The following is a 72089-nucleotide window of genomic DNA, read 5'->3' on the forward strand; positions in this document are numbered from 1 at the left end:
GACTGTTTTCTTGAGCACCGGATGATACAACCAATGGATTACTATGATGGCTATCATGAATCAAATACAGGTTAGACAAATGGAGCTAAATTGGATATGAAAGGCAATTGATGGCTGCATTCATGCATTCACTTACAGCAGGGAAATATTTGAGTTCAAGCATAAGGCTGTGGCTAACAATGCAATTGGACTCAAGATGAAAATATATCAGACACATTAAATTAACCTACCCATAATCCATAATTCAATAAATCACACGACTTCTACAAAGTGGTGGTGTGGAAATGACACTGGATTCTTGAAGGCTATGCCAGTGGACTCTGGCAGAACAACCAAGTTGATATGGATTTGATTATGGACCCAGTGGCAGACAGCATGTTAATTTTCTGAGGACCAGATTAAGTATGGAGAGATTCATCGTCACAGGGTTGGTCTCCAGTAGATGAATTGGCCACAGCAACTATACAATATATATGATCTGCATCAGTGCATCTAATGAAATCATAGAATCACTGAGCTGTAAGGGCCGGATAGGTCATCAAGTCCAAGTCATTCTTACTGTCCTTCTCTGGGCCTATTTCAACTTGCCCATATCCTTCCTGAAATTAGGTGCCCAGAAATGAATGCAGTACTCCAGTTGAGGCCTGCCTAGTGTAGAATACAGTTGGATTATTACTTCTCTTGACTTGGAAACTGGGTCTATTAATGTAGGTTAAAATTGTTGTTGCTGTTGTTGTTGTTATATTCCCTACCCATTTGCAGTTTGGAATTCAAGTGAAGTACAATTCTGCAAGGTCCAGTCCCCTTGAGCATTTAATCTTCAAAGGCGTACTGAAATTTTGTAAAAGTCAATTTCTCCGGGAAGGGAGTTCCAGACCTGGAAATTCTACATTTATGTCATTCCTGGATTTCTCCATGAGCAACCATACATCTTTAAAACAAGGTTGAGTGGTAGATTTCAGGGAGGAAAATTCATCACGCTTAGCTCAATATTATCTAATCTCTGGGTTTTCAGGTAGGGATTTTTCCAGTACCTTCAGGACTAATTTTTTTCAAAAGCTAGGTATGTCAAAAACTGAATAAGGAACTTCTGCACATGAAGGATTACTCTGCTGCTGTGTTATTGGGCCTCCTAAACAGTCTTACACCTCATAAATTCCCCAAAGCTGAGAAAAACAGCCAAATTAAGTTTCCAGCCCACTAGTGATCGGCTGCCTAGTGACCACTGGCATCAGCAATCATGCCAAGCATATAATGCCCCAAGAATTACTATTGCTTATCAGTAATCTGTTTTACCCAGAAAAAAATAAATAATGATGATAGCATCTTTGCAAATGAGTCAGAATAGCAGAAACCAGCCTGCACTGGCAAATACAGAATATTAGCAGGAAAAGGGATTAACCAGCCTTTCCTTCCATTATCTAAATTTGAGCATACATGCATGCAAGCACCTACAGTCCTAACACCAATAAATCAAGCTGACAATAGCAGCCAATATTATGACACAAGTCTATACTAGCCGTTAACCAGGCTGTGCAAATGTCAGCTTTACAACAAAATTATTTTTGCACAATTAATACATCTGGTTCTAATTTGTTTGCTTCCTTGCTACAGGAGCAATCCACAAAAGACAGGTTCTGTTGAAATGATCATCCATTTTAAACAGACAAGATGACAGGAAGAGTCCATATTGATGTATTCAGTCTAGTTACCATACACAAACTAAACTGGGCAAAAGCAGAGAGCTCATACGGAAAATTCATTTTGTTGGCAGTGATAAAACATGGGAACCACCTGTGACTATAAGCATCTTTTGATTTAGGAATGTGAGCTCCAATTTTCTTATTGCATAAAAGCAGCACTTAGTACCAATATTCAAAGACAGCAGTAGCTGTTAAAGGGGTTCCTTTTGCCAAGCTTGCAAAAGGATATTAGATAAAAGGATTTTATCTAAGTATTTGGTGCATGGTTAACACAGGCAAGCCTTTTAGGAGAACACAGGAGGATCTCCATCATCCCATTGTGCATCATTCTACAGGAAGGCTGGGGAACCCATGGTCCTCCAAATTTTGTTGGACTCCAGTTCCTATCAATCCCAGATTATTTGGCTAACAGTGAGATGTGATGGGAATAATAATTCACTAGCTTTTGAAGGGTTGAAGTTTTATTGACCCTGTTCTAAGAGACCTACTGTCTACAAGTAACATTCCTTTTGTGTCTTCTCAGGCCTCATTCCCACTTAGAATAAAAGCAGTTTGTGATCCGAATCAATGGATCGATTTGACACTACATTTGCTTCGATCACATTTTTTCCCTGTAAAGTAACCCACTTGTGGTTCACATTCATGAATGAATTGGTTCAAAATGGACCCGCTCCAGCCAGCCGAAGAAGAACAAATTTAAATCGATTCCAATCCATATCTGGTTCACACTTGCACAGAATTGATTTATCCAAAAAGACACGGAAAACATCAGCGCCAAAAAGATGCCCCCCCCCCCCCCCGAATCATGTCAGCGAATCAATTCAAGTGGTAACCTGGGTCATTTGAATGGCTTCAAACTGATTTGTGATCCAGTTTAAAAAGTAATAGGAATCAGGCCTGAGTTTAAAACAAATTGGCAACTGCTCAAACTTTTGTAATAATAATTCCTGACACGGTTTTTAAAGTACTTCAATTATAATAACTTGTGATCCTCAGAAAACCACTACAAGTGAGGTCAGTCTTGTTATTCCTATATATTAGACAAGGACAGCTAAGGTTGGGAATGGTTCTGGTTCAGTCATTTAACCCATTCTTATCCAAGCTTGTCTCTTCCAAATGTTTTGTATTGCAACTCCCACAACCTGCACCCATGGCCAATCGTCAATAATTCTGTGAATTGTATTCCAAAACATCTGGAGGACACCAGGTTGGAAGAGGCTGCCCATAGACACATAAGCTTAAAGATAAGGATGCCAACACTCTGTCATGCAGACCAGGGATGGCCAATGGTATTCCTTCAAGTAGAGTGGGAGGTTTTTCAGTTTTCAACTCGCAAAAGAACTAGCTAGTATTAACCAATGGTAAGGAATGCTGGGAGTTGGAATCCAACTACAGCTGGAAGACCATAGTTGCTCAGTCCTGATACAGACAGAACATTCCAACATGCCTTGCTTATAAGGCTTCCTGAGGGACTTGACTGACCATCAAAGGATCCAAAATATTGGTTTGGAAGAGAGGGCTTGGAATTTGTGGCTCTCCAGATGTTGAACTCCAAATTCTTTCATGCCATGTCTTTGACTGTGCTGGCTGATAGAGTCCAATAACATCTGATGTGGCCTTTCTCTGAGGCTAAGACTGTGTGTCTTGCCCATGGTTATCCATTAGGTTTTCATGGCTGAGCAAGGATTCAAGCCCTGGTCACCCAGTATTCTTGTCCAACATTCAAACCACTACTCCACACTAGCTCCTTAACCTTTCTATACTCTACTGTGTTGTTGTTTTTTAAACAAATATCTGCAGATCTGGTTGCAGCAGTGTGCTCTGCCTTTGCTAACATTTGGATTCCAAGGCAACCTTATCCAGTTGGCATGAATTATGTTGCATCATGGGCCACTGAGTATGATCTCTGCAGTATACAAGTACATGGTGGCAGCATACTCCATCTCACTCTTTGGAGCCACTGTAGTAATAATTCCCTATAGTCACCTAGTGCTTTCCTTCCCTCTCATCCTATCTCCAGAAACTTTCAGCATTATAATCAGTGTAGTAGATCAGGCTTCCAATAAAGCCTAAAAGACCTCTGAATTATTCTTCCCTTCTCAGACCATTATTACTTTTGAGAAACATGAGGTGAAGGATGGCAAAATGTTAACCTACTGTATTCTTCCAATCCAATGCCGCAGCATTAATTGCAAACCTCTTGATCTTCTAGAGGTGTTGAATAGAATGCAGTTGAATGAAATGGTGATAATTGGCTGATGGCTTAAATTGCCCCATTCTGCTCTCTCCTGCCTTTTATCTTAATTGTCTGCTGGAGAGCTCTGACAAGCTTGTTTTCCCACCATTTAGCTTATGTTTCTTCAATTAGCTTCAGACACCAGCCTTCTCTTGTCAAGATCTTTGGCCTTCAAAAACTTCAGTAATTTAATGCATGACCTTTCTTTTGCTTGCATTTTAGTTCTTAGAACAGTGGAATGGAGGCAGGTGACTGTGTCTTCATCCCTACTGAGCTGGGCCAGAGACACGCATGTGGGCATAGAGGGGCACATGCTAGAACTTGGGAAAGTTACCTTTTTAGAATTTATCTGCCAGGATCTTTCCATGGACATGGCTGGACGATTGTAGAAACTGTAGTCTAAAGAAGTCGTTTTTACATCTCTAGTGCAGAGATGGAAGCCCAGATTCCCACTGATGTTGTTAACTGCCTTCGAGTTGACCTCGACTCACGGCAATCCTATGGATGAGACATCTCCAAGAACCTTGTCATCAACTTCTCTTTCTATCCACTTTCTTCACTGTCCAGTTCTTGTATCTATACATAGTGATTGGAAATATCTTGGCTTAGATAATCTCAATGTTGGTATTCAGTGTCATGCCACTGCACTTTAAGATCTTGTCTAGTTCTTTCATAGCTCCCCTTTCCATTCCCAGTATTCTGATTTCTTGACTGCAGGCTCGATTCTGATCAATCTGACCCATGACATGGCCAGATAAAACTATACAGCATGATGGCTTTGTTCTTTCTCGCGCAGTGAGTGACTTAAAAGCAGCAAACAGCACACAAAATAAGAAGAATGAAAAAACCCAGCTGCTTATTTCCACGCCAGGAATAATGTCACCAATGTGCTGTCTAGGCTGGCATTGTAGGAACAAGCAGAGAAGAAGAGGGGGAAAAGATAGCAATCATAAACTTCAACCTGGAAGGTGTAAAATGAACAGATAAAAGGCAGACTCCTTACACAGCCCTTTTCACCAGCATAAGTACATTTAAAGCACTAATATCACAGCAGGAGGTCTCTCGTGTTTCCCTGTGCCCCTTGCATACCCAGGAATGAAGCAGCAGCTTCTGACCTTATGCAAGATAGAGCAATGGCTATTTCTTCCCCATCCACACCTCCAAGGTCCAAGGACATCTAAGATGGCAGACAGACACTCTATGCCCATCACAGCAGCCATCCATTGACTAGGGATGGAGGTGCATCCAAGAGCCCCAGCTCTTGGGGCTCTTGGAAGGAAAAGGAACATTGGTTCTTACCTGTGATATGTTTTGATTGTGACAAAAAGATGTTGAAATCATTTATAGAACCAAGTTATTAGAAATGTTGGTTTTGTCATCAGTGACCTGGATTGGGTCAGTCCTTCTTCTTTCATGCTGGAGTTGGGCCTAGTTGCCTCACAGCACAGCAGCTTTTGAACTGTCTCTCCCTGCCTGGCTTTGTTTCAGCCGTTAGAAAGTCAAAGGGATAGAGCAGTGACGGTGAACCTTTTACAGACCAAGTGCCCAAACTGCCATCCAGACCCCACTTATTTATTGCAAAGTGCCACATCCATCATGCTTTCTATGAAGAAACTCTGGCAAACTCTGTGCTAGGGCGACAGCATGTGTGCCCGCAGAAAGGGCTCTGAGTGCCACCTCTGGCACGCGTGCCATAGATTCGCCATCACTGGGATAGAGCAAGACTAAAGGAAACATTGCTGTTTTTGCAGCTAGTTGCCAAGGCAGGAGAGAACAGATCATGAATATAAGAAGAACATTAGAAATATTAGAAGAAATATTAAAGTCTTTAAGACAAAGAAGGAGGAGAAAAGGAAAAACACAGCCTACTCGGAGCAAGGCAGGAAAAAGACTGAGGGATCATGGTGGGGTTGCTCTCTCTGGTGGCATCGACTCCTTCAAGTCTGTTTTTCTTGCCTATTTCGGAGCAAGAGATGGAATCAACCCACGTTATAGGATGTTTCCACCTCCACTGCTAGAAAAATAAGAAGCAACTGTACCCTGCTCCCAACTCCACTGTAGGCTGGTCTGCTGGTGGAGATGTGCCTTTTGCTGATGGTTCTATTGGACTGTACCAAGGCCACCTAGACTTGAGCAGAATGGATTTCAAGGAATGCAGTTAATTCTGCAAGAGAAAATAAGCCTGCGCCTGTGCAGTTGTCTTCCTTGTTGTTGTTGTGTGCCTCCCAATCATTTTTTACTTGTGGCAACCCTATCACACTGTTTTCTTGGCAAGTTTCTTCAGAGGAAGGTTGCCTTCTATTACAGAGTCTGATACTGTGGAAAAGGCTGGATTAAGAATATTAATTTTAAAAATAATAAAGAATTAAGACTAAAAGCATATTGAACAAATTAACAGGTTAAAACAGATTTTAAAAGTCTGAAAAGTTTAAAACCATGAACATGTACATTTTGGAATAAATCACTTAAGCCCCTTGAAGGCTTTAAGGAAAAGCCATGTTTTACTTTCCACCAGAACGAAGCCAGTATCAGAACCAACCGGACTTCTGAGGAAAGGGCATTCCATAACCAGACTGCCATTGCTGAAAATGCTGGCATTTTAAGAACAGTCTGCTCTCACATGAACATGTCTAGCCTTTAAGAACTTCTTCAGAGATCTTGTCCATAGTACCCCCACCTCCTGAAGTGACTTGAACAGCAAGAAAGGACAGGGCCTTTTTGGTTGTGGCACTTTGGGTATTGAAAGACCACTGCTGCCCCTTTGACTCTATCTCCTCTTTTAAAAATACTACTGTTCTCTTCCACTTTTAACATAAATCAGTATTTCTCTTGTTTCTTACCTGAGCTGTTGACTATGTGATCTATTCTTGTTTCAAAGTTTCTTTCGACATGCCTTCCTTAGCCAAATCATGGACGCCTACGCTTAAGATGCAAAGTGTAAATATTTTATTGCATTTAACCATTTTATTTCCAGAGGGGGGAAATGAAGGAAGGCATTCCTTATGCTGGTTCAGCATGGCTCCCTGCAATTTTAAACATGACTTCTTTTCCCTGCATACAAAAAAAAAAGGCATAAATGGTGGAAGAACAGCCATCAGCTTTTCAAAACACAATTACCTGCCTTCGTGATAAAATATCCCAAATGGTTCCTATGCTACTAAGACTGTCATCCACTTAAAGGGTTTTTTTTAAAGCTGATTAACTGTCTGGTTCTTAATTTAATTTAACTGATTACATTTGCATATTGCAAGGACTCGAGAAGTATATGCATTTTCTTTTAATTTAAGGCACTTAGGTATATGCCACCCTTCCTCCAAGAAGCCTGGCTGACACAGAGGTCTCTCATATTATCTTCACAACTCTATAAGGAAGCTTAGACTGAGACAGAAATTTGTCCACAGGGGTTAACTTTATGACTAAACAAGGATTTGAACCCAGGCCCTTCCACTTCATTGGACTACAGCAGTCTTAAACAGCCTTTCCCTCCCTGGTGTCCTCTAACAGAACCGTACCACAATTCCCATCATCCTCAGTTGGAAGGAAAATTGACCACAGTAGCTGGGAGCATTCCAAGTTTCAGTTTGCAACATCTGGAAAGCTCAAAGTAGGACGAAGCTGTCTTAGAGTATTTTTCTCAGTTCCTGGCTGAAACACATAGCTTTATTGGTAAAGTACGGAAAGGTGTAGATCAGATGGTTGGCAGGATCATGGAGACTCTCTGAAAGTTTAGGCTGGATATTAAAATTCATCTTTTTTTTCATATATATTTTTTTGCCCACACATCTTTTTTCTCCAGCAGAACTCTGCCAGAAGTTGACCATAAAGTTGGGCTGGAGAATCTAGATGTTCCTCGAGAAAATACTTCCCTAGGCATTTGTAGGTCCTCTGGGTATCTCTATGTCTTCCAGCAGAACTCTACCAGAAGTTGACCATAAAGTTGTGCTGGAGAACATAGATGTTCCTGAAGAAAACATTTCTCTAGGCATTTCTGGTCCTCTAGGTATCTCTAGGTCCTCCAGCACCACTCTGCCAGACGTTGATCATAAAGGTGTACTGGAGAACCTAGATGTTCCTAAGGAAAACACTTCTCTAGGCATTTGTAGATCCTCCACCATGATTCTATGATCAACTTCTGGCAGATATTAACCACAGAGTTGCACAGAAGGACTTGGGGATTCCTAGAGAAGTATTCTCTTAGGTAAAAAGAATAGTGGGTTTTTGTTTTTTATTTATGGTTTTTCCACATTTATGGGGATCCTACACCCCTAACCCCAGTAAATGTGCAGGGACCACTGTATTTTAAAGTATTTTAACTTTCTGCTTTTAACAGAAGTATTTCCCAATTTCTTATATACTTTTGTATAAGATTTTTACGAGTACTTGGTTTTAATTCGTTATAAGTCACAACAAGTCCCCTGTCCAGAAAAAGGTGAGATATAAATTAAATAGATATGTAAACGGATAAAAATAATAAAAATATTTTTTTAAAAGGGAACTGCATTTGTTCCTTCAACCCATTTCTCCTCTCACAACACTTCAGTGAATATGTTTATGATTAGGTATCATATATTTGATGAATTAGTATCTTCATATTTATGATGAAATACTATGAGATGTAGTAGGGGCTGACAAGGTTTCTGCCCAGTAGCTTCAATGAATTCCAGCTACTAAATTAAACATTTATGTGATCCCTGCAGAACCATCATTCAAAAATGCCAGGTTATGATCATACAGCAGAAGGAGTCCAGCAAAAAAGCAGAGGTAAAAAGCAAAATCTCTGTAATAATAATACCAAAAGAAAACTGCTTCTCTAAAGGACTTGCCGGCCAGAGTCATCCAGCAGAACAACAAAAATATATCTCAGAAAAGGGGGAACAAATCCTCTTTGTTGTCAACAATGCATGCTCCTCTGTGGCTAGCATCACTGTCTGTCTGTCTGTCTGTCTGTCTATCTATCTATCTATCTATCTATCTATCTAAACTGAAGTCTGCCCAGCATTGATGGATCCATGCCTAACAACCAAAAAGGGTACATGCAGACTCCACTTTTCCCACTCCCCTGCCCTTTTTTAACCTTGGCAATCTTTTTGGGAGCCCTTGAAAGAGTTTTCTCCCATTTCCCCACCATTTTTTACTCTCAGGATTCTTGGCAGCAATACTTTCACTGGCTGCATCTACACTGCAGAAATAATCCAGTTTGACACCACTTTAAATGCCATGACTCAGTGCTATAGAATCCTGGGAACTGTTATGGCACCAGAACTCTCTGACAGAGAAGCCTAAATGTCTCACAAAAGTACAAATTCTGGCATCCCATTGCATTGAGCCATGGCAGTTAAAGTGGTGCCACACTGGTTTATATGCATCCTTAGTCGTACCACTTTAGTCTTCTTCTGTTTTCCTGTCTGCGCGAAATCTTACCACAAGTACCTCAGAGATCTCTCAGTTACTTTCCAGCTCTTTTTTCTTTTATCTCAGGAAACTCAGCAGCAGTACTTTAGCCCTCTCTTGTTTTACCTCCTTTCCATCCTGGCTTAGGAATTTTGGGCCCGTTACAAACGGGCAAGAAGTACGTGCTCAGCACATACTAGGGTTAGAAAGGGGCATCCTTTCCAGATGCCCCTAACCCTAGTACACATTCGGCATGTACAAAATGGCAGCACCCGTTCTACACGGGCGCCACCATCTTGACGTCACAGACGCCTAGCGTCTGCACGTCGCATACCGGAAATGATGCCGCGAGTGCTCAATTGGCAACTTGCGGCGCCATTTCCGCGGCACAAAAAGAAGCCCCTTTTTGGGGCTTCTTTTTGAAGCGTGGAGGAGTTGTGTGGTTTGGCCGCTGAGGCTCCTCCACGCCGCAAATGAGGGCGCTTGCAGACCGCCCTTTTCGGGCGGTTTGTAAAGCACCCAAGCCTGAAAAACAGTCTCAGATGTTTTGTAGCACCTCTGAGACTAACTAAAAGAAAGAAGTTGGCAGCATGAGTTTTCGTAGACTAAAGTCTACTTCCTTACTTTTTACTGAAATCTGGTCTAAGATTTATATGTTAATCCAAAAAAATCTAAACCTAGGTTTTGTAATGTTACCAGAAATCGTTTTGTTGGGGATTATGAATAAGAGATGGATAGTAAATATGGATCATTTTTTCGACATATGACAACAGAAGTACGAATATGTTTTGCTCCAATTTGGAAATGGACTGAAGCACCGAGAGTGGAAGAAGGGATTGTTAAGGTCACTAAGGTAACCCAAATGGACAAATTAATGTGAGCACTAAAGAAAAACCAACTGAAGACTTTCTGAAAGTGTGGAAACCATTTATGGACTTTTTGAGCAATAAGAAATCTAACAATGTAATAAACTGTGACTGTGGCTATTAGCAATTTTAGTAGGATTCTTTAGTTGGTTCTGTAATGATAGAATAATACTTTTTTCTCTTTTTTATTTTTCTTTTCATTGCAATCAGGATTGGGGTGTCATGGCACTAGTGTCTATTAGTTGTATGTCTTTTTTATGTCTTTTTACCCTCCCTCTTTTTATTTTCTTCTTCTCCCCCCCCCCCAACTTCAGTTACAATGGAGATTATCACAGTGCCCTTTTCCATCCTTCCCTCTTGACCTAGGCATGGGCTGAAGCCTCTTAAGCATAGGTTTTATTACACACCTCTGTTGAACACATCCCATACCCAACCATGGCTTCCCGTACCTGATCTGGACTTCTCTAGCACTTTTTGAAACAATGGGACTTTCCCATTCTTTGCAAAATACGGAAGAAGTCCAGATCAGGTATGGGATGCCATGGTTCGGTATGGGATGCCTCCAACCTGGGAACAGAGGTATGTGATAAAACCCATGCTTAAGAGGTTCAAGCCCATGCCTAGATTGGGAGGGAAGGACAGAAAAGGACAGTGCAATAATCTCCCATATCTTTGATTGCATAATATTTTGATTGTAAATTAGCTTGTTTGTATTAAAAATAAATACAAATTAATCTTTAAAAAATGATTCCATCCTGTAAACCCAAGGAGGCATTGAAATTATTTAGTTATGAATATGATATGATCCAAGAGCCAGCATGGTAAAGTGGTGTGAGTGCTGGCCTCTGACTCTGGAGACCAGGGTTCAAGCCCCTGCTCAGCCACAGAAACCCACTGGGCAAGTCATCTCACTCAGCCCAGGGGAAGGTAAATCTTGCCAAGGCAGCCCCATGATATGTTTGGCTTAGGGTTGTCATGAATCAGAAATGACTTCAAGGCACACAATAACAACAAATAGTATGATTCTGTGACAATCATTGCTCTAAGTATATTCTAGCCTTAGAATTCTAATTTTCTTTCTTTTCTTTTTTTCTTTACAGACCCTGATCTCCTCTTTCTTCACAGCAAATATTGCAGAAGCTCATTATGGAAGGCCATCTGCCAAGGGCCCCATTCTACAAGAGGACTCATCACTGAGGGCCTCATAAGATACACTTCCTAATAGAAAAAAGGCCTCTCAGGGACTTAACATGACATAGAGAGAACCCAAAACATAGCAAAATTGCCCTGTGCCCTAAAAAGAGCATTTGGGACCAAATGAAATGAGGGTGATGGTGACAGTGTAGCCCTCCCAAGTCTCCTAGGAGGACAATGTGGCCCCTGCCCCATGTTCTTTTTCCCACCTGCACTTTGATGTTGCCATGTATTTGCTGACTACTTTTTGACCCACACAAGATGAACCAGAGAGTAGCACTGGCAATTAGGGTGACAAGTACCAGACATTCCTGTCTTGCAAAATCTCTGCCTAGTGAGAAAACAGGCTGGCCCAATCCATTTTGCTTCCTGGAATGAGAAACAACATGATGCTCCATCCCAAGTCATAAAAATGGACTGTAGAGAAAGCTCTATGATATTGGGGATGGGAAATTATCCTTTTTTTACTATAAAGAACAGCATGGACATTTCTAAGGGGGTGCAGGGCACACCAGGTGACACCTCAGAGGTAGGTGTCTCTTGGTGCACTGGTGTGAAGGGACTGCTTTTGGTGTATACTGCTGTGACTTTCCATGGGTAGACCAGGACTCCCAGAGACTGAAGGTCCTGGGGAATATCTTGGTCCATCTGCCTACAGGCAGCAAGAAAGACGTCTGGGATGCTGTTGGGACACTGTTGGCATGCCACAGCAAAAGCCTACAAGCTGCTCCCTTTCCCAAATACAATCAGCCTCCCCAATATCCAAACATTTCATATCCACGGATTCCATCATCCACAGCTTGGAAATATTCAAAAATAATATATACTCCAAAAAGCAAACCTTGACTTTGCAATTTTATATAAGGGACATCATTTTAGTATGCATGGAATTTAATGGGACTTGAGCATCAACAGGGGGTCTTGGAACCAAGCCCCAGCAGATACCAAGGGTCCATTGTAGTGCGTAGACCAGGGGTCGGCAACCTATGGCCCACGGGCCGGATCCAGCCCAGTGAGGCCTTGGGACCGGCCCCAGCCTGGTCCTGCCGCCGATTGCCGCCCCCACCGCAGCTTCCGCACCACTCTGGGAGCCATTTTGAGTTCGGCCCCCCAGTTGTCTGAGGGACAGCAACCCGGCCCCCGGCTCAAAAAGGCTGCCTACCCCTGGCCTAGACCCTTTCAGGAGTAATAAACAAAGTGGGTAGACCAGAATGGCTTGGGACACAGATGGTCCCTTTTGGTGCCACAGTCAGTGGCAAACGGACTGGAGCCTTTCTCATCAACACTGGCCCAAACTATTCTTGTGAGACCGTTGGCCTGGCTGGGAGGGTGCCAGGCAGCCTGGGGGTGACAGCATGGTTACTACACTGCAGTGACACTAACACTAGTAACACCACTGAATAGCAAAATATATGAAGGCACATAGAACAAGGCATATAACACCCCAGCTCTTCTCAAACACCTTGCTGCCACCTCCCAGCATCTCCCCAAGTCTTCCTAATGGCAGAGCCAGCCCCAGCCGATTGCAATACCAGTGAGGAGGATGGAAATGCCTTGCCCAACAGCCTCCTAGTATTTGCCTGTGTGTTTTTATTTTCCAGTTCTTCATATTGTGTGTATCTCCTCATTTCGTCCATGTTTACATAGGAGGTCTTGCTATATAAATCCCTTGGTTTTTTTCTGGCCATAGCAATCTGACCTCTCTCAACCAAGCTTTCCATTACAATCAGCTTCATCAGGCTCTCTCTCAGCCTCATGGTCTAATGAGGTTAGAAGGCTGCTGCAGAGCTTGTGGGTTTTTCTCTTGGGTCGGCCACTTTGCCTTAATGAAAGAAGGCAGGAGACAACAAAGTGAGAGACCTCTGGAACATGGCCATACCCATGGCAAGTGGCAGGTTTCCAAAAGGTGTAGGCCAGTCTAAGTGGCATGAAGAAGAATGAAATTATTTTCTTTTTTAAAAAAAGATCCCCCTTTATAGGCTGACATTTCACAGGGCAATGTACATAGAAGTGATAATTTCTCCACTACAGCTCAGCTACATATTTTCAAAAGGATCAGTGCATTGGCAGAGAGAGGAAGAAAGACGCAAGGAGGGAAGAAGAGAATGGGAAAAGAGAGAGAAAGACTAGGCATCTCTCATCTCTAACCATGTTCTGCCCCCAAGGGGCAGCTCTTATAAATACAGTGCTTTCATTAGCATTTGTTATCACTGTGTTTTTAACATATATAGCTTATTGCAATAAAGCATTTCTCTGTTTCAGGAATGAACACTGTTTAGCCCTCCAGCTGTTGTTGCAAGTATAAGCTATGCTGGTCAGGTTCTGCTGGGATTTCAAGTCCAGTTTCTACACCTGCTCCACTGAGATAAAACACATGCAAGATCACTGTGTGGGATTAAAAGTTAAGATTCATAGGAGGGAGCACCTGCCTCCCAGAGACAACACAAGAAGGAGAACCCTCTGTTGTGGGTTGTTATTGTTCCACATGGCTGTTTGTAGTTTGAGGCTCTAAGGCCTCCATTGATTTTCCTGCACAAATGAACAGTTGTGCCTTTCTAAGTTGTTGCTGTTATGTGCTTTTAAATCAGCTCCAGCTTCTAACAATGCTGTCATATGGTTTACTTGGCGAGATTATTCATAGAAAAATTTCCATTGCATTCCTCTGAGGCTGAGAGAGTGGTTAGAGTTTGTTGTGCGGTTTTTGGGGGGCGATGAGTCCATGTTCTAGAAGAGTTTCTTCCTGACGTTTCACCGGCAGCTGTGGCTGGCATCTTCAGAGAATGCTGGCGTGGAAAACAGTGTGGCATATATACTGTTGGTTGAGAGGAAGTTATAGGATAGGAGCAGGAGAGCACATCTACTCTGCTCACTAACCTTCCTGCTACGCTGCAGAGACACAGATTTCATACCATACTTTCTCATAGCAAAAGGGACCTTAAAATCCCACAGGCCAATTGCATCTACAACCGAACAGAACATGCATGGTTACGGGAAAGAATACATACCACCTGCAAAGAAGTGTCTAACACAGACAAGGAGCTGCTTTTACTCCACCTCAGCATCAGTGAAAAAACAAACGCTCAAGACTGGGACAAAATTGTCAGCCTCACCTACATTAAAATGGAAAAAAGATATGGCAGACCACACCGAAAGACAGAAACTTTGTTTATTGTAAGTGTTGGGCTGAAAGCTATGAAACTAAAGGATGAGATATAACTTTTTAAATTTAAAAATAAAACAGGTTCTGTGTCTAGACTTTCGTGTGACAGGAAAAGTTTTTAACAATGTCCAACAATGTCATGTACGGGATTTTGTTTTTGTTTTTTCAGACAAAAAATGGCTGGATAAACATTGTCCCAACAAATCTATCATTTTTTTACCATTTAGGTACATTTTTTTCCACTGGCTGATGTAATATATTGGGATTTTCTGCTTAGGACCCATGTCGTTTTTTCAGTGACCCATGACTGTGAGCAGCAGAAGAAGTATACTCTAATAGTCTGCAGGTTGGGATATTGGAATGCTCAATGGGTTCAAGACGCATGAAGTGTATTTTAAATCCTAGTGATAATCCTAAATCTAACCACAGTGTGAACCCAATTGTTAGCTATTAGTACACCAGAATTCCTAACAAGTAAGAAAAGAAAAAAACATTCACTTAAGTGCAAGCAATTCTCCCAGTTGGATGAGGAATAAGCATCATGTGCTTAATATGATCCCATCCCTGCATTTTGCTATTTATAAATTGGAGCAGGCTAATAGGGCACCACAATTCAAAAAGGACATTGAGAAACTGGAGCATGTCCAAAGGAAGGTGACTAAAATGGTGAAGGGTCTGGAAATCATGTCCTATGAAGAATGACTTAGGAAGCTGGGGATGTTTAGCCTGGAGAAGAGAAGGTTAAGAGGTGATATGATAGCCCTATTTAAATATTTGAAGGGATGTCACACTGAGGAAGGAGCAAGCTTGTTTTCTGCTGCTCCAGAGACTAGGACCTGGAACAATGGATGCAAGCTCCAGGAAAAGAGATTCCAGCTCAACATTAGGAGCAACTTCCTGACAGTAAGGCCTGTCTGACGGTGGAACAAACTCCCTCGGATTGTGGTAGAGTCTCCTTCCTTGGAGGTCTTTAAGCAGAGGCTGGATGGCCATCTGTCAGGGATGCTTTGATTTGGATTTCCTGCATGGCAGAATGGGGTTGGACTGGATGGCCCTTGTGGACTCTTCCAACTCTACGATTCTATGATTCTATGATTCTATAATAGTGGATATTGAACTAGTTCAATATCCACTATTAGCCTGCTCCAATTTATAAACAGCAAAAGATATTTTAATTAAGTCTCTTTTTCCTCTTCCTCTACTAAAGTTTGGTTCTGCAGATTTCCCATACCAAGACTTTATGCAATCAGCATGTTTCCTATTTGTCTTCATGAAATCCAGAGTTAACACAGCAAGAACATGAAATGAGTTAAACACAAGAGTAACTTTTATAGGCTTCCAGAGAGCGGATGTCGTGACATAACTCACTTCGTGTTTTGCGTCCAGGAAGAACGGGGTCAGGAAAAAATCAGGAACAAATCATATGGAAATGCACAGAGAGTTTTATGTGCTCATAAATCTTCAGGTGCAGCAAAGTTGAGAGTGGGTCAGAATTTGTAACCACTGTAATTTACTGCACGGACAGACTAATTTTAGGTACACCTTGTTTAGGGGAGAAAATGAGCAGACAAACACACAAACACAGAGAATTTATGTCAGTAATTCCCATCATCCCCAGTGAGCATGGCTGTTGGAGGTGATGGGAGTTTTGATCCAACTGGTGGGCACTGGATGTGGAAAGGTGCTTAAAGCAGTAATAAACCTGTTCACAGCAGTACTGTACTATTGTCACTCTATAATCACAGGTATAGCCACAGACTCAAAGCAGAAACAACTCACAACAACACCACAAACCATAATTGGTAATCCATACACCCACAATGCCAAAGCATTGGCTGTGAGATCAAGTTCTGACATTTTTCTTCCTGACGTTGACCCTTTTCTACCACTAACATTTCCAGTCATCTGGGTATTTTTTTTCTCCCTAAAGTAAATACCATTCCAAGGAAAATCAATTTACTAAGTTATAAAAGATAAAAGACCCATGAAGCACTTTCAAAAAGATGCCACTCAGTGTTTTCAAATCATTTGTTCAAATTAAATTATCAAATTCTGGGGCTTGTGTACAGCAGCGAAAAACACTGTGCTCTGCCTGAAGCTGATGCTGGCAGTCCTGATAATGTATGGCTACTTCCAAGGAAGTTCTATGCTTCTCTGCTCTTTGAATTTGTACCAAACTAAGTAAAGTCAGGCAAAAGCCCAGTGTTCCCCAGAAACTCTGACGTGACCTCAGGGGTTTTGGCATGCAAACAGCTGGATCAGATCTGATTCAACCCAATCCAGTTGTCCACATCCCAAGAGCCATGCCACGGTGCAGCAGAGGGAAAAGAGATGGCCTGTTGTGGGAGCTGCCACTACCACTGCCGCATCCCTTGGGCAGGAGCTCTGTGTAAAGCCTGCTCAGCACAAGGGCAACTGCTGCTTCTGCTGAGAACAGAAACAGCTATCTGGACTCCTTGTTGATCACATGTCTGGGTGGCCATTTCTGTCCTCAACAAAAGTGCCAACATGCCAGGCAGAAGTGGCAACATGCCACTTTACATGAAGCTCCTGCTTGCAAGGAAGTGGCAGAAGTGGCTCTGAAAACAAGATGGGCATTAGGGCTGATGCGGTGTCAGCCCAGCTGGCCTGTGTGCAGAACAATACAGTGCTGCACCAGATTCATCACAGTGTATGTGGTCTCCAATGTGGTCGGTCCAGAGCAGTCCAGGACATAATGCTCCAGAGTGATAGCCAGTGCAGATGCACCCTCTCATAAGTCATAGTCAGAATGTACTATTTAACTCTTCTCAGCCACAAAGCCACCAAGAAAATTTAAGTGATGAATTAGTAGATGTGCATCAGGAAAAAAATTAGGAGCTTTTTTCCCCTCTGCATCAGCTACAACTTGAACTGAACCCATTGAAGCCCAGTAAATTCTAGAGCAAAGGATGAGAAGAAAAAGATTGTTCCCTGCCTACATGCCACAAGAATGTGGAATGCTTCAGACTATATGGCAAGCATTTCCTGATAAAAGCATAGCTCCTGATTATAGCAGGCTGAGGCCTTCTTCGAAATACCCAGAAGACAAGACCGTTTCAAGCTACAAATGTTCCCATTACAGAAGTTTGGTGATAGACCAAAACCACCTTGATTATTTGCATTTCACACAGAGAGCTAGAAGGAGAAAGTGAGAAATGCCTTCCCCTACCACAAGGTCGTTCAATATCGAGGCCATTAAATTAAGATTTCCTCTAAAACGAGGCCTCATTATCAGGGCTAATTAAAGGATGACAAAAAAAAATCTCCACGGAAAGTCCCTTTTGCTTGCTAAGCCTTGTGCATGACTGGGGCATTCCTTGGGAAGGCATTTGATTAAAGTTATTAAAAGCTCTTTAAATTTCTGTATGAAGAGGTCTCTTACCTAGTCACATTTCAGCTGTAGAAAGCAAGCAGAGGTGGGTATGTTGGTATTTTTCCAAGCCCTTGTAATAACCACAGGCCTCCCAGGGACAAATGTGATGAAATGCCACCCAGAAAATTAGCATCCATGTGGCTTTATTTTTAATAACTTTATCATGTATTCCATATTACCCTGATAACCTCCCATGCCACCTGCCATTTACATTGAGAAAAAACCTCCCATTCATACCAACGGCAGGTATGCGGGTGAGGTGCAATCCCATTCAAGATTGCCACGGAGGAAAAAACATTAAGGTCTACCCCAACTCTTCCTCAGAGTCTCAAACTGAACATTATTATTATTATTATTATTATTATTATTATTATTAACCTTTATTTATGAAGCGCTGTAAATTTACACAGCACTGTACATACAATCTTTTTAATTAGACGGTTCCCTGCCCTCGGGCTTACAATCTAAAAAGACATGACACAGAAGGAGAAGGGAGTGCTGGAGGGAAAGGGTAAGAGGTCCAGCAGTTCCTCTCTACCTCTGAGGCCTGGAACAAGGCAGATGGACTGGAGGGAGGGCTTGGCTTCATAATGGATGGTTAATCTTCTTCCAGGGAAGAAGATTACTTATTTAAAGCCATTCATGCCATCGATGATGGAAAGCTAAAGCTCAAAAATGAGCTGAGACTGGTTAGGGAAGCGGGAAGCAACAAGAACGTTTTTTGTTTTTGTTTTTTTCAAATATGTCTGAAGCAAGAGCATGACCAAAGAAATAGTGAGACCGCTGCTCAACAAAGATGGTAAAATGCAAACTGATGACAAGAAAACATAAAAGTGTTCCATACCTATTTTGTTTCAGCCCCCCCCCCCCACTAAAAAAAATAGGACTGTGTGTGTCCATGCAACAACAGAGACCTTGGCAAGGAATCTGGATTGCAAACCAAGATTGATAAGCAGTCAGGAATCACCTAGTTAACATAAATGAGTTTAAATGTGCAAGGCCAGTTGAACTGCATCCCAGAATATTGAAGTGCTGATATACTCACAGAACACCTTGCCATCATTTTTGAGAAATCTTGAAGGATGAGTGAGGTGCCAGAGGACTGGAGACAAGCAAACATTGTCCCTCTCTTTAAAAAAAAAGGCAAAGAAGAAGATCTAGGAAACTACAAGCCAGTTAGCCTGACTCCGACGCCAGGAAAAATACACTGGACGCAGAAAAAAAAACATGGATATCAAAGTCTGTGGTTATTCAAGTCCCTTTATATACAATGGCATAGTAAAATTATGTCCCTTATATAAAATAGCAAAATTCAGGTTTGCTTTTGGAGATTATATATATATATATATATATATATATATATACACACACACACACACACACACATACATATATATATTTCAAGCCATGGATGGCTGAACCCCTCGATGCAGAATCTGTAGATACAGAGGGTCAACTGTATTAGAACAGATTATGCAGGAGTCTGTTCACAAATATTTTGATGACTCCACTGGTCATGTCTTAGCAAACATGCCAAAAAAGTTACATAAACAGACTCACCACTTGGATCTACATGCTAAACTCTGCTGTTCTTCCAGTGTGCCAAGACCTTGCAGCGGCTTTGCACTAAAGGAACAAAGCAAAGGACTCTCTCTGAAGTTCTCATTTTCACATGATACCATTACATTTTAAACTATAGCAATATAACCGTCCCACGGCAGTCCCTGCATTGCCTGCTGTTATCCCAAATGAGATGCTTGAGACAACGACTGACTTGCAATTCAAGGAGAAATGTACTGTTGCAAATACCCATCTCAGATTTTGTTTTACATATTTAGAACAGGGAGCATGCCAGAAGAAATTTATCCTGTTTGAGAAGATAGCATTGTCTGCGATCCTAGCAATGTCATCTTCTTCAGCTTCAAACTGCTCAAGATGGGCTTTTTATTATAACAGATTTGCAAGAGACAAGTTAAGATGCAGTGGGCCATTACTAAGGACAGAATTGAGGCCCTTAAACGCATGATCTTGTCATGAAAACACATTTCAGCTTCAAATTAATGGCTTTTAATATCTGCAACATTTGTGGATGCAACAATTGGAGGTCACTTGAAAAGCAACCTTAATGGCATGGTTGTTGTAAAGCTGAAATGGCCTTATTTTTCAACTAAATTCTCCTAGCTCAATGGTATTTGCAAAACTGATTGTATATTCTCCAACCCTGACAGTTTTCTAAACTATGAATGTTGCCAGAATATAAGGACTTTAGATAAGAACAACAACACCACGCTCTTTAAAAGTCCATTAATTCCAGCAAGAGGATTAAACAGGTGCTTAAATATCTCTGCTGGTGTAACAGCAATAGTTAAAGCTGAAGTCCTATGGCCCTATGGACAACCCCCTAGGAACCATAATATAGCCTGAGAATGTATCTACGCTGCACAGTTATAGCAATTTGATACCATTTTAGCTGTCATGGCTCTATCCTATAAATCGAGGGGGTTGTAGTTTGATGAAATACTTCTAACTCTTTTCTAGAGAGCTTTAAACTGTTCCCCTGAACTGCTCCATCACTAGAAAATTCCAAGTACCACACCAAACTCTACATCCCAGGATTCTGTAGGATGAATCCATTATAGTTAAAATGGTATTAAACTGCCATAATGGTGTTATAGTTTAACAACATAGTATTACACTACAACATAGTGGCATAGTGGTTTGAGCATTAGACTTGGGACTCTGAAGACTGGGTTCAAATCCCTGCTCGACCATGGAAGCCCACTGACTTTGAGAAGTTCACACTTTCTCAGCCTCAGAGGAAGGCAAAGGCAAACCCGCTCTGTTCAAATCTTTCCAAGAAAACCCCACGTTACGGTCACCATCAGCCTGAAATGACTTGAAAGTACATAACAACAATAAAGTGTAAATACACTCTTGCGCTGCATGAGGGCTGATGATGATTTAATCATTACTGCAAGCCATATGCAACAACGTCTTGAAGCAGTGTACAACAAAAAATAAACATGAAAAGCATGAAAAACACATTAAAATACACGCATTACGATACATACCATTAAATGCCCAATTAAAAACAATCACCAATTAAAGCATTTTTAAAAAAGAATCTCAATATTAATTTCTCAAACAAAGCAGCACAGCTAATTTAGAATGGCATGAATGAACAGCATAGGAGAACTGGAAAGTCACTGGTTTGGACTACGTTTTCCAAAATATCCCAGACAGCATGGTCACTGCTGAAGTTGGCTGAGAGAGTCTAAGGAGATTACCGCACTAGGGTAAAAGCATTCCCCAATGCGTTCTCATGGGCGCGAGCCTGGAGCGTGATGAGAACCAGAACGCTAGTTTACCGCACGGCGGAACGCTACCATCGCCGCCGGGCGTTCCAAATGTGTTCCCAATGTGTTCCAGGGAGGCCATTTCTGGGAACACATTGGGAACACATTTGGAACGCCCGGCGGCGACGGCGGCGTTCTGCCGTGCGGTAAACTAGCGTTCTGGTTCTCATCACGCTCCAGGCTCGCGCCCGTGAGAACGCATTGGGGAACGCTTTTACCCTAGTGCGGTAATCTCTTAAGAGTTGCAAACTCCCCCAAAATAATATAGTCCAGCTCTGGTGAAGAGACTGGTGTTTCAGTATAGCTCAACAGCTGCACTGTACAGTAAGCCAGACTGGCCATTTTTGGCCAAAACTCAGTCCAAAATAGAATAATGCCACTTCTGGCACACAAGTGAAGTTTAGGTCCACTCCACAAGGAGGATCGGGTCGGGTGCAAAAATTGGCCCATGCCTCCCATGCAGTTGCTTATCCCTCCTCTAAAGACTTTAAGGAAGAAACCCTTGGCCACTTTCTGTACAGTCTGTGGCAGGCTGACTTAACATATTTTGCTGCCTGATGCAATGGACAAAATGCCCCTCTTTCTGTGTATGGAAAGCAAGTGCAACAGCAGCCTTGGGTATGGGACTGCACCATGCACAACTGAGAACAGCAGGCCAGAAAAAGGAATTCAGGGCATGCCACCAGTTGTAGCAGATGCTAGTGTATCTGAATGTAAGTGAATGACCAGGAAGTTCAGGAAAACGGCCAAAGGGCCGCTGGTGCTCCAAGCATCTGACACTTTGAAGGAGGTGCCATCTTCTGCCGAATGACAGAGACAGATCTCAATGCAGCCGCAAAAGCCACACTCACTTTGCTCTAATTATTATTATTATTATTATTTGTATCCCACCTCTCCTTGTATTGGATTGAGGCGGGTAACAACAAACATAAGAACAATAAAACATAAAATGCAACAAACCACAAGTAAAACCATAGCAAAACATATGAAATCCAATTCCCTATCTCCCTCCCACCTTAAAATACCATTAAAAATGACAATTCCCAACTGGAGAGTGAACATTCTGAGGAGGTCAATTTGGGAATGCCTGCCAGAAGAGATCCATTTTTATTGCCTTCTTAAAGGCCTCCAAAGATGTTATAAGGCGGATCTCCTCCGGCAGGTCATTCCAGATTTTTCGAGCGGCAACAGAAAACGTCCTCTGGGAAGTTGTTACCAGTCTGGTTTTCTTAGACTGCAAGAGATTCTTCCCAGAGGACCTGAGAGTGCAGGAAGTATTGTATGGGAGGAGGCATTCCCTCAGGTAAGCTGGACCCAAGCCATGCAGGGCTTTATAGTAATGACCAACACCTTATACTGTGCCCGGAAGCTAATAGGCAGCCAGTGTAGGGATTTTAAGATAGGTGTAATAGGATCAAATTTCAAACTCCCTGTAACCAATCTGGCTGCCATATTTTGGACCAGTTGCAGCTTCCAAATGTGGCATGAGGGTTGCCCCATGTAAAGCGCATTACAGAAATCGAGACGAGGGGTTACCAGTGAATGTACAACCGTTTCTAGGTTTTCCCGTTCCAGGAAGGGTCGTAGCTGGCGTATCAGCCGAAGCTGATAACAGGCACTCATGGCTGTCACATCCACCTGAGATGACAGCTGAAGTGACGAGTCCAGGAGTACCCCCAAGCTAAAAACACAGTCCTTTAGGGGAAGTGTGACCCCGTCCAGAACTGGAGAGCTTATCACCATTCCCGGATTAGGATTGCCTATAGCGAGTACCTCTACTGCCCAGATGATCAGCCAACAGCAAGAACAGCATAGAAACATCAGGATCAGGGTTTGGAAACATTCCTTTTTTGGAATGCAGCTCCCAGCATCCTCCAATCACATGGGCACTGAAAGGGAACTTCTCCAAGTTTTTATCAGGTCTGACAAATCAGGGTTCTTCTTCTTTCTTTACAGTAACTGAATCCACTGCAACAAATCCACTGGTTGTCATGGATTGCAAGGGGGATCAGAGCCCTGCATTTGATAACAGCTTTGACTCATCAAACTGCAAATCTTTATTTCTCCAAAAATAAAATCTCAGCAGCATTTGCACTTAACTGGAAAGCATGCTTCATAACTAAGCAATCGGGGTGTATAAAGTAAACCTGTCATAGCTGTCAGAGATGCCTATAAGTACAGTTAGCAGCAAAACAAAATACAGCTCAGGATGAAAATACACAGCTTCTCACTCCAAATGTATCAAATCTGAAAAATTCTCCATAAATCTTTGCACAATAAGCAATGTTGTGTCACAGGAAACTTAATTTTTCATCCACCTTACAGGAAAAGCCATCCAACTAGCTGCATTTTTCCAGAGTATTTCTGAAACCTGATTTGTTTGCAGAAGATGAAATTAGAGTACAGTTTATAGAATATGAAGAACTGATAAAATATGAAATCCACAGATTTTGTTTAAGTCAGTGTGGTAAGACAGCAGGCTCCTACAGATCCAACAAAAGAATTTTCATATATACTAATTATTTGTAAATGATGTATAAGTGGCATCTCACCCCAATAAATTGACAAAAACATAGAAAAACACAAAGTACTAGAAATGTAAAAAAAATGGATTCCCTTTATCATCAATGGTGGGGGTGTAAAAAGGCCCCAAAAAGGACAAAATATAAGAAAACTGATAAATACAATTTTAGAGTCAGAAGTAGAAATTACGCCAGAACTGTTACTTTTAAATAGGGTGGGCTTTAGTAAGAAAGTAGAGAAAAAGCATACTATATTAATTTGCTATATGATTACAGCAGCAAGAATACTGTACGCTAAATATTGCAGACAGAAGGATATCCCAACTACCGAGGAGTGGATAGAAAAATTATGGGATCTGGCCACATCAGACAAGTCAACCAACCTATGAAAAGGACATTCAACACAAACATGTTTCCAAACATGGCAACCTTTTATAAATCATGTTTTAAAAAAAGAACTGGAGATAATGTGATTATAGTTTTTGATGATTAGCTAGAGACAAGGTGAAGATGCAATCCTAGAAGCATGATAATTTCTTTGGGTTCATCCTCAATCCTCTGTAATAGGCACAATGATGAGTCCTTGCCGAGTTGCAATCCACAAAAGTAATTTTTCCAAGCTTTAGGGCTTTCCTCTCCTTTCTGCCCAGAAAGGCCTTTCTTCCCCAGCAAAAAAGCAGAGCCAATTTGATGGTATTCAAACAGTCAGCCTCTCTGCCCTACCGTGCTCCTAATCTGAATACCCAGTGACCAGGAAAGACATTACACAGCATCCTAACTGTTTGTAAATCTCCAGGCAATCTCTTCTGAAGAAGACTCCACAGCACACCTGTCAAGCTGCTTGGCTTGACCGCCAATTCCTGCCTCCACCTGCCAAGCAGCCAGATCATCATTTCACCCTGCTTGAGCTCCATTGCTGCCCTTATCTATGACAGCTGAACCAAGCTCACCTTTCGTGCATCTATCTAGATCAGGTGCCAGAAACCCAGCAGGTGCTGCCAGCTTCTACACAAAATGGGTCATGGCTTTGCAGTGACAGCAAAAAGAGGTGATTTCCCCACACTGTCCTTCTTGAAGTACAAGCAATTAAAAAAAACTAGGGATTTGCAGATCAGTAAATATCCATTCTGTAACACTTTTTAATGCATTCAATCATGAATCTCTTCTGTACACCCTTTTTTCTCTCTGAATCTTGCTGGATTTTTAAATATGAACAAAAAATTGTTGATTTCCCTGTGCAACATTCCCCCAATAAATGCACTCTTTCCCTAATGCAAACATTTTTGTAAAGAGTATTCCCTAATATATGCTTTTTTGTATGCAGTTGTCCTTCTTTAAAATACAGATGAGGATGATGAAGATGATTGATATAGTGCAATTGAAATGCACAGAGTTCCCTAATGTAAGCATTTTGTACATCATTTTTAGTAGGGAATTGCATCAAACTCAGAGGAGCAAAGCTTGGGAAACGTACCTTTTTTAGGACTTGTTGTTGCTGTTGTGTGCCTTCAAGTCGTTTCTGACTTATGGCAACCCTAAGGTGAACCTATCATGGGGAATTTGGGGGCAAGTTTCTTCAGAGGGAGTTTGCCATTGCCATCCTCTGAAGCTGAGAGTGTGTAACTTGCCCAAGGTCACCCAGTGGGTTTCAGTGGAGTTTATCACATGGGAGGAATTTCTCTTAATTTCAAATGAAAAGAAAGTGGGGCCAGAACGCATTCATGGGAATTTGCTAGTTCAGCAAATTTACATGAATTGGAATTGCGTTCGAACTGACTTCCCATTGCCCGAAAATAGCTTGACATTGCTCTAATTTGCGTGTGGTAAGTTATCACACAATAACGTGAAACCCCATGATTGTGTTCAGACTGACTTCCCATTGCCTGAAAATAGCTTGCCATTGCCCGAAATTGCATGTGGTAGGTTATCACGCAATAAGGTTAAACCCCATGATTGCGTTCAGATTGCCATACTTCCAATTTCCCTTGTCTGATAAACTCCAGTGCCAGAATTGGGATTCAAACCCTGATCTCTAGAGACCTAATCCAACACTCAGACCACTACACCGTGCTGGATCTCTTTTTAGGACTACAGTTCCCAAAATCCTCCAGCCAGTGTGGCAAAAAAGTAGTTTTCCCAAACTCTGCAAAGGAGTAATCTGAAGAATAATGATTCCACTCTGCATATTAATTCAGGAAATGCAAATTCACTTCGTTTGCTTATGAATACAGACCAAATGAAATATTCCAGCATCCCTGTTTAAAAATCAGCATAAACATTAGTGAATTGCTGCACAAAAATACCGTGTACTGCCTTGCAAAAGAAAGACAGTCTGTTTTCATCTTTCCTTTCTACGGCTCTCTCCACCATATGTTTACCTTCTCCCTGACAGATGTTCTCATTGCTGTCACATTTCTACCATTGGCAAAATATGTGCTGCACATCTCGTCAAGGGAGACAAGTTCCTTATGAACAGAAGTCCCAAAATTGGGTTAACCATGATGACTTGAACAAGCAGGAAGTGCAGCAAAGTGTCAGAGGGTATCCTCATTCCAAAGAGGAGCGCTCCTGCTCACTGCTCTAGGCAGCCAAGACTCTTTCCAGAATATTATAAACTCTCAATTGATTGGGAGCTTCCAAGGATAGGGTTGCCATTTGTCCCGGATGGAAAATCCTAGACTGAAGGGACTAAAAAATGCCCTGGCCAGCTGGGCCAGATCCAGTAAATCCTGGATTTTCCCATCACAGCCGTATCATTGCCACCTTATTCTTCCATTCCCTCTCCACTTCCCCTGAAAGGCTGGATAGGCAGGAACGGAAAGGAGGCAAGCAGAGCTGGCAAGCAGTTATGTGTGGTGATTGTGTAAGCAGTTTGAGCCTAGGGCTAGACGGCATAGTATAACTTCACTTAAAAACAACCTCAAGAGAGTAAAGGAAAACTCCTTACTCTCTGGGGCTACTTGGAAGTATCCTTCCCTTCACACCACTTGGAGAAAAAAAAGGGGGGGAGCTCTTAGCTTGGTTTTGGTACTTAGGTTGAAACATACTGGTAGACAAAGTTCAATGATTAATGTGTTGAATTTGCATAATCAGAATGCAACTTAATAATATGCATAATTATATTACTTTGCATATTATGCATATTAGATGTCCAATATTAGGGACTGGAGTGTGGCAACCATATCTCTGGACCATATTTGACCTGAAGGCTGATAGATCCACCTACTCATGCATATACTTGGTGTCCTCTTCCTGTTCAGCATTTCAGCCACACCATTCTGTTACCTGGGTTGTTGTGCATTCCCCAGTCACACACATACATACACACAGACACACATATGTCAGACTCAGTGATCAGTGAGCACACTCAGTCCACATTGCACTATCTGTACCCTCCCACCTCCCCCCCCCCCACACACACACAAGGATTTTTAAAGGACTTATTTGCTTATCCTTCTGCAAACGTTCTGCTGATGCTTTCGTCTTGATTTAAGTGATAGCATTTGACGAGAGCTTGAAAAGTTACCTTTTAAAAGTTATCTGGTGCTTTTATTAAGTGTTGCGGGGAGGGGGGGTTGAAATAATTTGTCATCATTGCTCATCACAGTATTTTAAAAAGAAACCCTCTGAACTATTTGTTGTATAGTTGTTTGCTTTTTGGTTGCTTTCCTATACTTAATGCCTATACTATGCTTTCCTATACCAACCCTGGGATTGATATGAGAATGGAATAAAATTGAAAAAAATCACATCCAAATGTCTTACAATTTCTTTTTAATGTAACCGGCAAATGTTACTTGTAGCACCAGTAAAGTACCACTTCTTTCCACTTGCTGCTTTACTTTTGAAACATAACTTTATGATGTCACTGTTACTAGTCTGCAAGTAGTTCATTACTTGTTATTCATTACTTCCAAGCTGTGGCTTCTACTACAGAAAGCAATGGTGCTCACAGACAGAAATAGAAGGAATTATTCCTGAGCTAAATGCCTTTCTTTTACAGTGTCACCTTTTGCTATGTGAAGCTGTCAAGCGCTATTTTGTCAGCTTTTTCATCTTGCAAGAAATAAGATTATTCCAGCTCAGGTCCCCATCAGATTGACAACCTTTTAAAATTTCCATACACATTTATTTTTTCAAAATAAACATAGGTTTTGCTCATTTTCTAAGCATATGCATTTTCCCCTCAAGTTATTTTTTAATCTGTGCACTTAAAAAGAAATGCATGCATTATTTTTGTCTCATCAATTACATCGCAAATGTGGTGAATAAATATTAAATACAGCGTCCTCATCTTTATCCCACAAAGGCAGTTTGCTCATTTTCTTGGTTTTGTTTCTGAATATACATTTGCAGAAAGTGTATATTAGAAAAACAGGGGTGAGCAGGTTGTAGATCCAGGGGCTATTTTTCCAGACCCAGGATGATGATCCAAGAGCTCTTTCTCTACTGCCATATAAAAGAGGAAGGGTAAAAAAATCCTGCTGTTTTCAGGAACGCAGAGGGGAGGGAGATGCTTCATTAAAACAAGGCTAAAATAACTTTATAACAGCAATTCTCTAGGAGAAGGAATTCTCATTTTGGGGGAAATAGTGGAGCATAGACGGAGTGCAGGAAGAGTCTGGCATGCAAAAAGACCTTGTGGCCATGTATAGCCACAGGGCTACACAATTCTCACCTCACTTTAAAAGAAAGCTCCTGCTTTTGAGGCTGGTCCTTTGACCAACATTTGAACATCGCTCAGGAAGCTCAGGCTGAAAATTAGCTGCTCTGATCCCATTGCTCTTGGCCTTCTTATTTCTGCATGACCTACATATAAGCTTCTGCATCACCTGTTCTGCCATCTGGATACCTAAACAGTCCTCTTGGCAACAGCAAGTTATGTATGAAGAAAAAATGGCATGGCTGCCACCATTCCAAAGACAAAGCTCTTTTCTTCCCTTCATTCAGTTCATTCACAACCCTACTGTTTAACAGAGGAGAAGGGGAAAAACCCAAGACTACTGGTAGAGTTGCAACCTCCTATGAGACACCCTATGACTTTTAGCAGCTTTGCGATGAGCAAATGGAAAACAAGTGTAAGGTGTGATCTCTGAAGGCTATGAACTAGTTTGGGAGATGATGGAGATCGGTCAGAATATCTGGGTAATATTCTGTCACATTAAGTGGCCAAGCCAAGTCAGTGATGCCTTTGATAAAATAAAAACAGTCCAGGATGACCCAGAAAATATCTCTCAGTGCTCTTAATGGAAGCCAGTGGGTAGAAAATAGGCAAGTTAAGGGTAGGCAACTTCCATGGGAGGGGGCATATTCAGACCTCTGAATGCACCGGAGGCATGCACTAGATCACCACTGTCATGACTCTGCTTGTACCCACAAGCCCTCCATATCCACAGATCTTTTAGTCCTGCACTCAAATTGGCTCTCCCTTTCCTCTATAGGATGCAGCTATGTCTGTTCTTTTTGGTTATTCCAAATTATGCATGGGGGACTTTATCTGGAATTGGACCTAGGTTTGGGGTGAGAGTTAACTCTTTGTAGTCAACCCACTCTGGGCTCAATCTGAATGGGGTAGTAAACTTGCTATTTGCAGAGAAAAAGCTCCCCTTTAACCAAGTAGAGGTATGTATGTTTTCCCCTAATTTCAAGGACCAAATACTGTTAAAAACATGGAGCATACATATAATGGTGAGCCAGCATAGCATAGTGGTTTGAGCATTGGCCTACAATCCAGGAGACCAGGGTTCAAATCCCCACTTGATCATAGAAACCCACTTGGTGACCTTCAGTAAGTCACACTCTCTTAGACTCAAGGGAAGACAAAGGGAACCTCCTCTGAACAAATCTTGCCAAGAAAACCCATGACAGGGACACCTTAGGGTTGCCATAACTCAGAACCTGAGAGCACACAACAACAATGCATATAATTGGTTAATACTTGGTTTCTGTCTCAGCTTTCCTGCCATTAAGTCAAGGCAGTGCCAGGTAAAAGTTAATGCTCATTTCTGTAGCTTAACCAGTTGATATCTGGTTCTAGAACATGGCCTCATAGCCCAAAAAACCCACAAAAAACAATGGATGCCGGCCATGAAAGCCTTCGGCTTCACATTGCTATCTGGTGCTTTGTCACTTTCTTTTCCAGTCCTCTTATTTTCATCTTGGTGTGGGATATGGCAAAAAGAACTGTATTGCTCAGTATACATGTTCTCAACTAAAGGCTGTCAGACAGTTCCATAAATTGTTGATGAGGTTAAAAAGAAATGTAAGAAGAGGGCGGGGGATGTAAAAAATATTGTCAAGAACCTTCCTTTGGTGAAGGAGAGAGAAATCTGTTTTGTTATTTGCAATATCCTCCAAAGCCATTTGTCTTCAAGTACATGTATATGAGAAATATTATATTATCCTTTAATAAAAAAGAGAGACATCAAGCCACACTTGCTTTTGTCTGTAATTACAAAGAATGTATCTCTTCTAATTTGGGGTGGTGGAACAAACACCATTTATTTCTATTTGCCTGCAGCAGTTCAACAGCCCACAAACCAATCCCTGGAAGGAGGCCTTCTTGAAACTGTTTCAATGAATTCTGTTCTAAATGTCTTCCAAGGTTGTTGGGTTTTTAAAAAAATGTTCCTGGAGAACATGAATCCAGTGTCCTTGCTGTCTTCCGTGAAGCGATACTCTCATTAGAATATCTATTTTTGCAACCTGACAGGGACCAGCAGCGTAATGTATATTTCACTGTGCATTCTGCTCCAGACAACTCACTGTTAACAAGGCTGAGTTCATGATCAATATTTTAGGGAAAGTTTTAAATATGCCACAAGTGTGCTTTATTACTTTTCAGGATCATGCCAAGGTTTTTGTAGGCTGGATAAGAAGGGAGGGCTGGAGAGAGGGAATGCTGTGATGCTCTGTTTGTAGCAGACTCTCCCTTGTTCTAACTCCAGTTTGAGTTGCTTGCCTGGTTTGGACTGCAATATCTATCAAGTCCTGGGATGAAGAACCTGCAGCATCCAGCCAAATTTCATGAAACTGACATAAATGACATGAGCCCAGAGAACAGGAGAAGCATCAAGGGCCAGTAAGGCTAGTCACTTGCTAGTCAGAAGCCAACAGGAGCCCTGCTAGCAAAAGACCGCTTGACCGCTTCCTCTCCTTCAGTTGTTCATTGCCCCACTTTCCTTGTTCATCCCTGTCTCACTCTGACCAAGGCTGCATCTGCACTGCAAAAATAATCTAGTTTGATGCCACTAGATGGAATTCTGAGAATGGTCTTTTGTTGTGGCACCAGAGCTCTGCCACAGACCAGAAGGGTGCACTCATGCCCTGCTTGTGGTCTTCCCAAATGCATCTATGGTTGGCCACTATGGGATCAGAAGGTTGGACTAGATTGACCTTTGGGCCATTCTTCAGCCCATTCTTTGGAGAGGCTGAACCATGCCACCCATTTTAATTTCCACATGAGGTATATGTTCCATTTATCAGAAGCTTGAGGAATGCTAACTTAAGAAACTTAGAAAGCTCTCACTTTTCTTGGCAACATGCAAATGGAAGCTAGTCTACCCTTCATTGAATATACAGTTGGCCCTCCATATCCATAGATTCTTCATCCACAGATTCAACCAACTATGGTTCAAAGATATTCTCTCTCTCTCTCTCTCTCTCTCACACACACACACACACACACACACACACACATATATAAAACCATTCCAAAAAGCAGACCTTGATTTTGCCACTTTATATAAGGGACACCATTTTACTACTCCATTGCACATTATGGGACTTCAGCATCCATGAATGTTGGTACCCACAGGGTCCTGGAACCAAATCCTAGCAAATGCCAAGGGCCCACTGTATAACCTGCACAATATGGTTGACAGGCAAAAAAGGTTTGAGGCAAAACTGAATTCTCTTTCCTTCAGCAGAAGAACAAACCTGCAAGATAGTTCATATGAATGAAACTGTTATAATAATTAAACAAAATGAATGGGTTGAAAGCCCTTTGTCTCGTTAATATTTATAAGACTGGCATTTCAGAATCTCATTAGAACATGTCATCTCTCTTTGAAAGGGTGTAGATTTAATTCCTATATATCCACACAGAGAGATACACATACCTCTCACATTCTTGCCAATGCTTTTGACAAATGTCAGCTCCCTCTTAAACAAATAAGGCCCTTTGTCCATTACCCTCCACTATGAGCTCACAAAAAGCTGATGTTCAGCTTTAGAAAACTATTGTTGTTCAATCTATTAGTCTCTGACTTAAGCTTATTCTAAGGAGGAAAATAAATCTGACTAATTTCTTGATTATCTTCTAAGCTTATCTATAAAGAGATATTAATGGGTATTAACCATTTGTGTCTGGAACCATTGTAATTACCTCAGTTTCTAATTGTTTTATTTTGGGATTCTTTTCCTTCATCTTCTCTCTTTTTCTCACTCATTTATGCCTCATCTTTCCTCCAAGAAACTCAAGTTGGTATACCAGGTTTCTTTCCTCCCATTTATCCTTGCAACAACTCTGTAAGGTAAATTAAACTGAGAAATACTCAATGCAATTCCATGGCTGAGTGAGGATTTGCACAAAACAAAAATCTAGAAAGCACATAGTCACCGTGGAGGAATGAAAGGAGACAAAATCTTCCTTCTAAAACCCAAACCTTTGCTTCTACAGAAAGTGCAAAGTACAACTGCAAAAATGTCTGAGAACTGAATAGCACCTGCAAGCCTCGGATTCGCTTGTGTGAGATTCGGGGTGAGTATGAACTTCACGTGCAAGAATCGCTTTGAAACCCGGGTTTTTTCGTAGTCTGAATGGCCCCTCACTCAGGGGCCTGGCCTCCTTGATTGAGTCTATCCGTCTGAAATATGTTCTTCTTATTTTTACTACTGCCTTCTTCTTTATCAAGCATTATCATCTTTTCTAGTGAGTCGCATCTTGTCATGACATGGCCAAAGTATGAAAGCCTCAGTTTAGTAAATGTGGATTCTATGGAGACTTCAGGCTTGATTTGCAGTCCATGTAGTGCTTCACTTGAATATTTCTATCCATAGAACTCTTTTCCAGCACCACGTTTCAAATGAGTTGATTGTCTTACTGTCCACTTTCTTCACTGTCTATCTTTCACAAGCTTATAAAGAAATGGGAAACATGAAAGCTTGAACAATCCTTATTTTACCATTCAATTATATCTCTTTACATGTCACACACATGCACACACATGAATCAGAAGAAGCCAGTAACTGCACAAAAAAGCAAAGCCAGTTGACTAAGCAATAAAATCCCGCCAGTTTCTCCAGGCCAAAGTTGGAGTAACTTGTTCCCCACCTTCCTTGCAGGCTTGCTAGCTGTGGTCCTGAACTCAAGTGAAGATTCTGGTCACTATCTGAACCTCTTCAGTTTCGGATCTATACAGCAGGGCTTGTGCTCTGTTGCCAGAGCAGTTTCATTACCAGAATTAACAGGATACTACAAAAGCTACTGAAGTATGACCCCTCCCTGCAAGTCTAACTCCAAAATTTGAAAATCTTTCACTGCTTTGGATCATAAACCTTCCTCTGAGCTTTTCATTTTTGTTGTTATTTGCCATCAATTTAACTGCAACTTATAGTGTCTCTATGACTGACATACCTCCCTGCTTAAATCTTGCAAACTCAACCCCATGGCTTCCTTGATTGATTGATTCATTGATTCATTGAATCAATCTACCTATAATGCAGTCTCCCTCTTTTCCTACACCCTTCCACTATACCAAGTTTTATCATATTTCCCAGGGAGTCACGTCATCTATTGATATATCCAAAGTACTACAGCTTTAAATTAATCATCGGTCCTCTATATGTTCAAATAATGTGCAGGTGGTAGGGCTAGATATGTGGACCCTGCTTTCATTTTCCTGTCTCCTCTGCTCCCATACATGGCTTGTTGAAGATAAAGATGTGAATAGAGTTTATTTGTGTGTTCATCTGAACATGCTGGGAACTCCCCATGCAATCCCAAACATGCATTACATCTTTAGTCTCAACATGCAAATGTCAAAGTGAAGCCAAGTGGAAGCAGAACATTGGGGTGACATCGGGGGGCAGTAGGTCTAGGGTTTGATTTTTAACTTCATTGTAATTGATGTATTTTATTGTTGTAACCCACCCAGATTCTTTGTGATTGGGCAGCCTATAAATAAATCTTTATTATTATATTATATTATTATCTTGTGCAGCTCTGCTTCATGTTTATCTAAAGAAGACTATGCCCAGTGCATGCCCAACTGTACCCACAGCTGTGGTTTCTAGACTCAGCAACTCCTGCCATCTGCATAACCCCTTTGGCATTACTAAAGCCTAAAATGAAATATTCAACAGGTAATGATATCAGAACTTCACAATCTCAATTTCCTTGTGTTTCTCTAAATCCCAAATATATATTTCTCCCCATCCCTATTTTCTATCGTGTTGCAAGACTTTGGGCAGTTTTTTTCTTCTCAGCTGGAAATGTGTGACTGTTTCAATACACCCCTTTTCTTAATGTACATACTTTCTTACATGTTCCCCAGAGACTGAAGAACATTTGCATGCATTTTATCAAAGATACACATTTTGAGCTGTACGCAACTCTCTGCATTCTGTATAGTCTGAAAAGGGGGGAAAAGCACATCTGCCACTCACAGTTTCTTCCAAGTGATAGGAAACTGAAATATATATTCTTACTGTAATTAGTAATCTTCCCAAGAATTGGATAAATTTATCCAGGCTCTCTGAAGGATCAATTCTTCCCATATGAACCTACCCAAAGGCGAAAATCTTCAGGGGAAGAGTTGCCTCGTTCTGGCTGAAGCCTTTGGTTATGCAGCACCACTTGGTTTTGGAGAAAATTCACAAGCAGGACTCAGCCAGGTGGGTGTCAGTAGCCCCAAGAAAAGGGAGCATTTTTCCTTTCTCCTTCTCCTTAGGGCCGCCACCATCACTTCCCTGGTTGAGCCCCTCTCATGGAGCTGTTCCAAAGTCGTAGCTCAACATGGCCAAAGGCTTCAGCCAAAATGAAGCACACAATCATGAAATCAATGGCGAGATGGTAGCCAGATCTGCCCTTTTGGCTTGCTTGGATGTGGGTAGATAGGGTTCTCCTGAGCCAGAAGAGACAGATTGGTGTAGACTGGGCCTGCCTGTTTATGGTTCTGCATGAAAGCATGACAAGGATTTTACTTTTTAGCATCAGAGCCACCTAAGACACTTGAGGGCTGGAGGTTTGGAAAAGAAGATAGAATGTATCACAAACTTACAATTTGGAAGTGGATTTTCTTTTCCACAAAGGGTGACACCATGAGTTACTCCACTGGGTGACACCAACCCTTGTGACACCAATGAGTATAGTGTTTCCTGGTGTAGACATTTTAAAGTGCACATTGTTCAGCGTAATAGCCAGTCCCTAGAAAGGAGCGAGTGCAAGTTGCTCCAAGTAGAAATATATCAAAGGGTTCCAGAAAGAGAGCTTTGCTTCCATTCTATGCACAGCGGAGCAATCTATTCCCTTCTGTGCAAGCTGCCCTGAACCTGAGCCATAACACGGATGTTCCCAGTGGCATCTCTGCTCCTCTCTGCCCTTTTCAAGTTGCTCTCAGGCAATGATTAATGTTGCTGATACTAATCCACCCTTCTTCTCTTAACAAGTCAGGTTCCAATACAAGTCACTAACATGACTGTATCAGGCAAAAGAAATCAGAACATGGCAGACCCAAGGTCAGCTGTGTTTGGAGATCACAAGGCACAGCAGTATTTTCAGCAGCAGGAAGTTATTTCTCCAATGAGCAAGTAACTCCCTTGCTTAGGCCTCGCACCTCCACAGGTATGGTGGGCATGTGTGGAATCAGAATTGGCCATGTTCTTTCCATTCTGTAACAGTTTCTTGCAGGCCTCACTTGGAACTGAATGTTTATCTGATTGATTTTTTTTCCCCTCAATTCATGCTTAGGCTATCAACATATGCAATAATTAGGTTGGAAAATGTTTTCTTGCATAACCATAAGTCAGAACTGACCCTGTCATTTGCACTTAGAATGAAACCTCTTACTTGCAAAAACATACAGAGGAAGGTCAGTCTCTTCTTGTTACTCCACACAAGTTACTGTAGCACAGCAGCTAAGAAACTAAGCAATTAATTACGCACTCTGATTTAGATTTTCCCTTTCCCAAAAACTAAATAGTGGCCTTTGAGTAAGCCACTCAGATTCACTTTCCATCTAGGGATACTAAGGATTGAGAAATGTATGGCCTTCCAGATATTATGGGACTATAGCTCCCATCATCCATTGGCTATGCTGTCTAAGGCTGATAAGAGTAATAGTCCAGCATTATTATTATTATTATTATTATTATTATTATTATAGTTTATTTCTATAGCACCATCTGGAGCACACCAAGCTGTTCATCCCCACACTCCTGCTCTAACTATTGGTGAAAGTGAGACTCTCACACCTATCATCTGGACACAGATTGACACAAGAAAACAACACTCCTGGCAGACTCAACCCAGGGTCTGTCCATACCCCACACACACCCCGCGTCACCTGCTATGAGAGCCTTTAAACAGGAGATGCCAGACACTGAACCTGAGGACTTATACATGCATGCTTACTCCTGAGCTATGGTCCTTCTACTGGCTTCACATTTATACATCTTATTTTGGCCCTGACAATCATGTAGAGTGATGATATTGCTGAATTACTAAGGGTTTGGCAACATCACTGACCTTATTCCCACTTGGTGTGTATGTATGTATGTGTGTGTTAGCATCAAGTGACAAGAAGCCAGAGTGAGTGAATGCACGCTGTAGACCTTGGCCTGGCAGTTTGCTGCACCTTCCATAATTTATCAATAACCAGGACAGCAGTTTCCATTTAGCAAACAGAATCTGTCACTTGGGCATAGAATGTTCATCCGCATAATTGTGCCCAGCCAGAGTTTAAAAGCAAGTAATTGCTCTTTGAAAGGGAACAATTAGTTTCAGGGAGCAAAGACTGGCGAGGGAAAGAGGGAAAGGTTACGACTTCTGGAAATGTTCTCTCTCAAGCCAGAAAATATACTTTCGTTTTATGATGGCCAAAGACATAGCACTAGGCACTTGCACAAAATAACATGAGCCACTATGTCACAGTGGCTGCAATGACATGTTTGGAAATAATGGCCTAAAGAGAGATGAGTATTTGAATAGCAGACTGAAATGTTTCTCTGCTTGTGTATTCAAACAGGGATAGACACTTTGCTATAAAAAAAATTTAAACCTTCTTCTCAGTGTGTAACATAGCCAGGTATTTGAGTGTTCAGACAGTAGCTTTCAAGATTCAAGGCCAGCACTACTACTAGGTAGAGGAGGTGCAGGCAAAGTGTAGGCTGCATATAGCTCCCTCAATTCTTTTGTTGCAATCTACTAGGGACACCCCAATTCCTCCCAATTTTTTAAAAAAAATTGCATGGAAAATTCCTATAAAAAGCACCCAAACCATTACAGAACCACACTAAAATCTGGCGCTTTCTGCCTCCCCCCCTCCTCAAATCCCCCTCCCCAAAATAAAACCAGGAAAGGTGGCTGAAAATCACAGCATAGAGGTTTGGATACATGCAGCCTTCTGAGGTTTCACTGGACTGGAAAATGCCTTCTCTTCCAGCACAGCTGCCCAGCAATGAGGTAGAGTAAGGCAGTAACATCTGGCAACTGATTTTATGTCTTGAACCATCAGGAGATGGTCATATGTATGTTTCATTATTACGGAGGCAGAGGTTACCAGCAGGGTTTGGGAATGTGTGGTTGATTGCTATTCTTTTTCATGTGCCAAAATAACTTGGCCAACGTCGGGTACTATGCACCTCAGCTTGGATAGACTGGAGTGTTATGGCTTGTTTTCACTGGCCAGAATACTCTAGGCTGCCACTGGAGTATTCTAGATCCAAAATGCCCATATTACTTGTGCTCTCTTTATAGCGACACAGGATGGCTGCCCTCCCATGTAATCGCCGTTCATCACCTGGCACCACCACCGAGGTCACAATGAGGTGCCCAGCCATGTTATTGACACTGGACACCTTGTTGTGACCTCAGAGTGACACACTCACAATGGCAGTGCCAGGCAGTTCACACAGACTTATGTTACTTGGGTCCTTGGCTTGTGCAATGGGGTGACCACGTGTCCCAATTTACAGAAGACAATTCGACAACATCTTCTGTTAGAACAGCTTTTTTGTCCAACTTGGGTCTAATATAAAGAACCCTAAGAAACTAGAGCTGGAACCTGAGAGCTTCCCATCAACAGTTCACATGTGGCCAACAAAATCTTCAGGCACACGGATTATTTAATACCAGTTGCCTTGACTATGTTCAGATCCATTGTAGTTCTATTAAAATGAAACAAATCTGTCTCTGTTCTTTTTTTAAGCAGTGATACATCTCCTCTTTTTAGGCAATGCATCTGTGGCTGCATTGCTGGTACAGAAAAATACCACATCCTCATCTTTTCCCCCAGCCCTCGGCTGTGAATAAAAAGACCTGTGTGAAGCTGGAGTAACAGCCTCCCTGTGAAGTCTCTTGTGATTGAGCAAGCACTCATCCCATATGTCTTGAGCCATCTGATCCCATCTGTCACCAAAGACAGCACCTGAATGGCAAAGAAAGGAAGGACACCAAGTTCAATTCACTTCAGGCTGCCAGAGAGAGACAGGCTGTATTTCAGTGAATGCTTGGAAAACAGAAAACATATGTAATGAAGAGAGGATTGCTGGCAAGCTCTCCGTGATTGTCAGTCACAGGTTCTGCTTTTTATAGCTTCCAGTATGTGAGATCGGGGTTAGTTGTCCTATAAACAGATTGAGAACAATCCAGAGACATATTCACAGCTGAATGTTCAGCAGCTACATTCCCCAGAACCCTATGAACATCCATGGGCTTGCTCCACTATGAATGGATATTTGCCACCCACATCAGGTCCTCCAGAAACCCCATTGGCCTATGCTACAGCTTCCACTTGGTACAAAGCACCAGAAATCAATTATAGCCCCAAAGGATTCTCAGTGTGCATGTTCCACCACCTCTTTCCAGTTTAAGAGGACTTCAAAGTATTGTACTCAGAGTTTGGCAGTTCCTAGCTATGGTGGTCACATGAGAGCATGTGGCTTGCCCAAGTGCACCCAGGCAATCGAACCCTGGTCTCCAGGGTCATCGTTCTACACTCAAACCACAATATCACAACTATAGCAACAGTAAGTGAGAAATGGGTGACATCTTCAAGCAGGTTTTTAAAATTTCCTACAGAATATCCAATCTTTGATAACCATAACAACATCAGTTAAACTGCAATTTTATACATATTTACCTGGAAGGAATCAGAACTTGGAAACAGGGGACAGGAGAACAACAACTCCCAGAATCTCCCAAACAGCATGGCCATGTATTGCATCATAAACCATCTTCAAAATTTAAACTGAATTAGGCAAATCTTAGGCCTGAAGTTGCATCTTGATCCATTTGGACTTAATTTCACAAGCTCTTTACAACTTTTGATAACAACTGTTGTACTGTTTTACTGTACTAGTTTTTTTTCCCTATTTGATGTCTGTCCCTTTTTATTTTATGCTTGAGTTTTCTAAAATTTAATTTTACAAGCTCTCTCTTCAGATTCCAGCCATTACATGGGAAGGAAGGCAAAGGAGATGGCAGAAAAGAGAGAAGGAGAATGGGTAAGTTTAACTACACTTGTCTCTGGAGGATACATCCCTCCACCAAATTATGGTGAAGGAATGAGACCCTTGACAATCTGCCCTGACTTCAGCCTTCTATAATATGCATCTGTACAAAGAATAAAAGACTCATTCTTTGTCTAATACAACCCAGATTAAGCATCCTTGTGGGTTGTTGGGTTTTCTCCCCCTTCAAATTAAGATGTCCACAAATCAGCACTTGTCATCTCAACATTTGATTGTGAGTCACAATACATCTGTTTTACACCCACAGTCACAGCTCAAGCTATTTGATCTAAGAATATGGTATGTGAGGTCTTGCCTTTTGTTTGAGCTGCTTCTGAAACTGTGTGCAAAGAGGACCAGCAATCGACAAGAAAATCTGTAGACAGTGGCTGCACCCACACTGCAGAAATAATTGGTTTGACACCAGTTTAACTGCTGTGGCTCAATGCTATGGAGTTCTGGAAATGGTAATTTGTTGTGGCACCGGAGCTCCGCAATGCTATGGAGCGGAGCTCTGGTACCACAACAAACTACCATTCCCAGAACTCCATAGCATTGAGTGACTACAGTTAAAGTGGTGTCAAACTGGATTATTTCCACAGTGTGGATGCAGCCAGTATCTGAGTAACTCTCAGGAGGGATGGCTGGCAACTACTTGGTCACTCTATGAAACAGCTGTTGGGTAGCTTTGGCCTGAACAACTTCCCTCATGAATCAAAGAACTTGACAAGTCTAAAGCCTAGTTAGCAGCTGGTTGGAATGTTATGTTGCCGTTGTCTGCTTTCAAGTCATTTCCAACTTATGGTAACCCTAAAGTGACGCTATCATGGCGTTATCTTGGCAAGAGGAGATTTGCCATTGCCTTTCCCAGAGGCTGAGAGAGTGTGACTTGCCCAAGGTCACCCAGTGGGTTTTATGACCAAGCCAAGAATTGAACCATGGTCTCCAAAGTCCAACACTCCAGAGTCCAACACCACTCCATACTGGCTGTCAGAGGGCTGAGGTATATCCCACTCTATTTGGGCATTATCCCCAACAACTTAAAACAATATTCAAAGTAGGTGAACTTAAACACTGTTAGAACAGGTTTCCTGAAACTAAAGCAGTCATATATTACTGAAATGTTAGTAGCAGCCAGGAATGTTCATGTAAAAATGGAATATGCACATGCTTTGTCCTTTTCCAAACTTGAATAATCCTCAAGTTGTGAAGATGGGAAGAATACATTCCACAGGGGCAGCCAGGTAGGTGTCTCTCTGCTTTCGGAATGCAACCTGCATTTACTAGCAGACAGCCAATGTTCATTAGAAAACAGATACCTTTCAGAGAAGGAAAAGAGTAGAATGAGGAGTGAAGTTTAACAGGTTTTTTCCAATGGTAGCTTCTAGAGATCTTCTGGCAGGATTGAAGCTCCACAGAGGAATAATTGATTGCAAAAATAACCCAAAGCCTGGGAGGATTGCAAAATGGGGAGCAGCAGAGGGGGTCTGCTGTTTTCTTGCAGGGAAATGCTCCTGTCAAGTCTGTTGATTCCATCTTTGGGAAACACATTTGTTCCTATTGCAGGGAGATGCAAGAATCTAGAAGCAAGTTTAATGTACACTGCAGAGCAGTCAGTGGAAAACTCTGCTAGTTAAACAGTGACATCTACAGCCATGTTTCAGGGAATGGATTTCTCTGCAGTGCGGACACCAGCAGTGGGCCCTCCCTGCGAATGAATGAAGGGCATTTCTGCATCCAGAATGAAACAGCCCTGCTTCCTAGTCACGTCCAGGCAGTATCCAAGTTAACATAAGCCTTGGGATGTGTGAGTGTGAACTGTCAAGCTCAGTAAGTCAGAGCTAGGGAACATTCAGTATTAACTGATGCTCTTTAAGAACAAACTAGTCACGTCTCAAAATAAGAAGCAAACACATTATCTGCAAAAGGAAGACTGCCCACCTGCAAAAAAAATGCATGAAAAGTTAGATATAACTAGAACTATAATAAACTCTGTTATCACCCCTATAGAGAATATTGTATTCACTGACACAGGTGTGTCTGCTTCTAAGCCTCTTATCCAAATTCTAACTATTGATGGACAACATTGAGGCTTCTCCTCTCTCTTCTTACAACTCTTTATCCTTAAGCACAACATCATCTAGTAGTCAACACAACCTTTCAGATGAAGACCATCCTCTGTAATGTACCATAGATGACAACCCAGTTTAAGAACATAATGTATCAGTTATTTATTTGAATAAATTATTTTCACCTGTCCATCTGCCAAGACCTTTGAAGCAATGTACAACACCACTTCTGTGTGCATACTATCTTGTACTTGGCATTTGCTTCCATAGATAGCAAATACAGGCATCATGAAAGAATAAAACAGTAGCAGCAAACTATGGAGCATGCACTACTTCTGTGGAAGGCAGAGGACAACTCCAATTATCCTAATCAGAATGCCTTCTCTACCAGAGCTTGGAGATTTTACTATAACTTCTAGCAACCTCAAGCAGCACGGACATTGATTCTGGGAGTTGTGGAGCAAAAAAGTAACCTTTCCAAGCTCTGCTCTCTACAGCCATCAGCCATCATGGCTGATGATTAATTGTTAATATTCAGCAGGCAATGAATAAATCTCGCCTCCATCCACTGAAAAACATTGTCCTTGAGAAGATTTGAGGCACTGAAGTTCCAGGTGTGATACAAAGTTGACTTGTTCCAGTTATGGCTATTTGCACATCTAGCCAGGTTGCTGGAGAATGAGAGGTGGGAAAGCACTTGTCTTAAAGATCTAGGAGCTGGCTTTTCATATATGCCTGGAGGTCATGGACTCTAAGCCAATACTTCTCAACCTCTCTGGGCCCAAACAGACAGGCCAAAATAAAGCTGCTTCAGGTCACTTTGGAGGTATGCTGTTTCAATGACACACACATCTTAAGAGGCCAGAAGCTGCGCCAAAGCAACCCTCCAGTTCTTAGAACTGGAGCATGGCTTTGGTACGGCTTCCAGCCTCTTATGACACATGTATCATTTAAACAACTTACCTCCAAAGTGACCTGAAACAGCTTTATTTTGGCCTGTGTTCAGGCCCTAAGATATGGGGGATTGGCAACTCTTTCCCCCCCGGTGTGCCAGCGTTAGCCATATTTGTGGTCATTAGAGTACAGTTGTGGGTCTTTTTCCTGGAAACTCACCAGGGACCAGCAGCCAATGGCTTGGAGTCTGGCACCAGTTCAGGGACCATTGTGAGAAGCGCTACCCTGTGTTGAAGTTCTCCACTGTGGGAACAGAATGCTGGACCAGACAGGCCTTTGGTTTTACACTCTGCTTATGCTTTAATGGCAGAGAATATTTCTTTCTTTCCAAACCATCAGGCTTCTCTCAGGTTTTGACTGACTACCACCCCAGCTTTCTAATTGGCAGCCAATTCAATTTTCCAATTGACTGGAAATCTTTTATAAATATCTTGGGCCTGCTATAGTCCTGAGCGTTCATTCCACTCTTGATATTTTTCAAGTATGTCGAGATTTCCTTGCTGTGCTCCATCCTCAAGAGCATGGAGAACTTACTTCTGGGGGCTTCAGCTCCCAACATCTCCCAGGATTCTGGGAGTTGCGGCCCCAGAAAGTAGCTTCTCAAAGCTCTACCATTGATGCTTATCCTTCCAATAGTCTTTGAAGATGCACTTTGATCACCATACCAGCTTCCATTGTATAGCTCTTTCCTCTTCTTATATTCCTTTTTAAAGAAAAGGAACAGATGACAGAAATTCCTGCTAATTATACCGCTTCCAGCAGACGGCAGAACTTTTCGTCATACTGTTAATTAGATCACTAATTGCATTTAGGGAGGAAAAAGTTTAATTCAATAACTCACAAGGTAAGGAAGCACATTAAATGACAGCTACAATTGCATCGCTCAGTGGGAAAGCTTCTGCTTTGTATGCTAAAAGTCCCAAATCCAGAAGAGCAGCTTTTACCAGACCTGGGGCTCTTTAGATGTGTTGAAATGTGTTGAAATTCTCCAGCCATCATGGCCAATGTATTCTCCCATTGGATTTGGGGATGTATCAGCTTGTGCATACATCAAACCAATTTTCCCATTTCAAACCATCCATAATCTCTAGAAGTTCCACCATGACTCTAGAACACATACAGAACCTTCCATGAGAGGAGAGAAGAGGTGTCAAGGGCTCCCCTAACATTAGAGGGGGCTTCTAAACAGGAGCTGGCAGAACTCTAGCCAACATTCAGATGCAAGGTATGAGAGACTTCCATCAAATGTCCTTCTCATAAGAAGAACCCTATGAATGCGGAGTCCTTAATTTATAAGAAGCCCTCTGCTGCAGCTAGTACTTCTCTTAACCAAGTAAGACCTGGCCTGCCTTACTGACACTTTTGGAGGCATGGGTTAGTCCGGCTTCTGAATCTCATGCAGAACCCCTTTGTTCTGGAGGATCAAACCCTCAGCCATTTCTCCTAAGGGTCCAAGATCTTCTCAAATCATAAGGTCAGGCAGTTCTGGAGTAGGATCACTGATTTTTAAAGGTTCTGTGTCTATTTCTGAAGAGGACACTTTCAATAGAGAGTATGGCAATTCTATTTCCCTTCATGAAACGTTGCCCAGTATATGCTCCTCTATTCTTCTTTTCTTTTCTTCTATCCTTTAGTCTCCTTTTGTTTTCTAGTCACAAAACAAAGTGTTAGCAAAAGAGCCAGAGCCAGAGCCCTCACAAGTAGTTTAGCTCTGTAAATAGAACACTTTACTGCTGGGATGAAAACATACATAGACATATATATTCTGAAAAACAAGAAAGGTAATGCTTATTACAGGAAATACAGTGGTGTCAGGAAAAGTATACTTGAAACCAAATAAGGTTAAGATACAGGGAGCCATGCTGGCTCCCAGTCTTCCAGAAATGAAGGCAAGAGGTCTTATTTCCAAAGAAAGAGATCAGAGTATGAGAGGAGGAAGAGACATCCATGAATCTCAGATAGCAGTAAAGAGTCGAAAGAAAGTCAGCATAGGTCAAAGCAGACAAAAGACAGTCTAGGAAACCAGAGGAAGTCCATCTACCTACTTCCCATCAATCCTACCCATATAAATGCATGAATCTTCAGTACACAAAGTTGCATACAGTATTAGAATCATAGAATCATAGAATAATAGAGTTGGAAGAGACCACAAGGGCCATCCAGTCCAACCCCATTCTGCTATGCAGGAAATCCAAATCAAAGCATCCCCAACAGATGGCCATCCAGCTTCTGTTTAAAGACCTCCAAGGAGGGAGACTCCACTACACTCCGAGGAAGGAGTGCATTCCACTGTCGAACAGCCCTTACTGTCAGGAGGTTCCTCCTAATGTTGAGGTGGGATCTCTTTTCCTGTCGCTTGCATCCATTGCTCCGGGTCCTGTTCTCTGGAGCAGCAGAAAACAAGCTTGCTCCCTCCTCAATATGACATCCCTTCAAATATTTAAACAGGGCTATCATATCACCTCTTAAACTTCTCTTCTCCAGGCTAAACATCCGCAGCTCCCTAAGTTGTTCCTCGTAGGGCATGACTTCCAGACCCTTCACCATTTTAGTCACCCTCCTTTGGACATGCTCCAGTTTCTCCACATCCTTTTTAAATTGTGGTGCCCAGAACTGGACACAATATTCCACGTGGGGCCTGACCAGAGCAGAATAGAGTGGCACTATTACTTCCCTTGATCTAGAGACTATACTTTTATTGATGCAGCCTAAAATTGCATTGGCCTTTTTAGCTGCTGCATCGCACTGTTGACTCATGTTCAACTTGTGGTCTACTTGGACTCCTAGATCCCTTTCACATGTAGTTTCATTCAGCCACGTGTGAACCATCCTATATCTGTGCATCTCATTTTTCCACCCTAAGTGCAGTACCTTACATTTCTCCATGTTGAATTTTATTTTGTTAGCTTTGGCCCAGTTTTCTAGTCTATTCAGGTCATCTTGAATTTTGATCCTGTCCTCTGGGGTATTAGCTACTCCTCCTAATTTGGTGTCATCTGCAAATTTGATGAGTATGCCCCCAATTCTGTCCTCCAAGTCATTGATAAAGACGTTGAATAGCACTTGGCCCAGGACAGACCCCTGTGGGACCCCACTGGTCACTTCTCTCCAGGATGAAAAGGAGCCATTGTTGAGCACCCTTTGGTGCTTTGGGTTCGGCCAGTCAACCAATTACAAATCCTTGTAACAGTTGCCTTGCCTTGCCCACATTTTACAAGCTTGTTTGCAAGAATGTCATGGGGAACCTTGTCAAAGGCCTTACTGAAATCAAGATATACTATATCCACAGCATTCCCTTCATCTACCAAGCTAGTAATTTTATCAAAGAAAGAGATCAGATTTGTCTGGCATGACTTCTTTCTCTGAAACCCATGTTGACCTTTTATGATTATAGCATTGCTTTCTAGATGTTCACAGACATTCTGTTTAATGATCTGCTCTAGAATCTTTCCTGGTATTGATGTCAGACTAACTGGACGCTAATTGTTGGGATCCTCTTTTTTCCCCTTTTTGAAGATGGGGACAACGTTTGCCCTCCTCCATTCTGCTGGGACTTCTCTTGTTCTCCAGCAGTTTTTAAAGATTATTGCCAATGGCTCCGATATTACATTTGCCAGTTCTTTTAATACCCTTGGATGGAGTTCATCTGGTCCTGAAGACTTAAATTCATTTAGATTAATAAGGTGTTCCTCTACTATCACTTTACTTATTCTGTGCTGAAATTCCCCTATTCTGTCCTCTGCTCCATTATCCTCAGGTTGAGCACCCTTTGCCTTTTCTGAGAAGACTGAGGCAAAGAAGGTGTTGAGTAATTCTGCCTTTTCTCTATCTCCTGTTAGCATTTTGCCATCTCCTCCACACAGTGACCCTACCGTTTCCTTCTTCTTCCTTTTGCTGCGGACATATCCAAAAAAACCCTTTTTATTGTTCTTAACCTCTCTAGCAAGCCTGAGTTTATTTTCCGCTTTAGCTTTTCTGAAGGGAGCAAAAGCTGGAGTCTTATTGGCCATAGACTGATTGAAACAATTCTTTGCATTTATGTCAACACTTGAAACCCATTTATTTAACAGGTAAATTGCATTTATTTAACAGATCAACTCTAGTTGGGACTATTCAGGACAAAGTCCTGTATGAACCCAAAGCCTGCTATACAGAAAAGTGTGCCCATAGGTTCTCTGCATAATGTATCATTCTGCCCTTGACTCTTTGTAAACTATGGTAAATGCATGCTATTACATTTGCCAGTTCTTTTAATACCCTTGGATGTAGTTCATCTGGTCCTGAAGACTTAAATTCATTTAGATTAATAAGGTGTTCCTCTACTATCACTTTACTTATTCTGTGCTGAAATTCCCCTGTTCTGTCCTCTGCTCCATTATCCTCAGGTTGAGCACTCTTTTCCTTTTCTGAGAAGACTGAGGCAAAGAAGGTGTTGAGTAATTCTGCCTTTTCTCTGTCCCCTGTTAGCATTTTGCCATCTTCTCCATGCAGTGGCCTTACCATTTCCTTCTTCTTACTTTTGCTGCGGACATATCCAAAAAAGCCTTTTTTATTGTTCTTAACCTCTCTAGCAAGCCTGAGTTCATTCTGCGCTTTAGTTTTTCTGACTTTACCCCTACATGTGCTTGCTATTTGTTTGAATTCCTCTTTGGTGATTTCCTCATTTTTCCATTTCTGATGCATGTTCTGTTTAAAGCTTAGCTCAGTTGAAAGTTCCTTAGTAATCCATCCTGGTTTCTTGAGACACCTCCCATTTTTCTTCCTCATTGGAGCTGTTTCAAATTGTGCCTTCAGTATCTCCCTTTTAAGAAAGTCCCATCCGTCTTGAACTCCCTTATCTTTTAGTATTTCTGACCATGGAATCCCCCTCAATACTTCTCTAAGTTTACTGAAATCCGCTCTCCTAAAGTCTAGGATGCGTGTCTGACTCTGCCTGGCTTCTCCTTTCCACTGTATAACAAACTCCAGGAGAACATGGTCACTTCCACCTAAGGTTCCCACCCCTTGTACTCCGTTAACTAGGTCATCCCTGTTGGTTAGGATCAGATCCAAAATAGCTGACCCCCTTGTTGCCTCTTCCACCTTTTGGACAATGAAACTGTCTCCAAGGCAAGTGAGGAATTTGCTAGACCTTGCGGATTTGGCTGAGTTTGACTTCCAGCAAATATCAGGATAGCTGAAGTCACCCATTACTACTACATCTCTCCTTTCTGAGTGTGTGGTCATCTGTTCTAGAAAGGCATCATCCAATTCCTCCATCTGACTCGGGGGTCATCCTTGTTGTTTCCCTCCCCTTTAATTTTTATCCAGATGCTTTCCACCTGGCTTCCAGGATCGATGTCCTGGATCTCTTCACTGGTGTAAATGTCCCTGACATATAAGGCTATTCCTCCTCCTTTCCTGTTGGCCTATTTCTCTTGAAAAGGTTATACCCCTCTATTCCTACATTCCAATTATGAGACTCATCCCACCAGGTTTCAGTGATGCCTATTATATCATATTTGCTTTGTTGTATTAGGAGTTCAAGTTCAGCTTGCTTATTTCCCATACTCTGTGCATTAGTGTAGATACATTTAAGACCATGTGTTCTCTTTACTTGCTGCCTGTGCTAACATTTTTTTCTCCCACTGTTGGGTCTTTTCACTGTTTGTCTTGTGTCCTCTATGACAGTTTGGCTATTTTCTCTATCCCTTTTGTCTCCCTCCCCCACATAACTCAGTTTAAAGCCCTCCTGATCAAATTCTTGAGGCTATTGGCAAAAACGTTTCTGCCAATTGGCGTGAGATGCAACCCATCCCTTTCCAGAAGTCCTTCCTCATGGAACGTCAGTCCATAATCCAAGAATCCAAACCGTTCTTGGCGGCATGATCTACGGAGCCAGTTATTCACCTTTGCTATTTTCTTCTCCCTTCCTGGACCATGCTCTTCAACTGGGAGAAAAGATGAGATGACAACCTGTGCATCCACCTCTTTCAACTTCCTACGCAAAGCCTCATAATCCCTTATGATATTCTGAAGACTGTGCCTTGCAGTATCATTGGATCCCAAATGAACCAAAAGAAAGTCTTGTCAGCCTCTCTGTCACATTATGGATCTTTGCCCCAGGGAACAACACACTTCCTGGGACATATGGTCAGGCCTGCCAACCACTGGTTCAGTGCCTCTCAGCAAGGAGTCCCCTACGACCACCACACGCCTCCTCCGAGGCTTAGCAGCGACTGTTCCCTTTGGTGGTACTCCCAGGACCCCCTGCTCTGTTCCTGAAGTCTGTCCATGCTGCTCTTCCTCATCATCTCTGATAACAGACAGAAATTCAAATTGATTCTGTAGCTGCAAACTCCCAGAACGTTCCCTGGCTTTCCTAGTTGTGTGTGTGACTTTCCTCCAACCATCTACTTCTGTAGTATGTGAAGTGACCTCCTCCTCCCCAGCAACTTCCTCTGTGTGTTTCCCATTCAGGACCATCTGGTCCATTCTGGTCAGGAAAACCTCTTGCTCCCTATGATGCTGAAGTGTAGCTACCTGGGCCTCCAGCTGCTGTACTTTCACTTCTGAGAGGGCCACCAACTTGCACTTAGTGCAGGTGAAGTTCCCCACATCTCTAGGCAAGAATACAAACATCCCACAAGTCTTGCAGGTGACTGCAGCAGGGCCTTCAGTGTCCATACTGAAAAGTCTTAAGGAGCACTGAACAAGACTGTGGGCTTCCCCTGCTAAACACCAGTGTAAAGAACCCCTGCGGGCCTCTGTTAAAGAGCTCAGTCAACTGGGACTCTAGTTATGTACTGTGCTCCTGGCTACTAGTTAGTTCAGAGGCAAGTCTCTGTTGCACGTTCTCTGAGCAAAGTTCCCACAAGCCCTTTAAGGAAAAAAGGGAAAGGAAAATGTGGAAAATTAAAGGAGAACCCCTCCAACAATGTTCTCAGGTCAGCTTTTCCTCTGTTCTCCAAAACCTCCTTGACTATACAAGAAAAATTTAAAATCTGTGCGCCATTAGGTGCACACCTCTCCCAGCCTTCTGTAGAATTAGGCTTCTAGCTCCTCCCACAGCAGCAGCCCAAGTTTAAAAGTTTAGATCTCACCAAGCACAAGGACAAAGAAGACCAGCCTTTCCTCCTTGGAGAAATGAACTAGAATCCTCTTTGCCTGAAATAGAATCATTCACAATAATGATATCACTAGAGGGCCATGCGTTAGGCACCGCAAGCAGCCATATCAGATGGCAAAAGGAAGGTAAGGAACAATGGAAAGGAGCTGGAGGATCTTGCTTTGGGTTCCTCCCTAATTTACTGCTATTACGGGCAGTAGAGCTGCTATCCTGCCATTTGAAAAGTGGTGTTGGAAAAGAATGCTGAGGATACCATGGACAGCCAAAAAGACAAACAAATGGGTCCTTGAGAAGATGGATCCTGAAATCCCTCTGGCAGCCAAGATGACCAAACTAAGGCTGTAGTACTTTGGCCACATTGTGAGAACACATGGATTATTAGAAAAGATCATAATGCTAGGAAAGACAGAGGGTAGTAGAAAGAAGACCACACACTAGATCAGTGGTCCCCAAGCTGTGCTCTTTAAGGGATTTTGGACTTCAGCTTCCAGAATCCCAGACTATTGGCCAACATGGCTGAGGCTTCTGGGAGCTAAAGTCCAAAATCTCTTAAAGGGCACATTTGGGGACCATTGCGCTAGATGGGTTGAGTCAATCAAGGAAGTCATGGGCCTGAAAATACAGGACTTAAGCAGAGCAGTGGAAGGCAGGGGTCTTGGAGATGTCTCATCCACAGGTGCTGGGGCCGCCTTAGGGGCAGTTAACTATATATATATATATATATATATATATACACAGTGCTACCTCGGGTTACGAAATTAATTCGTTCCGCGGCGCCGTTCGTAACCCGATACATTTCGCAACCCGAAAAGGCTTTCCGTTAGCGCTGGAAAGCCGCTAGCCGCTAGCCGCGCTTTGAATTTCGCGCCGAAATGAATTTCGTAACCCGAAAAATCTTTCGTTACCCGGAACAGTTTTTTCCAATCTAACTTTTTCGTACCCCGGAAATTTCGTAAAGCGATCAATTCGTATCCCGGGGTACCACTGTATATATATATATATCCTAGCCATCTGGACCTCCAGACATTTGACCCTACAATCTCATCAACCCCACCCAGCATGACCAACAGGAGCCCAGGTGGCGCAGTGGTTAAATGCCTGTACTGCAACCACTCACTCAAAACCACATGGTTGCGAGTTCAAGACCAGCAAAAGGGCTCAAGCTTGACTCAGGCTTGCATCCTTCCAAGGTCGCTAAAATGAGTACCCAGATTGTTGGGGGCAAATTAGCTTACAGTTATAAACCACTTAGGCGGTATAAAGCAGTATATAAATGAAGCTTGTTTATTTGTTTGTTTGTTTGAGGGAATTTGGTAGTTCTCTGGAAAGCCAAAACATGTAGCGGGGCTAAGGTTCACCCTCTCATGTTATCTCTGTATACACAGGCAATATATCTCTGAAGACCTGTTGCTTAGACATTCTGGTTTATGGCTGTAAGTGCCCAACAGGGCTAAGGAGTACACCAAACACATAGTTCCATGCAGGTGTCAAGAGAGGGATTCAGAAACAATCTGGAGTCCATAGAGGTGTGCAGAAGTTCAAAGGAGGAGACAAAAGATAGTGTAACATAACTAATGTGGACAGCAGAACAAAGCCCATTTATTTATTTGTTTGTTTGTTTGTTTGTTTGTTTATTATCCCACTTCCCCCCCCCCTTTATGGAATCAAAAGCAGCTCACACCATACATTAAAACAATACTGCTAAAACGGCCTGAAAAACAAAGATTTTTTAAAAATCATTAAACATAATCCCCTTAAAAGCATTAAATCAAAACGGATGAAAGCACATTACCCATCAGAACAAGGAACACCCAGAAGAGAAGCCAGAGGAATATGCCATGGTCAAGCTGCCAGGATAAAGCAGGAATCAAAGAAATGCTAAGAGCAGGGAACAAGAAGGCAAAAATGACATGTTGTTCTCAACACCAAATGTTGAAGCAGAGTGTGTTTATATGAAGTGGTAATCAGGCATGGCCAGCAGCTCCAGCAGCACCTACTTATTGTTGTTATATGCCTTCAGATGGAGTCCAATTTATGGCAACCCTACAATACGGTTTCCTTGGCAAGATTTATTCATAGGGGGCTTACTATTGCCTTCCTCTACAGTTGAGATTGTGTAACTTGCCCAAGGTCACATAATAGGCTTCCATGGCTGAGCAGAGATTCAAACTCCAGTTACCCAGAATCCCAGTCAACACTCAAACCACTGTACCATGCTGGCTCTCCTATTGCCTAGTCCCAAAATTGATTCAGCACCTCAACAGCTTCTGTAGGAGGGTTCTCCAGTCAGAACATAACATCTGCCTTTGTTTTCTTCCCACAAGGTAATACTTATCTCTGCTGCTAATATCAGGAATCAATGAAGATTATCACACTAGGGCTTACCGTCTGTCAATTACCGCTGAAACGTTGGGGAAGCACGCGTCTATGAACGCCTGGCACACTTCCTCAACATCATGGAATCGTCGGCTCTCTCTAGCATTACTGAATCGTTCAGGGAGAGTGAATTAATTGAAACTTTGTGTTAAGAGGAAATTCACTCTCCCTGAACAATTCCATGACGCTAGAGGGAGCTGACGATTCCATAATGCTAAGGAAACGCACCAGGCTTTCATACATGCACGCTTCCCCAACGATCCAGGGATGACTGAGAGATGGTAAGTCCTAGTGTAATAATCTTCATAGAGACAATAGAAGTGGGTCAGGATGGCATCCCAGCAATTTGTGAATTTTTGGATTGCCAAATTCCTGGTGAACTTTTCCAGAGAAAACCCAAACTGCTCTTTGTTGACTATTTTGTCCTGTATGCACTTCAGATATGACAACATTCCATTCATTCAGTCTTGGCAATCTAAGATCCAGGAGCCAAATGAAACTCACAGAAGACTACAAGCTGCCTTCTTGTGAGGATAGATCTGGAGGCAGCACCTAAGTCCACTTTTTACCATGTCGCCATCATAAGTCTTGAATTCGGTACACATGAGCTCAGCAAGCAGATGCTGCATTGTGCCAGTAAACATCAAATAATCCTAAGAAGTTCTGTATATGGCCAGCCTGGGATTGCTTTTCTGCTACACAAAGGCCTCTCCTTTTTTTGTTTTTTCACCACCTCAAGGCTATTAAGCACCCATCCCTCTTGCCCTGTCTCTATCGGTAGTAGTTCAAATGTACTTTTGATATAATAGGAGAGTGTGTGGGACTTGGTTCCTTTCATGAGTTATTTTTAAAAACCTGAGTTCTCTTAGCAGTAACAGCGACAGTCATAACAGAAGCAAACACGTAAAACTGCTCTTCCAACTTGCCAGTGGAGAGATAATACATTTATTAAAATTTGACGGGACAGTCAATCTCCCACCGTTATTCTAATCGCATTTATTAACTACAGAGTTAATAATGCAATGGGAATAGAAAATCCAATTTGGCAAATGCCTGGTAGGATGCCTTTTCAAGAGGATTTGGGGGGGGGGGGGATTATGCATTTTTCTCTGGTACAGAATCTGAGAGATGAAAGATAACAAATGACAAGAAAGATGGGATTCTAGCAACAGAATGTTTTTGAACTGGCTTGATGGGTGTAGTCACAGACCATAACGTTGCCTGCAAGAACAAATACGCCGATTGCCAGACTGCATGAGAGTTACTTTTTTAGACTACAATTCCCAGAATCTTCCAGCCAGCAGAGCCAGTGAGGACACTAAACAAGTACACTACAAAAAATAACTTCTCCATGCTCTGCAGACTGTGCAGTGCCTTTCCCCATGGATCCATGGTTCACAAAGGCCTCTGGAATTTTAAGGGCTGATTTCAGGGGAAATGTCTTATGGTAGTTTAAATACCTTTAATACTTTAATAATAATTCCACAATTGGCTTATAGGTGGCTCTTCAAAATAAAAGAGGACTCTTTTATCTCTCTCTACCACAGTTATACAGAGTCTGCATAACATGTAGCCAAGCTGCTACCTTGTTGGAGTTTCCATATTTAAAGGCTGTGTACAGTGGGCCCTTGGTATTGGCTGAGGTTTGGTTCCATATATATATATATATATATAGAGAGAGAGAGAGAGAGAGAGAGAGGGAGAGCCATGGATGCTTGAATCTGTGGATAAAGAATCCATGGATATGGAGGGCTGACTGTACTTCTGGGTACCTTATAATGGGTGCAAATAACAGGGGAAGAAACCATGGCCTTCATTCCTTTTCTGTAAGTTTCCAAAGGGATCTACTTGGTTACTTTTTAGCAACAAGAAACTGGCTTATATTTTTAGATTTCTGTACCACTTTATCCTTACAACAATCCTGTAAGATTAGTCAGGTTGAAACAGAGGTAGAGGGAAAAAAATTAAATTTCTTTAAAAAGATCCCATTTTATGAAATTTTCACTTTAAGCACATGAAACAATGCATATGGTAATACGTTTATTATGTGTATATGATACTGTAATTTAAAGGTATAGTTTTAATTTTGCTAGTTGTTTATGTCTCAACTATTACCATTATATTCAACAATATACAGGAATTATGATTTATGAGTAACATTAATATAAAAAACATTACTTAGGATTCTGTATGGTGTGGTATGGGAGGGGGTCAATAGGGGGGATGACACCAGGAGTTACAGCGCCAGGTGACACCAACCCTAGTGATACCACTGCATCAGGTTACAGGCTCTTTCCTCTGGTGTAGGTTTGGGGATCCTCTGGCCCTCCAGATGTTGTTGGGTTCCCATCAGACCCAGTTACATTGGCCATTGCTTGGAGATTCTTGGGATTGTGCTCCAAACCAACAGTGAGCTTGGCATAAGGTATAGAAATACATAAGGAACCATGATGTATGATGAGAGTGAAATGAGCCCATATCATAGAGAAGAGAAATAATAGAATACAGGAAAAAATTCCAAGGGTGTACAGGCTCATTCAAACTGTTTAACATTTGTTCTGTTTCCATCTCTCTTCTTGCTAGCCATCACAGTGATCTGCTCCTAATAGTTCTTTACTACCAAAAGTCCAAAGCTGTTCCATGCTATAAATACAAGTTAAAGACAGAGTTCAGCTTGGAAGAACATGGCTGTCAAATAAAACCAAGGTCAGAAGAGATGAGAAATGAAGCTGTGGTCGTGATGTAAAGCTGCCGACTGAAGGCTGACTGCTTCATTACACAATCAGCACAAATTTTTAGTGCCAAGAACAATCTTTTACATAGTTTATTTCCTTCAGAAAGTTGAAGCAATATTTCTTTTACTCCAATTTTGATCTGAATTTTAAAAACCTAAATCTAATGAAACAAAAGGGAATGTTCTTTATAGGCAGTGTACTTGTCTGTAGGCCTTGCAATAGTTGCTTTGATCAATTCAAAAGTTCTGATTTTAACCCATAAAGCACTGAATCTTTATCTGAATCTTTACCTAATATCTGTCAGCCTGAAATCAGAGGCTGGTACTTCAGGAGTGCCAACAGACATCATCCAGGCCCTTTTAGCCTTTATTTATTCAGGTGTTCGTTTTAAAAAATGATGTGCTGCCTTTTAGGGCAGTGTCCTCCCAAAGCTGTTTCCAGAAATAAAGGAGAACAATCACAATCAAAAAGAAAAGGCATGGAAATCAAAATGCCATACAACTTGCCCAGTTAAAAAAGAACAAGCATTAAACAGCCACAGATGTGTTGAATTTAACCAGTATGGACACTTTTGTTCATTTTACACTGGATAAGAACTTTCCAACATTTGCCTATTCTTCATAAATGGAATAGAAATAATGTGAGATTTAGAAATATGCATGTGAGAGAAAGTCGAAGTGACAGCACCATCCATTCCTTCCCTTACATTCATTTCATAGGCAAATGGGCAACTATGTGTTCATTAAACCAGAGCTTGGAAATTACTTTTAAAATTAAGTCGTTACAGTTATCGCTCCAGGTAGCAGTAGTCAGAAACTGATATAGATGTTATTTTAAAGCAATACAATGCTTACCTGTTTGGCCAAAATAACTAGATTAATGACTTTTAATTATAATAAAGTGAATGCTACAAGCTGCTGTGTTATGGTGCAAAACGCTCTCCTCTCATCATCACCTCAGTACCTCCAACAGAGCAGATGCCAACACTTTATTGCTCCTCTTGCATTTAATGAGGTCACTCTCCAGCAATTAGAAGAGTAACTAACAGTTGCAGTTACACAAAAGGTACAATTATACATTACATTATGTTGTGTGCGTGTGTTAACTGCCCTCAAATCAGCCCTAACTCATGGTGACCCTATGGATGAGACATCTCCAAGATCTCCTGTCCTCCACTGCTCTGCTTAGACCCTGTACATTCAGACTTGTGTCCTCCCTGATTGACTCTATCTATCTAGTGTGTGGTCTTTCTAAGTTACAATCATAAGGTAATGTAGTGTATCCCCAATCTTTGGTGGAGGGGTTAATAGTGAGGAACTAGTTATTTCCTCCCACATTGTTTCTTTCCAGGTAAATAGTTATCTGCTTCCAAATGCTATTACAGTGTGCCCTTGCCTTATGTGAGGGATCCATTCCAGACCCCCCCCCCCATGTAAGGCAAGTTCCGCATATGCCCGAGCCCCATTGAAAATAATGGAGCTCATGTATGCAGCACCGCACAGTATGTGCACCATTTTCTGTACGTCATGCGGCTTTCAGTGTATGCTGAAAGCCGCATATGGCGCGGCTGCACTGTACTTTTTTGACTACAAAAAAGGGAGCCTTGGTGGCACAGTGGTTACATGCTAGTGAGTTCGATCCCAGGGCTCCAGGGTTGACTCAGCCTTCCATCCTTTCATAGGTCAGTAAAATGAGTACTCAGTTTGTTGGGGACAATTGGCTTACGGACTGTAATCTTCTTAGAGAGTTCTGAGTTCATTGTTAAGCAGTATAGAAATGTAAATGCCATTGCTATTGCTACAACTGCTTGAATCCTCAAAAAGTAATTTTTGCAGTCTCTGTGCATGTCTACTCTGGTCCTGACTGAAATATCTCTTAAAGATTAGAAATATATTAGAAGCACAAACTAGCTGGTGATGGGCCTTGCTCCCCAGAGAAAAGAACTTGTGTAAAGAAATGAGTGAGGACTGACAGCATCTTTGCCATTTCCTTTGAAAGGGGAATGAATAAACTTGATCACAGTATTTCCAGTAGAATTTATAACCCCTTTCCTCCTGCAGCTTCACATTAAACCTTAAAAGCTGTTCTAAGTAGTGCTGAGGGGAAAAACCTGTTCTAAAAAGGGCTGAAAAACCTGTGGAGCAAGTTTTTGGCACCTTGGGAAAAGTACACAGCAGGACATGCCTAGAAGCCAGGCAGAAGAAAGTAAGCAAAAGAGGAGAGCAACAACCATAGAGAACAACAACAGTAGAGAGGAGCAACACTTGGAGTGTTGGTCTACAGCATTGGTGAATTTGGAAGTCCAGGTATTTCCTGTACTGTACACAAACAATTATGACACAACCACATCTGGGCCCCCAAGGACCTGCCAAAAATATTGTCGTTTATGGAGATCAGTGTCAACAAATTAGTCCTAGTATTTTTCACCTCCATCAAGAGCAGGTCTTTTATAAGACAAGCAGAATCAAATTGTCCACTTGCAATGAGACCAAGCCAAAATACTTTGCATTACAACAAGGATGGATCATAACAAGGCATTGTTTCTGTGAAAATCTTGTTCCCCAGACCTCACTTGCAGTGAAGATTGCAGGAAATCTCAATGTGGGGAGAGTCTCAATGGGTGGGTGGCATGTGGTGCCATTCTTAATCACAAAGCCCAGCATTTTAAGCCTGAGATCCCTGGCTTCAACACTACATCCAGGGACAGGGTGTAATTTACCATTGTCAGCATCTTGCCAAAGCCTTCACCCCGAAACCTGGAGCCAGCTGTAGCATTCTGGATCTATGTCACTGAATGGGTTGCAAGCCCCCAGAAATCCGTCTCCGACTTGCTTTGAAACACCATTTTCCCCACAATCGGGGAATACAAATTAGAAGGTGTGATAAATAACCTTTTCTCTGCCTCGCATCCCCAATGCACCAATTTCTTCTTTGACACGTCAACCTCCTGACATAAAGTAAATTAAATTCCTTCTGTGGTGAGATAAAAAAAAAAATCCAAAACCAGCCACTGCTGTGTGTGTGCTATTTGCAAGGAAAGCACTTTCTAAAAAGCACAGAGTTTAAAAAAACACTCTCTGGAGCCATGGAGGCTATATTTCACCCTGCCATCAGGATTGCTATGACAGGCGTCTAAGTCCAGCAGTGGCCTCTCCAAACAGTTCTGCTGCACTCTGATGTGATGGCCTTTTGCAGAATGAGGTACAATACCTTTTGCCGTGTCTTTTTTTAAAAACTCCTTGTTCAAAATAAACTAGAAACTTTCCCCCATAAAAAAATCCCTCTTGAAGGTCAATGTGAATAATTGCCACTCTCTGAGCAGTGGGCAGGGCATGTAATCCCTTCCTTTGAGTGCCTTAGCAACACTACAGAATTCATGGAGGTGGCATGGAGGAAAAGTTACCCAACGATGGGCAGACTCATTTTTGATCTTGTCATATATATACAGTATATATTTTTCTGCTGCCTTGCTCCTTGCTGTGATGAATTGCATCATGCAAGGGGACACCGTTAACTCTTTCCGGTGTTAAATGCTATCAGAACAGGTTGCAATGCCACAAATGTCCTTTTAGCCCCTCAATAAAAAAAAGTTTACAGAACCAAGTGGAATCTGTAACAAGACATTGATTTGATTTGGTTTAATTTGATTTATACCTTCTCCCAACATGAGATGAACAGCATCTAAAATAATGTATAATGCAAAAGGGAAAAAGCATAAACAATCCAATTACAACACAGAAAACAGTAAAAACACACTCAAAGCAAAATAAAGAAGTTTATCGCATCAGTGCCTGAAACGTTTCTATTCTGTTCCCAAAACGTTTCAAGAGGTAACGTTATGGGAACAGATATTATCGCATTCCAAAATGTAAAACGTTCCGAGAACGTTACAGGAATACAATTTACCGCATTTGTCCTTATAGGAAGCGTGATAAGTATGAGAACGTTTCAATATTTGCGCATGCGTATTTGTAACAGTGTATTCTTGTTCATGAGTACCACATACACAGAACAAAAGGCTTTTACAGGGAGATATTTGTGCAAACACAACCTAATCTTTTTATATACACACATACATATAGACACACACACACACACACACACATATAGTGAGCAATCTATATATACAAAAATTGATGTGTGTGTGTGTATATATATATATATATATACATAATATGCATATATATTATATGTATATATTGTGTGTAATATATTTATATTATATATTATATATATATTGTATATATTTTGTATATATTACATATTAAAAATATGTATATTGTATATATATTGTATGTATACTTTTACACACACACACATATATATATATAAATGTTATACATATACATAAACATAGCGTTGCCATCCCGGGAAAAATGTAGGACAAGGTTTTAAAATGTAGGACTTTTAAAAAACATTTCCTGGCCAGGAATTTTTTTTAAAAAGGTGCTACATTTTTAAACCTTGTCCAAGGCCTCGCTGGGGCCTGGGAGACAGCCTCTCTCAAGCCCCAGCCAGGCTTTGGAGGACTCTGCGATCGCGGAGCCCCATGCAGGGCCAGGCTAAGGCTTGGAAAACAGAATGCAGGGAGGGAAGTCCTTTCAGCCAATCACAGCAAGGCAGAACATGGGAACGGAAGTAAGAACGGATTACATTACCGCTCTGACATTTCTTGGACCGTTTTAAAAACGTTTCCACAAGCTTGGATCACTTTCTCATCCGTTCCCTCCGAGGAACACATATGGAACGCTTTGAGGGGTATGTAGAACGCGATGGGAACCCGATGGGGACAGAAACGTGCGGTAAAGTTGAAAGTGTTCCGTTCCAATCGGGTTCCAAAAATGTTCTCGGAACACGATGCGATAAACTTCCTAGATAAAAATGCAGCACACGCCATTAAAGAGATGCTTTTGTCACCCTCAATTAAAAGGCCTGTTTAAATAAAAGGGCCTTTGCCTGTCAGCAAAAAAGAGAGTGGCACTCCTATGGGAAGGAAAGCTGTAACACAGGAGCACTCCCAGAAAAGCCTCCCTCCCATGACCTCACCAAATGGGCCTGGGAGGGTGATCAAACCAAGAAAAATCCCTCCCCTGAAGACTGGAAAAATTGAGCAGATGTGGGCTTTCAAATAGTCCAAACCTAAGCTGCATAGAGCTTAAGAAAAGGTTACGTGGTAATATGAAAACCATGTTTAAATATTTGAAGGGATGTCATATTGAGGAGGGAGCAAGCTTGTTTTCTGCTGCTCCAGAGAACAGGACCCAATGGAGCAATGGATGCAAGCTCCAGGAAAAGAGATTCCGCCTCAACATTAGGAGGAGCTTCCTGACAGTAAGGGCTGTTCGACAGTGGAACACACTCCTTCCTTGGAGTGTAGTGGAGTCTCCTTCTTTGAAGGCCTCTAAACAGAAGCTAGATGGCAATCTGTTGTGAGTGCTTTGATTGTGTATTCCTGCATGGCAGAAGGGGGTTGGATTGGATAGCCCTTGGAGTCTCTTCCAACTCTGCAATTCTATTATCAATGTGGCTGTTGTTGTGTGCCTTCCAGTCATTTTGGACTTATGGCAACCCTAAAACGCCTTATCATCGAGTTTTCTTGGCAAGTTTCTTCAGAGCGGATTTGCCACTGCCATCCTCTCAGGCTGAGACAGTATGACTTGCCCAAAGCCACCCAGTAGGTTTCCATGGTTGGGCCAGGATTCAAATCCATATCTCCAGAGTCACAGCCCAACATTCAAATCACTACAACACACTGGCTGGTCATAACAAATAGTTCAGTTAGGAGAGTCCTTGTTCAATATTGTTTGAAATGTTTTGTGTTTTTACTTGTGTGTGGTCTTGTTTGTAATTTTGTGGTCTTCCTAGAATCCTAGTTTAGGGAGAAAAGTCAGGTATGAATCAGAAAAGTAATAAATAAAATTACTTTGAGCATACATTATGTGTATACATGATATATCCATTTGCATTCTGCTTTATACCACGCTCTAATATATATGTGAAGTTGGAAGGGGGGGGAAGCTTTAATATATACATTAGCACTCTAACATATCATGCAAATTGATGTTACCTCATGTCCTCTTTTGAGGTGATGTGTATCCCTTATTTTCTTGCGATACACAAGTGCCGTCCAAAATGCTGCCCATGGGTAATTATGCCCTCCAAGCCTCAGGTTCCATTTCTACCCTGTTACCAATGTGACTTTGACAGCTGTGTACATTCTGCTTTTAAATCAATGATGATGGATTAATCAAGGTTGAACTGAACCTGCTGCACCCTGTCAGTGTCCTTACGTCTGATCTTCACGCTGGAAGAGTTCTCCATTTTAACTGATCCTGTCTGAGATCAGGCTTTTAAAACAATCCAGGCGCTCTTTGCTCTTCTATCAGAGACAATCCAATTCCACTAATGTCAGCTAGGAACTGCGTTCTAAGAACAAAACAGCAGGCAGGGAAGTATACAGACTAATTCTTTGGCCCAGTGCACACAGCCAGGCAGCTGTATGTATTGCATGCAGATACCTGTTTTAATTCATTGTTTCATGATAAGATAGCCAAAGATTTGAGATTCAGCCCATAAGCCATAAAGAGAGAGAGAGGATGTCACCAAATGTAATTACTCCACTTCAGAATTAAAAAAATAAAATCTAACAGAAACGTGAATTTTGGGCCCATTGACGTGTTTTCATAGTCAGTGACTGGGTCTGTAGCAACCAAAGATTTTTTGCCTCCTGAGATAAAACTATTCACTCAAGTCAAGGTGTATAATACTCAAAGCCAGCTGGGTTATTTTGGCACTTCAGGCAAAAAAAAATCTATAAATTCTATCCCTGGCAGGCAAAATACAATAATAGCATCTAACAATTGGCTGCACTTTCATGACATTCAAAATCTGTTGCCTGAGAGGACTGCATTCTGCCTAATGAACCTGTAGAAAAATAATGGTGTCGCTGCTCTACTCTGCAGCTGTGACCCAATACTCTGCCACAAAACAGCCAACTTCTCCATCAGGGAGTTGTTGCAGACTCACATCTGTGGCCAGGTTCACAGGTATACAAGATTTCTACTGGAATACTGTGGATGGAGGGATTGATGTAAGAGTGACAGCTGTCGACTTCCATGTGAGTGGGGCAGTGACTGCTCTGGGTTCTAGTGTGAATTTTGTTTTATTTTTAAAATATATTTTTATTAAGTTTTCTCAAATAACAAACATAAAAGCAATAGAAATACAGTAACAGACTGTGAGAATGAGCAAAGAAGATTTCCAGCTAGTAACACATTCTTTCAAAGTTGTAACAGGTTCCAGAAAGAGAAAACATAGTTCATTTTGCTACAGCCAGGTGATTAGTGTCTAAGATATCCTTCCAAAAACCAGCTTGATTCAAAGGTAGAGCAAAATGAGTTATATTAATATTGACATAATCAATAAAAACAGAGCAATCCTGAATAACTGTGGCGTGTTACAGACCGCCCAAAAGGGCAGTCTGCCACTGCCCTTGTTTGCTGCGCGAAGGAGCCGCAGAGGACATCCAAGTGCAGAACCTTTCCCCCCAAAATAGGTTCACCATCTCGCCGGCATGGAAACTTCTTGCCCCACTGACTACTGGGACCATAGCAAAGTTGCATTCGGACATGATTGCCAATTCTGAAAGCCATCACCTGCACCTGGACACTATCTGTCAGATTGTCATGTTCTACATAATTGCAGCAACCCTAACATTCCAGCATTAAAATGAAGGACCAGTTCCAGGTTCATTGGACTACAATAAACTGTGTTTTAGTGGCTTCCAACCTGTAATAAGCACAAGTGAGAATCCTGTGGCTTGGATGACTGGCAGTGGTGATTGGAAACAGAGCTCCTATCAAAACTTGGCAGATGAATCACCTTCCCCACAATCCCCAAAAAGTTAGCCTGAGATGATTCCTTAAAGAGAAACAGAAAGGAGCCAGTGCACTTGTGCAAAATTGCTCCAGAGCTCAACAGAAGGCTATATGAAGCAATAGAAAAAAGTTGGAAGGCCTAAACTTGATATGCTGTAAAAAACTGAACTGGGACCATGAGTTCAGTACATTATATAGCCTGAGCATGCTACATAATGACACCAACTCTGTACACATAAATACTCTCTGTACAGAACAGAGGTGGAGAACCTCAGAACCAAGAGCCAAATCCACTCTTCCTGGGATCCCAACAGAGGCCTCTACAGTTCCATATTGGATGGTTTTACATCTTTTGTACACCTTTCTCACATTCTAAGAGGCTGAAATGCTTCTTCTAATGCTTACTGACTGGTGGCAAGAGTTATAAGTTGGAAATATGCTTGCCAAGATCCTGGAACATGTATGTGGAGTGTAACATTCTGTTAAGTGCTCTCCCCACCCCCAGGTGTCAAGCCATATGAGGCTGCTGCTAGAGCTGTTAAATAGCCTGGGAATGGGAAAGAGAGGGAAGTGATGAAGTGGCAGGGTCTCCATCCTCTCCCCAGTGATGTCACTAGGGAGATTATCACACAGGATAAGGAGGGATCACCCCTGTCCTTACCCTGGCCTTATTGCATCTGCGCTTATTCAGTGCTTCTCCCATCAGTGGCTCCATCATTGTATTCACTCAAGTTTCCAGGCAGGAGAAGGACAGGATAAGCATGATACAGTCTGAAAACCTTATTGCAATCACACGATAAGAATGTGTCACAGACACAATAATGACGTTGTATGATAATCTTCATGCGATTGCGCAAGAAGGACAGGTCAGGGAGGGGACAAGGATGTCCCCTCCCCTGTGTGATAATCTCCTAAATTTGGTGTCATCCGGTGCGGTAACTAATGCAATACCTCATGTGGGGCAGTAACCCATCCACCCCCGTTGACCTCCTCCCACAACACGCCATACAGAATCTTTGGCGATTTTTTTGTACTAATGTTACTCATAAATCGTAATTCCCATATATCACTGAATGTAATGGTAAAAATTTTGATATGAACAACTTGCAAAATTAAAATTATACCTTTAAATTACAATATCATACACACAGCCTAAATGTGGTTAAAGTGAAAATTTGGTAAAATGTGATGTTTTTAAAGAAACATCTTTAAAAGGACTTTAAAAATTAAAATATATATTTTAAATTTTAAATTTTTTAAATTTTAAGAAATCCTGGAGCCTCTCCTTTCTCCTCCCACTGAGCCTCACCCCACTCACCCCACCTCTTCAGTGTTTTAAAAAAGCCACAGGCAAAAGCCACAGCCTATTTCTGCCGAAAGGCAGACGTTTGGAAAGAAGTGTTGTCACCCCCCCCCCCTTTACGGTGTCACCTGGCACAGTCCTTACCCTCTGCACCCCTCTAGTGATTCCACTGCCTGTCCCAAGCAGCTGCTCCCAAGAGAGAGGAAGAGCGACTAAGAGCCCATACAGACAAGCCAAAATAAAGCTGTTTGGGGTCACTTTGGAGGTATGTTGTTTAAATGATGCACGCATCCTAAGAGGCCAGAAGCTGCACCAAAGCCACACTCCAGTTCTAAGGACTGGAGTACAGCTTTGGTGCAGCTTCTGGCCTCTAAAGATGTGTGCGTCATTTACACAGCATACCTCCAAAGTGACCCCAAGCAGCTTTATTTTGGCCTGTCTGTACCGGCCCAAAGTCAACCACAGCCCCATTTTTCTGCCTGTCTCTGGAAAAGTGCAGCCTGAAGGGTGGGATACAATTCTCACTACTTGGACCCCCCTCTCTCTCCCTCCCTCTCCTAACCATTTAACAAACACAACAGTGTCCCCAAGTTCTTCATGCTTAAATCACCAACAAGATTCTGGCCATCAGCAGTTGGCCTGGAACCACCAAATCCACATGTGAACTTTCTTCACACAAACATGTGCCCAAAAACATCCAGGGCTGTTCTTTAAGGGCAGTATTTCATGGGTCAAGCCCTCCAGATCATTTATGATGGGAGAAGCTCAGCAGGTGTACCACACTACCTTTTCTGAAAGGCACATCTGGTGATGTGTTTCTCCCTTTTTAAGCCCCTTTAGGGTTTGCTGTGTGCTTCCAGCTTACAAGCTATAGACATTTCTTCAGATGTCTGTACTCAAAAGGCAAACATATCTTTAGCTGTTTGTCAAACACAAACTTTTCATTACATAGGAATAAGGCAGACAGACAACATGCATTAAGGTGGCATTATTGGAAGATAACATTGCCATTAATACTCCCCAGTGAAAACACCAGTGCTTAGTAACTAGAACAGTTAGAGGAAGCTGCAATTAGGAAGGCTAGTTTTACATTTTTATTGGAGAAGGGAAAATGCAATGACTTGGAGTGGAAGGGGGAAATCCTAATTATCTGAGAGAGGAGGAACTCTTCTGAGTGCAGCTTTAGAGCAGTTTTGGCTTCCACATTCCACAGGTCTGGCATCATTTTGCTGCCAGAAGTGAAAAATGTTTTTCAACATATTCTCAACACAGATGTTTACTATAATGGTAGTGAAGATAAAGAGAAACATACTGGATGTCTCACTCTGTATAAGAGTAGAGTTGGCTGTGTAACACAAGCTGATAGGCAGCAGTGATGGTGGCAAGAAGGGAGTGGGCCAACTCAGAGCATTTTGTTCTATGGCCGTCCACTCTCCCACTACAAAAAAAAAGTCAAATCTAGAGCCAGCACAGATTCTGTTCTTACCAAAACAATGTCCTCCTTTGATAGTCTGTCTGGGTTTTACTTAAATTATATTACAGCCCACGTTTCATCGATGGACCTCAAGGTATGGCTTTCTTCCTCCTCACTTTATCCTCACACTTTATCTTCCTGGGAGGTAGGGATCAGGCTGAGAAAAACTGATTCATCCAAGATTACTGGAAGAGATTTATGGTTTAGTGTGGTCTTGAACTTGGATTTCTCAATTCCCAAACTTGTACTCTTGACCACTACACCATACTGGTCAAGTAATTCTTCCTCTTACACATTCTGAAAAAAGCAAGCCTTTGGGGATGTATGTGTAAAATATGTCACCATTTTTAATTCCGACAAGGGAGAGAGTAAACACATGCTTCAGTAAAGTTCAGAAAGCATTTCTCTTTACTCGCTCATCTTTATGTAATGATCTCTTATCTTCCCCTTTATTACCTTTGGAACTCAAAAGTGTGAAACTTCAGTGAAACAGGTAATCATTGACACATCATTTCCCCAACCTGACTCACACAACAAGCAAAAGGGAGAAGAAAGAAAGCACCCTTGAAAACTAAAATATTGATTCTATCATAAGCTTTCCTGGCTTACAAACTACTTTTTTCAGATGCACTGATGGAGTACAATATTCAAGCTTCGTGTGCATAGCTACCTAGTAGTAGGGATGAGATTCAGAGTGAAAAGAAATACAGATAATGGGAAGTAATGCTAATCATAAATCTTCGATAAACTAATACACAGGTTTTCCTGAATCTTGAAAATGTATTCCATCAGTGCATTGTAGGAAAAGGATTATAATCCATGAAATAACATGTCAAAATAAATCTGTTAAATAAATAAGTTCTTTATTCTTCTCTCCCTCTTCCTCCTTTTTTATACTGAAAGAAATCTATCCCTTTGGAAATTCATACTTCAAAGAGTTTGTAAAGAAAAGGACATCTTTATTACTTTACTGCAGAGATTATCTCATCCCAGAGTTTAAATGTCTGTGGATCATTGTTTCTTTTCCCCATAAGTCCCCCACTCTGTTTTGCTGGAAATTTACAGTTTGCTGCCAGAGGCCAGATAAATAAAACAAACCAAGAGGCAGAAAGAATGAAATCAATCAATAAAATCTGTACTTTTGAGAAACATAAAATGACTTTTCACAGTGTGAAAAGTGAGCATTACACTGAAATTACTCTCTGTGCCCTCTTCATTAGCCTTCTGATTATATGTTTCATAAAACATAGCTATGCCTCTCAGATACTCTTCCTTGCCTGAGGGAAAACTCTTTTAGACAATTGCAACCAAAGGAGACTAGACAGCAAGTGATGAGAACAAATAAAAGCGCACTGATTCTCACACCACCAGGTCTTGTTGGTTGCAACTCTGATCATGTATTGTTTTAAATATGTAGATCAGGTGTGGTTGATGCATGGCCCTTCAGATATTTCTGGACTGCAGTTCCCATGTTCCTCCCACATGTAGAAAGATCATGGACACTGCAGTCCAAAAATATCTGAAGGGCCATGCATCAACCTGCTCAGATCTACATATTTAAAACAATAAATGAAAAATCAATTGTTATTTTAGAGATGGATGTAACAGATCTGCGTGATGAAATTTTGGAACATAGCCGTGTTAGTCTGGAAAATCAGGATGTAAAGGGATCTTGTAGTGCCTTTAAGACTAACTGAAAGAAAGAAGCTGGTAGCATGAGAAAGCTCGTTCCACCAGCTTCTTTCTTTCTTTCTTTCTTTCTTTCTTTCTTTCTGTTAGGAGTTTTTTTGCACACCATTTAAATGCTGTTTAAAATGACTTACCCCACTCACGTTTAATTCTGAAGTCAGATCTTATTGCATGCGCCAGGAGCCAGGCAAGTGCAACCCAGCTGCATCCCGGACCCCAGCCACACTTATCCAGCATCTTTTCAAAAACAGCAGAGTCCTGTTTTTGAAAGGATGCTGGATAAATGTGGCTGGGGTCTGAGATGCAGCCAGGTTGCACTCACCTGGCCCCCGGCGTGTGCGATAAGATCCGACTTCAGAATTAAACATGACTGGGGTAAGTCACTTTAAACAGCATTTAAATGGCATTCAATAAACCACTTAGTCTCAAGTGTGCTACAAGAGCCCTTTACATACTGATATTCCACAGCCAGGATGGAAGAAATCTATTCTACCCTGAAATCAAAAGACTATGTTTTAATCTTCTGTCTGATTGGTCAAGGGAGTATCTATTTAATTAAAAAAACTCGTTAACCCCATGATAGGGTCACTTTAGGGTTGTCATAATAATAATAATAATATTTATTTGTATACCGCCCTCTGGCAAACCAATCTGGGCGGTTAACAACAGTAAAATATAAGATATGACAATTAAAAACCCTTTATCCCTCCCCCCCCCCCCTTAAGACAGTATTAAATAGTATAACATATTAAAAACACAATATCAAGCATAAAACAGCAATTAAAACTAAAAACCCTGATATCCCTCTGTTGATCCTCAACCATCACTAAGATGGGGCCACGGGAGGAATGAGCAGAAACAACTTGAGGACATGCAACAACAAACAACAACAATGGCTTTAACCCACTGCATTATTTGATTAAATGTTACAGACTTATATTTTACTCATTTATTCAAAGGCTTCCTAACTACTGTTCCTATTACTATTTGGTCTATTTTATTACTGCTACCACTATTATTTATTTATTATTATTATTATTTCACCTAGCTCATTTTCATACTTTTCCATTCACTTACATACACAATATTTTGTCTTAAACAAATTAAAATAGCTGCTCTACTGTTTGGATCCTGACCTATACATATTTGTCGATTCTAATTCCAACAAAGAAAGTGCAGAACTGCATTCTGTGAATGCCTTTTTCTTCCTGTTATACAAGAAGAAGGAGAGAGAAGGAAACGCAATTCAGGTGGAAAAGAAAGAAAATGCCCTGCCTAAGCCCTTTTTCCTTGAATGGGATTCTAGAATGCATTGTTTTGTGTTCAGATGATTTATTACCTGAAAGGCCTGTGGGCACCATCTGCTCATGTATGCGTCTTAAGTAAAACAATGGTTTCCTGGGGAAAATGTGAAAGCAGAACTGGTTTTAGGAGCCATTACCATTTCCCCTTTGAACTTGATTGGTCTATGTAAAGATCATTTCACAAATGAAACATAAAATCATGATTGTGAGACATTCTCTCTTTAACTCAAAGGAAGGAAGCCCAGTGTCAGATGAAAACAGCAAAGGAAAGACTTATCTAAACAAAGGTGCTGAATACAGTATGCAGAACAAGAGGAAATTACTTGCCTCATCTTTAATTAGCTGAGTAAGAGCAGCTTATAACAAGTGGCATAAAGAAAACTTGACAGTACTAGTACTATATGTTTCCAGACAAGATCAAGCCAGAAATCTCCCTGGAAGCCAAAATGACAAAACTTAGGCTGTTGTTTTTTGGACATATCATGAGAAGAGAGGACTCATTAGAAAAAAACAATGGTGGGAAAAGTGGAGGGCAGTAGAAAGAGAGGAAGGCTGCATCTATATGGATGGACTCTATTAAGAAGGTCACGGATATAAATGTTCAGGAACTAAGCGGAGCAGTGGAGGACAGGGTTTTTTGGAGAGGTCTCTTTCCTGAGCTATGTCCTCCAACTAGAAGGAGTGAAGAAACAACAATCTGTGCCCCAAAGTCTTATTGATTGATTTACAGCATTTCTGTATTGCCTCCCAGCCCATAAGGGTTTGTGAGGCAATAAACAAATAAAAGCCAGTGGGGGGGGGGGGGGAATATAAAGACAGAAACATTTTTAAACACATTAAAATAGTATTTTAAAAGTCCTAAAAGTGGATTAAAAACAGTCCTAAAATCCAGTTTTAAAACAGTTAAAACAGCAAACACTGAATCCCATGTGAAACACTACTGTTTTGGCACTGAAAGCTTCGAAGAGATGGGGCCAGCCTCATGTCCTTGAGAAGGGAATTTCCCAGTCAATGCACTTTTATTTTACTACCCAGATCCTCATAGTTCCTTGAAATATATTGAAGGCTATATCTTACAATATCATTTGTTCCGCAGTGGATCAGAAGGAGCAGGTAACAGTTGGTGGGCTTGTTGAACCTTATCAGCCTCATTGTTACATCATGGATATTCCCCACAAGAGAAAATAGATCTTATCAGACCTAAACATCACTGTTTCTGTTCCTCCCAGCAAGGAATTACCTGCCACAACCACATATCTCTTCCTCTGAGAACATCCACAGAACCCTCCAAGGCTCTTGTTCCTGGGCTTCATAACTGCAGATTAATGGGACAGCTTGGAATTGATTGCGCAACTCCAAAGTTGCCACCTGGTTCCTGACAATTTTGCTTCTGTCTGCCACATTCTTCCAAGTGCCTGTCTCCTATGTCTGGGAACTGTTCCCCTGCCTAAATGTATCCCCCCCCCCATATGTTGCCCTTCCAGGAGAGTCATTCTACTCATTCCTGATCACTTGATCCCTGTGATCTTCCTCATCCACCATTTAGTGAGGCTGTCTAAAGGTAAAGGTAAAGGTAGTCCCTTGACATGAATGTCTAATCATAACTGACTGTAGGGGACAGTGTTCATCTCCACTTCTAAGCCAAAGAGCCAGCATTGTCCAAGGACTGCTCTGGTGTTCATATGGCCAGCATGACTCCACTGACTGCTGTTACCTTCCCACTGACTAGTAGTACCTATTTATCTACTTGCATTTGCATGCTTTCGAACTGCTAGGTTGGCAGAAACTGGGACTAGTGACAGAATCTCATCCCATTATGTGGTATCTGAGCCTCGAACTGCCAACCTCCCGATCTTGCAACCAACAGAGTCAGTATCTTAACCACTTCAGCTGTTGCATTCTGTGTACTTGAGCCATAAAATAAACTGAAATGTTATCATTATGCTATGAAAAGAACGAATTGTTACATTTACATTCATACTATGATGTAGCTGTACCTTAGTTACTGAGAAAGAAATTATTTTTAAATACCTTCAATTGTAAAAAGTTACTTGCATGCTTTGCTTTGGATCCGCTTACCCTATCTCACTCGTGTCATGCAGGCTAATTTTTAACGCCCCTCATTCCTCCAGGTTACAGATTGCCACCCTCACTCTCCAAGGTTCTGGATTACTGCTTATTGGCTTCGACATGTTATCTAACGTGGCAGCTGACACTGTTGCCCTTCTCACCTGAGCTGCGTGGTGTGAATGTGCAAAAGCCTCTAAAGGATCAGCTGGACTGAAAGGCTGACTTAAAGCCACAATGCTCTTCTGCCACTGCATACTGGGAAATCTATCCAGTGGCTATTATCCATGGCTACCACCTCCACCTGCCTCTGGGAGATTGTTTTTCTGACATGAATAAAACATTTTAAACTGCAAAAACACACATACACGCCAGTCCTTCTGCATTTTTAATTATAAGCAGGATATTGTTTACGAGGGGGCTTGGGGGAGCTCCTGGGAAACAGAGGTCTTTACAGACTGAAGCTTGCTCCTACCTTAGAGTCAGGAGACGTCTGCTTTCTCCACCCCTTAAGGCATCTATATCGCATTTCTGCAGAGCCTGGAAAAGTTAATTTTTAGAGTACCACTTCCAGAATCCACCAGTTTGGTTGTGAGATGCTGGAAGTTGTAGCCCCCCAAAAAAACATTTCCAACCTCTGCACATGCATGAAACAGACCACAAACTCTGGGAATCATCAACATTTTCCAGATAGGACTGCTAGGATCTACTTTGCAAGACAAGCTTCCCAACGTTTTTTGCAGCTGTCTGCAGCAAAATCTTTGCATGTACATTTTTCACTCGAAGCCCTGCCTCTCAGCACTCCGCTGAAGCTCTTACGTGATCAACTTGGGAAGCCATTTTGATTAATGTGTCAGCCTAATCCATTTTTCAGTGCACATTACATCATTTTTTTTCATCAGGCTCTGTTATGGTAGTCACTTCCATGTCATTTTGAGCTAGTAGCTCATTGCAGTTAGAGCTACTGTCTCACCCAGGCCTTGCCATTGAAGAGCTGGACTAGATGTGAAATTAATCATTTGATTGGCTTTTGTGTGTCCCCTTTTTCCTTTACTAAGCAGAAGCTGCAGGAGAGAGGAACTGAATCAAGCCCATGGTATTGGAATGCAAGGCTTGCTCCTCCTGATTAAAGAGAAGGAAAATATTTGATAGGATCTAGTTCAGGACCATGACATGAGGAAGGGATTTAACCCCTTGTATTCCCACCATGGTCGATCCTATGATGTGTCTTATCGGATAAGAGTTGAGTTTTCTGCCAGCAGCGCTCTAGTCATTGTCCAACCTGCTTAATTCACCTAAGATCTTCCATATATCAACGCTTGTGATTAGAAGCAGGTTGGAAAGGACACTTGGGAGCAATTGGGTCTATGGCTCTGGTAAGATCATTATTCCAAGTATTAACCAGGGCTTCAACAGATTCTCTGGCATTACCAACCATTGAACCCTAGGGCTTCTCGGAACCTAATGCCTTCGAGGGTGGACCATGCTAATAGGTCCACCACCCGCAACGGGGGGAATAGTGGCCTTTAGTCCAACCTTGACCAGGAAATGATCCGTCCATGACAATGCAGAGATGTTT

The sequence above is a fragment of the Sceloporus occidentalis genome, unplaced genomic scaffold, assembly GCF_023333645.1.
Source record: "Sceloporus occidentalis isolate IW3139 unplaced genomic scaffold, rSceOcc1.0.p SCAF_8, whole genome shotgun sequence".
NCBI classification, from domain to species: domain Eukaryota; kingdom Metazoa; phylum Chordata; class Lepidosauria; order Squamata; family Phrynosomatidae; genus Sceloporus; species Sceloporus occidentalis.